This window comes from Cervus elaphus, chromosome 15, assembly GCF_910594005.1.
Source record: "Cervus elaphus chromosome 15, mCerEla1.1, whole genome shotgun sequence".
Classification (NCBI taxonomy): Eukaryota; Metazoa; Chordata; class Mammalia; order Artiodactyla; family Cervidae; genus Cervus; species Cervus elaphus.
In genome coordinates, this window is record NC_057829.1 from 42,004,027 (window position 1) to 42,070,952 (window position 66,926).

The 66,926-nt window shown below is 40.4% G+C and overlaps 1 protein-coding gene across 1 annotated transcript; it reads right to left on the bottom strand.

Annotated features, from left to right (window-relative positions):
• Window positions 1-30,125: 30,125 nt before the first annotated feature.
• On the bottom strand, window positions 30,126-60,630 carry PTPN20 (protein tyrosine phosphatase non-receptor type 20). The gene is made up of 9 exons (XM_043924756.1): window positions 60,625-60,630; window positions 60,407-60,507; window positions 57,043-57,155; window positions 53,087-53,235; window positions 50,355-50,445; window positions 44,972-45,306; window positions 40,389-40,604; window positions 32,261-32,323; window positions 30,126-31,381 (listed from the first exon to the last, which is right to left on the bottom strand). Exons 1-9 carry the CDS (start codon window positions 60,628-60,630, stop codon window positions 31,316-31,318), a joined length of 1,140 nt encoding a protein of 379 aa, XP_043780691.1. The 3' UTR covers window positions 30,126-31,315.
• Between the last annotated feature and the right edge of the window lie 6,296 nt (window positions 60,631-66,926).

Here is a 66,926-nt window from a genome sequence, read left to right on the forward strand (position 1 = left end):
TGAGCAAATCACTGCTCAAGTGACTGGGCACAATCTCTAGCCCCCCATGCCCACCCTCCAGGGTTCAGAACTGGTAGGACTGAAAGCTCTCAACCTCTAATCTCTTGCTTGGTCTTTCTGATGGCCATTCCATCCCCACCCCCATCCTGAAACTCTTCTGAGGGCCCACCAGGGTACCCATGTGTCTCTGAGAAATAATGTCAGGTACAGTCAAGGTGCTCTTTACGAATAACTAGAGACATTCCTATGCTGAGGAAATTCCAAAGATTTTAGAGCTGTGTGCCAGGAACTGGGGGCAAAATCCAAATGTATGTCCAAATTTATTTTACCTCAAGGCCCCAAAGACAAATGTAGGGGGGTTCCTTCCCTTGCAGGGAGACCTCCCAGGTCCTACCCACAGCCTGCACATTCCCACTCCTTGACCCCCTGGCAAGGCCCATCCAAAGCAGAGGCAGGAACCCTACTGTGGCTCACAGCAGCTGGGATGCTGGGGTGGGGCGCAGGCTGCAGAGGCAGGCAGGGGCCAAAGAGCCTGGGCCTTCGGGGCCTGGAGAGGTGTGCTAAGGCGCACCCACTTTAGATTCTAAGTGACAAGGAGCCCTGGGAGCAGAGGTGGTGCAAGTGGAGAAAGGCCTCTTTTCTGTGTGTGGAAACCATTCCTTGTGGGAACACAGAGCGTGGCTTCAGGGCAGGTTCTCACTAAAGCGTTCTTGAGTGGAACTGGGCAGCTGAAGCCTGAGACAGGTGATCCTGGAGGTGGGAGACTGACTAGGAAAACGTCCCCCCTGTTCAGGCAGAGCGGTGGGGAACAGAGGGAAGTGATCGCAGTGTTTCAGTCAGAAAGCCAAGCATAGCTGGACAAACACTGTCAGGGGTGGGCAGGCAGAGGGCACTCCAGGTATCCAGTCTGGGGCTCTGTGACAGGCCCTGGGGACACAGAAGTGTGAAAGGAAGGGTGGCAGTGGCAGCTTCCTTGCAGACAGGCTGAGGATGAGCAAAAGGGATACTGAGCTTGGGTGCAGAGGGCCAGGGGAATAGAGACCCTCACACGGAGACCCGAACCAGGCTCTCACCCTCCTCCAGGGCAGTACGTGATCTTCTGTTGGCCGAGTGAGCCTGGGTGGCACCCTCCCCACCTTTCTTATGCTGTCCCTTCTTGGGGTAAGGTGGCTCCATCATCAGGTTTCTCATAGGAGTTAGCCAGGCAACCTGCCCTGCACACTTGGCTCAGAGGTGGGTGCAGATCAGGAGTTCCCTCCCCTTCCTCCAGCAGTGCTTACTCAGGCTGCGACTGGGTCCTGGTCACCACCCCATCCAGCCACCTTTGCTCATCTCAGGCAACTCAGGGGAAACCTGGATTCCCTGACTGAGGGACTGCAGAGTCTTCAGAAACGCAGAGGGATCAGCCTGACTCTCCCCCTTCTCCAGCCCCCACCCTCAAACTCCCCAAGAGTTTCCTTCCCAGCTCCATTGCCTCTGAGCCCAATCTGCCCATATGTGTCCCACTGGAAAGGCTCCTGCCTTGCTAGATTCAGGACTTCAGAACTGTGTGTCAGGTGCTCGAAGGGCAGCCTATATGGCAGGAACTGGGCACTCTGGAAACAAGCTGGGCAACCCTAGGGCATGCCCATGGCTTCTTCCCCTTAAAGAAAGAGGCCATTAATGTCCACTCACACTGCTCTGGGCTCATAAGCCCTAGTCACTCCCATCCCAGCAGACAGAGGAAGAGCAAAGCCCTGATTACAGAAGCCCCTCCCCCTCTGGCCTCAGTCTTTTCTTGGTCCACGACTCTTGATGCACCCACAAGTTCCCTGCCCTGCGCCCAGCACAGCCCCCTCCACTGAGCCTGGGGCAGGACCAAGGTGGGGCCATAGGAAGAGACTGAAGGCAGTCCAGGTTTCCTTCGCCTCCAGGCTGTGTGACCCTGGGCAGTTGCTGAACTTCTAAACCTCAGTTTCCTCACTGGACAGGTTATTTGTGAAGATCCAAATCAGTATTGCATGCGAAGTGCTTTCATGGTGCAAATGAAGGCTTCCTTCCTCCCTGAAATTAATAAGTGCAGCACTGGGGAGTGGAATATTAAGCCCATCCTCAAATAGAATTCAGGTGGGTCTGATGGCAGCAATTTCCAGAGGAGGCTCATTTGTTGGCCACAGACGTCTGACACAGCTGGGAGCACAGATCTGATAAGCATCAGTCAGGACTCAGCAGGCTCTGGCCCTGACCTGCGGCTGCACAGGCAAGCAGCACCACCTAGTGGATATAGTTGACACCATGAATCAGTACGCAGTTTTATGGGGTGGGTGTCCTATCGCACCCTCCTATCCCACCTCTCTCACACGTGACAGGCACACATACACCATCGCGAACACTTACCACAGCCCTTTCCCACACCTGCACCCACACACAGATGTTTCCCAGCCTCCCCCCTGCTGGGTCTCGCCTTGGGGCTGGCCATCAGCAGCTGTAAAACAATGCTTCCTTTTTCTATCCAAAAACTGATTCTGGGACTTGTGAGGACAGCCAAACTGTCTGAAAAGGAAATGGGGTGAGGTCACATTTGCTAAGGGCCTAGTACTGCCAGGCTTCAAGCCGTGACGTAGGTGTCACCATCACACAAAAAGGACGACTTATCCAAGCCCACCCAGCCAGGGAGGGACTCCAAACACCAAGCTCTGTAGCTGATGCCTCCGCTCCTCTGAGCTCCACAAATTATTGCATTTTCTAAAATGTTGCTGTGGATCCTGTAACTTTCTTCTTGAATTAATATTTTTATTAGTACTTAGCCCAGCATTCTATTTTTGGTCCCAAGATGATTTTCTAAGTTACAACAGAACCCCAATTCTCAATGCTCATGGCTATACCTACCTTGTCCTCAGCCTCCTCCTGACAATGGGGTGTGAGTGTGAATATGTACATGTGCATGTATGTGGTTTGGTAAGTGTGTGTATGTGCATGTGTGTGGTTTGTGTGAGTATCTCTGATTGTCTGCATGTATGTGTACATGCAGTATTGTGATAAGTGTGTGGTATGAGTGTGTGGTGGGTGGGGTGGGGTTTGTGGCACAAAGGCTGCAGTCAGAGACAGGTGGGGTCAAACACAGTTCTGGCTCTGGGTATCCCATCTCCTTTGTGTAATTCCTCTCCTTGAACAGAGGGTGCCCCTAGTGACTTGCTTCTAATGAAGGGAATATGGGAAACTGATGTGATGTCACTTCCAAAACTGTTACAAAAAAGACTCTGGGATCCATCCTGAGTGCCACTCTTGCTTTCTTGCTTACTTGTTCTGAAGGAAGCCAGCTGCCAGGCCCTGAGCTACCCTATGGAGAGGCCCATGTGACAAGGAACCTCACAAGAGGGGCTTCGATCAACAAACAGCACGTAAATGAATGATGCCGGCATCACTGGGCAAGCTTGGAGGCAGGCCTGCCCCAGTCGAGCCTTGAGATGATACCACAGCCCCGAGCAACACCTGAATGAAGCCTGTGAGAGACCTCAGCCAGGGGCTAGCCAAGCCACACCTGGATCCCTGCCCCACACAACTGTGAGGTGATAAATGTTGTTTAAGTCGCCAAATTTGGAGTAATTTGCTGTGCAGCCATAGATAACTAACACCTGGACCTTTCCTTTGCCTTTCTGAGTCCCAGTTTCCCTGCTATAAAATAGGCATTGGATCAGAGGACGTGTTTAGCACAGTGCCTGGCACAGAACAGAGACTCAACAAATTTGCTTTTTCCTTTCCACACCGAAGCCTGGCTTGGTGTATCGCTCTCCCAAACAGCTTGAAGTGACGGAAAACCCTAAGTCAGACCCTGTTTGGAGGCTGGAGGCTGACGGAGAACCCACCCCTTCCCAGCTGGTGAGCGGAGTGCAGATTGCTGTCTCTGGAGAATCCGGACCTGGCAGCCCAGCCATCTGGAGAGCAGGTCTGATGGTGTCAGCATGGGCCTCCCTCTGCTGAGTGGGGGCTGTGGTATCACCTCCAGCCACAGACGTCCTTGACCTCTGCCCTTACTGGAGGGAGGAGGACCCTCTCCAGGATGAGGACAGGGCCAGGGCTCCAGCCCTCTGATGGCCTGCTGGGAGTCCTCTGGACCAGGTGCTAACAGCCCCAATAGCAGGTTGACTGCCTTTCTCCCAGGAAGCCCAGGGATGCACTCGGTCACCACCCACAGGTTTGGGAGGTGCACCTGTCCCACTTCTGCTGCCCCAGCTGCACTCAGGCACCTTAAGTCCCTCTGTCGGTCCTCCTGGCTAAAGAGTGGGAGAGTGGGAGGAAGCCTCCCAGCTTCCTCTGCTGCTTCTTTCTGCTGCTGCTCTAAAGCAGCCCACTGGCATGCTGACCTGCTGCTTCTCTGCGGGCATCCCAGGACCTGGCTCTCCGAAATAGGCCCTGGGAGCCATGTTCAAGGTGAGCTATTGGGTCTCCCCTTGTGTGAGCCTAGCCAAGCCTCTTTTCTCCTATGGCCCCTTGGGTCAGGTGCCCTAGCACCACAACTCTGCAAAGGGCAGAGATCTCACCTCTGACTCCCAGGCTCCCAGACTGGGCTTGTACCTGCTACATCCTTCCTCCTAACAAGAGGAGAAAATGTTTGTCCTACTTTCTAGATGAGGTTCAGAGTCTTTGGCAAGGTCACACAGCATGGGTGGCCCTTCGTAAACACTCTTTGTTCCCCCAATTCTATGACATTCCTGGCACCGAGAGGCTGGGAATCTGCCCTCTCCTTGAATCTGGTCCTGGAATGGCTCGACCAGGAGAACAGGGCAGGAACAATCCTGTGCCAGTTCTTCAGGTGGGCTGCAAGGAGCTGGTAGCCTCCCCTCCTTGGAATGTCGCTCTTGGAACTCAGTCACCATGCTGTGAGGAAGCCTGAGTGGAAGGGCTGCACAAGAAGGAACCAAGACCCCGGCCCTCAGCTGCAGCCCAGCCCCTGCCGCCAGCCAGCGCCTGCTCATCCGCCACCAAGTGGGACCCTTAGTCCCGAGCCAAGCTGCCCCTGCTGACACCTCCATGCGGAGTCCTGTTCCAGCCTGCCTTGCAGTGTCCGAGCTAAATAAACATTGGTCTTCAAGCCAGTAGGTTCAGGGTGACAGATACAGCAAGAAGTGGTGAGCACATCTCAGCTGACAGCAAGGTCCAGGCTTCCGTAGATTCCCAGCGTGACAGGAATATCCCCAAAGTCAAACTCGCCAGCTTACCAGGGGCCAGGAAACTCCTTCCTGGCCCAACCTGACTGCATTTCACCTCCAAGCCCTGTGGGAAGGGTAGTAGGCCAAGGTGAGCCTGAAGCCCTTTGCCCTGTACTGCCGGGAGCTGGCACACGAGATCCCACCCATGACAAGGTCATGAGGGAGAAAACCTGACGGGCAAGGCGGATCAGGTTTTCAGGGATTCTGAAAAGCTGCCCCTGGCGCTCACCTTAAAGATGATATCTGTCTTTCTGATGCTTGCTTCAATAGACTACTCCCTAATTTCTGTGACACAGGCAGAAGGCCTTCCCCTATCTCTTTCCAAATAAGAATCAATTTAGAACTTTAATCAATAAGTTTCCCAGGTGGTGGTATTTTATGAGATTATCCAGGGTGAAAGGAGTGTTTTAATTTAAACTCCTTTGCTGGTATTTTAGTTTGTTTGGCAAATGTATTTATGCCCTTGGTACTAATATGCATGACTGCTTATAATACCCTAATCATAAAACAGCATAAAGAACCTGATCATATAAAGGCCCTAATAGACATAGAGCCTTTTTGAGGGGTGAAGGAGTCCTATTAGAAAACATAAGAAAAATTATTCTAAAGGTGGTTATTGGGTTGATGTTTGCTTGCTGTGTTTTGCTTGCTGTGTTTTTGCTCTGAATGTGCTAACGTTGTGTTATGGAAACCATTGTTAATATAGTTAAAGATCTAGAGAAATAAGAGCTTAGCCTTAGTGTGGTAACAATGGGATGGTTGTTAATTGTCAGCCAGGAGTGGTAGGCAGAGGCTGCCTCACCAAAGTCGCAGAGTCAGTCTGGGGTAAACTTCTTAGATAAACACAACTGACAACTTCTGCAGAAGGATTAATTTTTGTGTTAACAAGGTTATATTTCTACTCTGTACTGTTGCCCTATGAGACTGCTACCTTTCAGTTAAGGTCACCATAGAAACAGAAAATAGGTTTACATTCACCTGACTTGCATAAAATGTTAATAGGCCCCAAGGCCAGAAGATAATGTACAAGACCCTCATAAACAAAGAAGTATGCAGAAAACACCCTGGTTTTGTGAAGGACAAGCTGACGTAATGTTAAACTATCTTCCCCTTAGAAATGTACTAACTTAGGGTATAAAAGCTGTGGTAAAAAATAAAGGATTGCCAGACTCTGCCAGACTGCTGCACGCCCCCTTCTGGTCTCCCTCGCTCTCTTTCTCTCTCTCTCTCTCTCTTTCTCTTTCTCTCTCTCTCCCTCTCCCTCGCAGACTTGGCCCCATCAAAGCTGGTCTCACGTGTCTTCTCTCACCGACGCCATTCATCCTGGGGGTAACCCCTGGATCCTGCCGAGGCTGGACCCCGGCACTGTACAACCTCCATCCCTTGAGTGTGGGTAAGACTTGTGACTCTGATGAAATATCCCTCTCTCGATGAAGTTACTTATATGGCAGAGGGACTTTACAGATGGCATTGAGGTTGCTAATCGGGTGACCTTAAGACAAGGAGACTTGGAGGGATCTCGTCAAACCTAGTATAATCCCCTGGGATCTCTAAGTGCGGTTTTCTCTGTTTGGTGGGAGACAAGGCATTCGGATAGGTCTGACATGTAAGGAGGCTTAGGCTTGAAGTAGGGGCTCCCTTGCTGAGAGGGAGGAGCAGGGGGCCAGGACCTGAGGATGGTTACTGGGAGCTTAAAGCAGAACCCAGATCACGGCCAGCAAGAACATAAGGACCTCAGATCAAAATTCACAAAGACCTAAATCCTGACAGCAACCTGAGGGAACTAGGAAGCAGAGTCCACCAAGAGCCTCCAGATAAGATCCTGGCCTGGTGATTTCAGTCTCTTGGGACCCTAGGCAGGTGACCCAGCAGAGCCCATCTACACTTCTGACCTACAAGAACTAAGATATGATAACTGGGTGTTAAGTTGCTAAATTTGTAGCTTGTTACACAGCATAGATAATTAATATGACCCCATTCCTTTAGCTTCCAGACTCTTCCTTCCCTGGAAGTATCCTTTCTTTCTTCATTGAAAACGGAGTGTCATGTAGGCCTTCAAGCACTGGCTGGGGTGGGGATCTACAGCCTGAACCAGGGCCCCTGAACCAGCTCTCAGGAGTAAGTGGTTCCATGCATCGGTGGGTTCAAGTGTGGGCTCAGGATGGAACCCCTTAGTGTCCCAGGGCCAAGCCTCTGTGGCCTGGCAGAACCCCAGGGGATGGTAGCATCAAGTCCACTGGCCTCCAGCTATCAGGCTCCCAGACTTCCTGTTAGGGTGACTAAGCCCAGCCTTAATTAGCTGGGCTCTGATGAACTGGACACTCCCAATTCCCTCATTTCCAGGATAATAATAGCTCCCTGTCCAAACCAGACTTTCCTCCCAAAGGACCAATTTCAAACTCTTCATATGGCTGATTTATTCTGCTCCCTGTCTAACTAATCCAGCCATGATTTGTCTCTTACCTTCTGTGAACCCAGTAGCATTCTGGTCTGAATCCACAAGAACATCTCACAGCATAAGGACGCTGGCATGTGGATGGAACTTAATGGGTTCAAAGCCTGTTCCTTTCCTCCCCTCCCCTCGCCACTCTGTCCTCCCAGTTAGCAGACCACACCACGGTTCCCATGCCCATTTTCCAGACTGGAATCCTGAGGCTCAGAGCACTAACGCAGAACATGGCAGGGGTTTCTAGTTTCTTCATGTCATTGCCATTACTTCTTAGGTTTGGAAGGACAGTGATTTTTGTCTTCTATTACCAAGAGAGCCATCTCCATCAGAAAGAAGTGCCAGCCTGGATGTCCACCAGATTTTTAAGAGAATGGCCCCAACAATGATTCCAAGGTGGTATATTTATTTATCAGATTATACAGGGGGATAGTGTTTGGATTCTCCATCTACTAACTAATTTTCTTATCTATTTATATAGAAGTGAATTAAAATCTTCCATTATGGTTATAGCTTTGCAATTTTTTATCATTCTGTTGAGTTTTGCCTTATGCATATTGATACAATATTGGTTTTGATACTCCAGGGCTAAGTTATTCAAAAACATACAGCTCATAATTGCATATCATTCTTTTAAGGATAGTGAATTCCCATTACCCCCAAATGCCATTTGCCTTAAATTCTATTGTATCTGTGATTAATATTGCTTCACCATCATTATTTAGGTTTGCACATGCCTGGTGTATGTATTTTTTCTATCCCTTAATTTTCTGCATAATTTTATTTTAGTTCTGTCACTTGTAACAGCATATGGATGGATTTAAAAATTTTTTTAACCTGATGGTATCTATCTTTTAATAAGTAAGTTAATCTGTTTGCTTTTTTCTGATTACTGATATAACTTGGACTTACTTCAGCTATCTTATTTTATAGCTTCTTTTTTCCATACCTTTCCATTGCTTCTCTTTTTATTTGTATTTTTCCTGCACAGGCAATTTTTGCTTTCTTTATGGTTTTGAAATGATTACATTTTTCTGTTCTTGCAGTTGTTACCCTGATCTTTCCAATTTATATCCCTAACTTACCTTCTCCTTTGAGCTGAGAATAATCTGCATTATTATTCATCATCTCTATCCTTCCTCTCAAGTATGATAAGGATCTTGCCAGGCACAACCACCCAGCCATGGGAGGCCTTGTCCTCAATTTGTTATTTTTGTCTGAAGTCAGTTTTACCTCCTATCCTGAGATATAAAATATGACTTTTAATTTTTATAATCAAAAGTGCATTATAGATTCTGACATGCATTATAGATTTGATGCTGTATGAGTGATGTGTTGTTTAAATTATTACCAGTTTCCTGGCCCAAGAGATATTCTTTGTACTAACTACATGTTCACATTTTCCTAACCATTAACTCTTGAGCCTTTTGAGATTCAGGGGAGGCCTGAAGCAAAGGCTTTTACTTCAAGAGAGGGGGGACGTGGTTGGAGGGAAGTGTTCTTATACCCAAGAGTGTCACAAAGTGTCCTGTTCAATTTCAATGCTAACACATCTGAAAACTAAAAAAAGGAAAATCTTGAAAGCAGGGTAACAGACATTCACGCATATTAGACCAATGCAAAATGAGGGCTACATGCACTTTCATAGAGCAAAATTGGCCTGAAAGGGACCCTTGGGGTAGAGGAAACTAAGGTGAGCATAGAATCTTAAATATTAAGAACCACTCCATTGCTAGTCCCTCTGATGTAACCCTCATTGGCCACAATCTGCCCGCACTTCCATCTCTCCCCAGTCCTCGTTCATCTGCTCTTTATCTCCCGTTTCGTCCATTTTCTCATCCTGCAAGTTCCTTTCGAAATCATTTTCAACTCTCAGCTCACATATGGTTCAAAATCCCTGGGTCTCCTGGCATTTTGCCATTCCCACCTTGCCAGGCTCCAATGCCAGAGGAGCCAACACCTGGCTTCCCCTCTGCCCCTTGGTCCATGCAGCTCAGAGAGGGAGGCTGTGGAACTGTACGCCTCAGCTCCTCAACAAGCCAGTCCTTGCAAACCTCCCCTGGCCCCTTGAGGCTGCTGCATAACCCAGTTTTCCATCCCTTGCTGGCCTCCAGCAGGTTCCTCCAGCAGCTGTTCCCAATCTTTCTCCTCTCTCCAAGCCCACACACCCACCCCCACTTCCTGATGAATGAGCTTCATAATTTATTGAAATTTCATCTGATAATGACATTCTTACTTTCTCTCCCCTTTGCCTCAGAATGTCTCTATCTTCCCCCAGTGGGTCTTTATTGAGAAATAGTCTTCCTCTTTTCAAGACAAACTTTTCCTCCTGGACTCTGGATCCCTCACCTTCCTGATTCCTTCTTGACCTCTTTCCACGTGTCTGTCTTATAACTTCTTTTTTTTTTTTAGCTTTACTGAGATATAATTCATATACAAAAGCATGCATATATTTAATTTATACATCTTGATGAATTTGGACATATGCATACTCCTATGATACCATCCCACAACCACAGCACCAAGGCACTAAAAATATACATCACTTTCAAGAAAATTTCCTTGTGTTCTTTTTTTTTCAGTAAGAATATAGCATGAGATCAATCTTCTTTACATATTTTAAAGAGTACAATACTATGGGGCTTCCCTGCTGGCTTAGTGGCAAAGAACTTGCCTGCAGTGCAGGAGATGCGGAAGACCCAAGTTAGATCCCTGGGCGGGAAGACCCCTTGGAGGAGAACATGGCAGTCCACTCCAGTATTCTTGCCCGGAGAATCCCATGGACAGAGGAGCCTGGCAGGCTACATTCCATACGGTTGCAAAGACTCAAACACGACTGAATCAACTTAGCACACATGCACACACACACACAATACTATATTGTTAACTAACAGGTAAGATGTTGTATAACAAAATCTCTAGAACTTATTCATCTTGTATAATAAATTCTATACCCGTTGAAAACAACTCCTCATCCCCTCCTACACCCCAGCCTCTGACAACAACCATTTTATTCTCTGCTTCTCTGAGGCTGGCTATTTTAGATGGCTCATATAAGTGGGATCATGTGGTCTGTGTCCTGTGACTGGCTTACTTTACTTGGCATAATGTTCTCTAGGTTCATCCATGCAGTCACAAATGGCAGAATTTCCTTTTTTAGAGATTAAATATACACATGTGTATATATATATATATACATATATATATGATACATATAATTTCTTTGTCCATTCATCTGTTGATAAACATTTGATTTGTTTCCATATCATGACTATTATATATAATGCTGTAGTGGACATGGGGATACAGATATCTTTTAGATTTTGTGATTTCAACTTTTTTGGATATACACCCAGAAGTGAAATTGCCAGAACATATAGTAGTTCTGTTTTTAATTTTTGGGGGGAACCTCTGTACTGTTTTCCATAGCGGCTGTACCATTCTACGTTCCCACCAACATTGTATAAGCATTCCGATTTCTCCACATTCTTGCCAACATCTATCTTTTGCTTTTGCCAATTATCATCCTAACAGACATGAGGTCTGTTATCCCACTATGGTTTTGATCTTCATTTCCTTGATGATTAAGGATGTTGAACACCTTTCCATACACCTGGTGGCCATCTGTATGCCTTCTTTGGAGAAATGTATACACAAGCCCTTTGACAATTTCCTAATTGGACTATTTGGGGGGAGGGGTTGCTATTGAGTGGAAGGAGATATTTATGTTTGGGATAGTATCCCCTTATTAGATGGATGGTTTGCATATATTTTCTCTCATTCCATAGGATGCCTTTTCACTGTTGTTTGCTATTTCCTTTCCATTTTAGTTTGATATAGTCCCACTTGTCTATTTTTGGTTTTATTTCCTGTACTTTTGGTATCAAATCCAAGAAGTCATTGCCAAGACCAATGTCAAGAAGTTTCCCCCCACCAATGGTTTCTTTGAGGAACTTTATAGTTTCAGGTCTTACGTATTTAATCCATTTTTCTTTGGTTTTTATTTATGATGTCAAATAGAAGCTTAATTTCATTCTTTTGCATGTGGATATGGAGTTTTCCCAGAACCATTTTTTTTAAAGAGACGATCCTTTCTCACTGTGTTTTCTGTCTTGTGACTTCTCTTCCTCTACAAAACTCAGGAAAACTGAGTTTATCCCCTTAAAATAAACTATGTCCTTAGGCTTGTTGCCTTTCTGATTCCTGCCCATCTGCATCCCAACTTCTCGTCGCGACAGTAAAGCCAAGTAGTGAGCTAGGCAGTCATCACTTCTCACGTTGCCGTCCACCCACCCTTGGGCCACAGGCGTTGTGCCCCGCCCCCACACACACCCGTGGAAGAGCGGGTGCAAAGGCTCCTTCGTGGTTCTCACTTCCTTTGGCTTCTTCACGAATTGTTACTCCTGTGACTTCCAAGTCTCAGTTTCTCTGATGTGACAAGTTCTCCCGCTTCACATCAACCCTCAATTTCCTTCCCACAAATCTCTAGGACTCTGCCCTTGACCCTCCTCTTTTGCTGTGTATCACCTATGATTCTCAATGGGGAGACATGGCCCTTTAAAAACTTATCATCCAAACTGGGACACTTTGGAGGGTTAAAGAAATTATGTAGAGCAATAGGTGTCAGGCAGGACTGTCCTGGTCAGACTACCCATAGGGCTGTTGTAAAGGTACTGGGATTTGTTTTAATCAAGTGTGATAAGACATGCAGACTTGGAAATTATTGTCTTGACTTTGTTACATCCACAGATCCCTAGAAACAGGAGACACATCCTGCCATGCAGGGCCACCAGTGTCAATCAAGAGGCAGAGGAAGGGGGAAATTGTGGGCAAATGCCTTTGTTGTGGTTTTCGTGGGAATGATTAGACAGGTCAGAATGAGGTTGCTTAGGATTGGCTAGTTTGAACGATTTTAGTAGTTCTGGGGCACGTTTCAGGTATGTGGCCCTGGGTGATTAGGGCAGATGGATACTGGCCCAAAGTGTGAGAACCACTAAAGGAGGTAGTTGCGGTATGGGCCCTGAACTGGTTGGTCTGCAGTTGAAAAGCATACTCTCAGGTGGGTTGTTTACAATCTTTAGGAACTGGCAGCAAGGTCCCAAGGTGTCCAAGCCTCAGGATACTGAAAATAAAAGGCAGGATCAATAGCTTGACTCTGGATTAAACAGTTACAGTTCTGCTGAACTACGGCACTTCTTACAGCTTTAGATACCAAGGAGACTTTAATAAAGACAGTCCTCCCAAGGATAGAAAAAGGGAGTTTGGAGGCTGTTTTTGGTTTTTGTTTGTGTGTAATTTACTTGGCCTTTTTTCTCAGACTCATGGGATTGATGACTCTGAAAAGCACTCTAGTCTGAGAGCAATGCTCTCAGGAGTCTGTGGGGCCATGCAAAAGCAGATGAGTCCTCCTGCATCCTGCAAGTCACATCAGCTGGACCAGTACCTATTTCACTGGCATGCAGTCGTCCCCAGCCTCCAATTAAGGTGACCTTTATCCTGAGAAGTTAATATGACCCATCTGTTCCTTCTCTTTTAGTTACCCTCAGGGACATAAACTAAGCCAGCCCTTCCCCCTCGTCCTTGGCTCCAGTCAAGCTGATCAGCTTGCAGTTTCCAGAATGCAACACATTTCTCTCTTCTGCACCTTTTCTCATACTACTTGCTTCAACTAAAAAAATTATACATATATATGAAGAGCATAATCCTAATATATATAAAATCTAATATATAATCATATATGTTCATCTGTATAAAGAACCATATATGTGAAGTTTGAGGTGCACATATATATGGAGATGTCCACCCTCGCTTGACTAGCTGCACTGGTCTCTCAATTCCCTGAACACAGCCTGCTCCCCCTGCATAGGCCCACTGCAGGCAGCTCTGTCTCTGCCATTTGGTACGTCTGATGGGCCCTCAGCAAACTAACTCTTATTTGCTCTGCAGATCTCAGCTCAGACATCACTGCCCCCTTGTCACTAGCCCTGAACCCTAAGAGCAGATCCCCTTCCTCTGTCATATGTTCTCCAGGCACCTGCTTCCTTTCATACCTTCCATCTCCTCAAATAATCATCATAAGATGATGTTTAAATTATAGGCATTGTAATCTTCCTGAAGTGTTTGAAAGCACCATGGGAACAGGCACCTATCTGCTTCTGCTGCTTAGGTTGCCCCTGACACTTAAGAAATACTCAGTAATATTTACAACATGAAAGAAAAGGAAAAGAGAGTAAGTCAATGAATTAATGAATGAAAGTAGTCTTTAACGCCCATGTTGGAGAATCTTGATCTGATAGGAAATAGAAGCTGTGGCTTGGCAGAGACTCCCTCCTTAACCAGACTGTAGCCAGGTACCTCCGAGCTCTCCTCTGGACTAGGCCTTGTCTTTGGCTGGCAGAACCCAGGGTCAAGTGCCGACAGAGTCTGAATGGGATGAGGAGACTTGGGACCAAACTTTGGTCCAAATTTATACTCACTTACAGTAAACCCACCTGTCACGAACCCAAGATGGCCCTGGGGAGAGAGCCCTGGCCTCTTTCTGGCCTAGGTCTGGCTGGCCCTGGCCAAGCTGCCAGCCTGCCAGTTCAGAAGGTGCCCAGGGACCCGTGGAAATGACCGTTCTCATGCTCTCTGGTAAAGTTGCCTGGGAGTGGAGATGTATCAGACTCCAAACCTCACCTTTCAAGCTTCCCTAGAACAGAGCCTCTGAGGCAAAAACACCTCCTGGTTGTTCTCATTCCCTAAACGGCTGTGTTTTATGAAGTGTTAAGTTTGGGGGGAAAAACGAAAATTCCTCCAGCTGTGCAGTTATCCCAGCTGAAGGCCTTGCAGGACGGTGATTTATGATCTGCTGAGTGCCAGCAGCGTGCTCGGCTCCACGAGAGGGCCCGAGAGGGGAGGCCGGGCCAGGGCACCGCGCCGCACCCCACACAGCAGACACGACCTCCATGGAGACCCTTCAGGTTGAGAGGCCGCTGTGGGCTCAGGGCTCTGCGCACACTGGGACTGTCTCCAAGCCTTGGAAACGATTGGCCTGCTATTCCAGCCACCCTGAGAGTCCAAGCCTGGCCTTGGTTCATGGCGCTTCTTTGGCCTGAGCGACGCCTCCTGAGCTGAAGGCCCCGTGGGCAGCTGTTCCTGGCCTGGGGCCCTTGCAGCTTTGCCCCCATCTCAGTGCCTGGGTCCAGGGTAAGCAGGGTCTGTTTGTCCTGGAGGCTGACCTGGTGACCTCAGAGCAGACTTGGTTGGCCAGCACCCCACTTCCAGACCTAGATGTGAGGGCTGCTGTCCACGTTTCCTTCTCCAGGAAGCAGAAGGCTGTGCCAGTGGAGAAGACTTCACAGTTGGCCTGCCCAGCAGGTTTGGAGCTTTCTGGTTACATGGAGGGGAACCAGGCCAGGCTTTGGGCAGAGTAATCTCATTAGAGGTAACAGGCTCTCCTAGAGGGGCACACACGCTGACTGCTGGCATGTGGTGGGGGGCTGACAAAGTTGGGACCACCTTAGTGGCAGGAAACCATTTCGAGATGGTTATAAAGGATCCAGGCAAACACTGATCCAACGACCTCCTACCTTCCTTTTTTGATAGAGCACATCCCACCCTCTCGAACCTAACTGTAGAAACTGCCTGTCATTCCAGGTCAGTCTTTACCAGGGAGCGGGCTGAGCAGCCTGGAGGGGTGAGAACTTGGGGCTTCCGGTCACACAGAAGCCACCTGAGTTCAAACAACAGGTGCCCTGGACTCTGTGGGCCCTGGGGGCCAGTGCTGCTGGCAAGTGGAAAGTCAGCCCACACAGGAAGTGTCAGGGTGGCTGTGTTTCTGTCCACAAAGAGGCTCGTTGTCAGCTCCAAATCCAAGCAGAAAAGCAGGGAGACCCTGAGCCCCACTGAAGAGCTGAGGCAGAGCAGAGGGATGGAGAACGGGGGCAGCCGGCTCTGGGTACAATAACATGTGACTTAGAGTCCGCCTCTCCAACAAGGACCAATTGACCTCTCTTTCGGGGGTTCCTGTGAGCTCCAGATGGGGTAACAGGCCCAAGCATCCACTGTGCTGTGACCTTGCTCGGCGAGGAGGCACTGCTCTCACACCCCAGGGTGGCTGGTGCTGCTCTTCCCAACAGGTCACGCAAAGAACAGGCGTTCAGCTACATTTAAAGCTAGAATAAACTCACCTTGCTGCCTCTTCTTCTGTCATTTATGTAACCACTCATTTAATTAATGCTTCGGGGCACAGAAAATACTTTAAGCGTTAACAATACAGAGTGAATACGATGAAGTTGGAAATGTGTTAGACCAAGGTTAATCCAGAGGTGAGCAGTAAAATTATCACTGCAACAATAAACTTTTAATATTGTGGTCTGTTTTTTTTTTTTTTTCCCCCTTTCCTCAGGTGGGATGGATTGTTTTGTAAGAGAAAAACCACATGGAAAACTAGAGCATAATAATTCTGAGAGGAGCTGTGCCTGTTCTAAGCCTGGCCCAGTGCTGACCTACCCTGTCTGAAGGGACCCTGAGTTAGAAAGAAGTTGGGATACAACCAAGAAAGAGACAAATGACAGCTGATCCCAGCAACTAGGGCCTGCCGATTCTGGTACCCACCCTTCCTTTTCAGCAGCCTGGAATATAATGACGGCTTGTTCTCAGTGTGGATCTCTCTTGCCAGGAAAAGTCATTACAAGGAACTGGCCTCAGGGTCTCACTACTGTCTGTGGAAAGATGAACAACCACTTCTACTTAAAAGATGGCTGTGATCCTACTCTCATAGCAGGAGGAACTCACATATAGACCACACCCACTCGAGAGGACGCCACGTACTGGGCCCGTGCAAGGCCAGATACACTCAAGCCGGGCCAATGTGGACAGTGTGCTACAGCCGGCAGCAGGATTCTGAAGGGGCCTGGTGAGCCCCTATTTTGCTTCAAGGACTGTCACTTTCTCTCCTTGTTTTCCTTCTGATCATTCTCTGTGAGTGAGTCACGTCTTCTCAGTTTCCAGGGTGAACAGGGCTTGGAATCAGAAAGAAGCTCACCTTCTTACCACTGTCTCTGGGACACACAGGGTTAGGCATTTTCAACATATCCAAGCACTATGCATGTGGGGAGAAGAATCTGGGGTTGACAAACACTCTGACTTATTTTTAGCCAACAACCTTTGGTTTACCTGTTATCTACAGAAAAAGCTAAGCAAAAGGGAATCCCCAAGTCCAGAAGGATTCACTTACCAGTGAGTCCCAAAATGCCTTATACAAACAGCACCAGCAATCAAGATGGTGATTGTATATTCATTGTTACCAGACTGCCTCTCTTGAGAGATGGTCTGGGAGAGAATGTCAAGTGCTGTCTACTTAACAACTCTAGTCTTCAGCACTGTAGCATGAGAATGCAAAGTCTCTTTTCACTTCATGAAAAGGGAGAACTCCTGAGGGCCCTCTGTGACAACACTAAGCTGCCTATTCATTTAGTTTCTCTAATAGTAAACAAGCGTTGGTGGCGACCAGCTTCACCAAAACACTGGGAAAATGCACCCTGAAAATAAGGTATGGACATTCATTCACTCATTCAAATATATGAACTACTTGAAATTGAGGAGCAGGGACATACGCAGAAGTCAGCACTGATAAGGACAAGTTCAGAGGCAGTAGAGAGAAGTCCAAGCTTCCAGCCCTGACAATACCAACACCATCCTTGAGTGTTCACTGTAGACAGAAGGGTTTCCTGTCAGAGTGGAAAGGAGCAACCATGGGAACTATTCAAACACCAGAGGAGAGGAAACAGACAACCAGCAGCTGAAGAATACTCAATAGATGAGAATTATGGTTCCACAAAACAAGAACTAAAGGAGAGAGAAGCCCTCAAAAAGAAGGAGGAGGAGAAGAAAAAGGTCATGGGAAGACAAAAGAAGTTTAAACATGAGTAGATGGTGCTTGGGGAAAATTTTCTTATTTCTTAAACCCAGCCAGCCTTTTTGTCTTCCTGCTGGTCTGGCCATTAATAAGTTAAATGGAACAATGAAATATGTTACCTGTCTGTTTGCATGAGAATTATGTTTTCAACACAACAGCTTCCTCCATAACAACATTCAATGCTATGAGGTTAAGTGAATGTCTACAAAATGTCTACAAATATCTACAAAACCCTCAAAATGAGAAAAGAAAGACATGTGAATTTTATGCAGAGCCTAACAAACAGAATACTACATGAGAAAGACATTTTCAAATATTCCAGACATGGAATATAGAACTCATGAGCTCTTCTTGGAAAAGCTATTGGAGGATAAATGCTAATAAATGCAATAGAATTCCTATATAACCACTAAAGAGACAAAAGTAAGTTTTCTATTACAATCCAATATTTAATTCATTCATCCTTCTTCCTGTAATCATAATTTCATACCAAAGATCAAGAGAGATGGCATTTTCTGTGTGCAAGTCCTTCTCCTGGTCCATCTGATGATAGTATACTAGTCTGTACTATGGAACTCCCACAGAATGAAGTTCATCACTCAGTCATGTTTGACTCTTTGTGACCGCATGGACTGTAGCCCCCCAGACTTCTCTGCCCATGGAATTCTCCAGGCAAGAATACTGGTGTGGGTAGCCATTCCCTTCTCCAGGGGATCTTGCCAACCCAGGAATCAAATCCAGGTCTCCTGCACTGCACACATATTCTTTACCATCTGAGCCACCAGGAAGCCTATGGAATGCAGGATGTCCCAAGAACTCTTCTCTTATTAACTCTCATGGGACTGGTTTCTGCGGAATACGCCTAAGCATTTCTGGATAGTATGCTCATGTCATAAACCAATGCCTATGATAGGAACATTACTCCAAAATATTGACATTACCTGATAGGTATGCAATGACAATTTTTCTGTTCATCCATTCTCCATTCGTCTAACTTTTACTGAGAACTTACTCTATTTAGGCATCGCACTTGGTAATAATGACTCAAAGCAGAGGGAAGCACAGCTGAGCCTATGACAGCTCCTAAGAAAGTCACCCATTAATAATTACGATGTTGTGTTTGCTGTAGTTGTGATATAAACAATCGCTCTAACAGTCTAGAGGTGAGAGTGAAGAAAGTGTATAATGCTTCATAAGTCTGCACCTATTTCAAGGAGAGGGATTTAAGTGGAATGTGACCCTGTCCCTTCCTTCTCTGCTCAGAAGAAAGGTGGGTGGTGGGGAAAGCAGAGAAGTACCAGGAGATCACACCTGCATGACTACCCATGTATCTGGGTGTGGACGACTAGGGAACTTGTGAATGACAGTAGACAGAGAGGGCACTAGTAGTGTACATTTGTGATTCTCCAGCAAACCAGCCTACTCAGCCCAGGGTGCCCCCTGCCCACAGATCTATGGAGGCTTTCTCGCAGTCCCCCAGCTTTACCTCTCGGCTTCCTGCACTTCTCCAGCATCCCTTCCAGGTAGGACACTGTCCTGGCCACAGACACAGATCTAGTCCTGGCCTCGTTATTACAACGATGAGCAGAGGCCTCTTTTCTTCTCACTTAATGAATCCCAACAAAAGTGTATTCTCAGATTATTCGTTATTATTGCACTGCTTTCTATGACTTGCTTTTATAGCTTATCTTTCCATCAACATACCTTCCCTGAAGGTCAAGAGTCAGAGGAGATGTGAGTGACCCTGCTGAACCCCGGCCTCCCTTACAAACACCTTACTCATGCTCTTCGGCTCCAGCAGGAGCCTGGCAGTCTCTCTACCCCCTGGATGACTCTCCCCCACAGAACTTGACCAGAGGAGCTAGGGGGTGGCCATTGAGGCCAAATGCCATCACTCAGCTCTGAGGGTAGCAGTTAGTGCCAGCGGGCAGAGACATTGTCACCCCTTAGAAGTCTTTAGAACACTCGTAAAAACAAGCTGCTCATGTAAGTATGCCAGCTCAGGCACCCTGGGCAGGCCACAACAGACCCCAATGCTCAATGGCAAGCTAGCTTGGACAGTCGCTAAGGGACACACACACCATTTTGTTTTGTAGGGCCGGAACTGCCCAGACTCTGGAATGCTGTGTCTCTTTGATTTGGCCCTTTGTTGAAAATAGCTTTAATGTTCTGCTTTGTTTTCTGCTTTGTACAGGCAGAATTCCCTGTAAACAAGCACTTTAACACCAGAGTACTGAGCTCTTCAGATGTATTTTTTGAGAGAATAAAAATACAAACAGGTATTTCTGGGAAGTAAGTTTTCTACGCTGGGTTTGTGAGAGGATTGGTTCTGGATTGCTGACATCCCAAGTGGCTGACACTGAGCAGAAAGGATACTGTTTGAGAATGTTGAAGGTGTTCTACGGTATATACTTAACCAAAGCCTTCTATATCTAGAAAGAACTTAAGAATCATCAGCAGTAAGGAAGGCATGATCTTTTACATAAAGGGACACTTAGTCATTTCCTTGGAGCTACTATCCAAGCTTGACTGTGTAGTGGACTACTTCCCCAGTTCCACAGCTACCCAATATTTCAGAAGACAAGTCCGAAACAGCACTTGATTTGTCAGAAGGCTGCAATGTCTTACTATTAAATGAACATTTCCTGTAAGTATGCTGCATCTACTTGCTAGCAGATTAAAGCAATTCTCTTCAGTTCCTAGCTTGCTAAGAACTTTCTTTTTAAAAATAAAAAAATGGATATAAAATTTCATCAAAATTTTTTTCCGCATTTATTGAGCCGTGTGTAGGATTTTCTCTTTTAATCCATTAATGTGATGAATCACATTCACTGATTTTACATTGTCAAACCAACTTGGCATTTCTAGAATAAGCCAAATTTGATCATGACAGCTTATTCTTTATATTGTCAGGAAAATTTGTGAAAGACTTTGAAGTGGACCAAACGTGGATTACTTGGTGTTCTCAATGGAGGTTATAATCCATTTATATTAATAGTTATTGTAAAATATTGGCTATATTCCCTGTACTATATTCTTGTAGCTTATATTATACCTAATTATGAATGCTTTTTTAAAATTTTTCCTGAGAATGAGGTTGGGGTTCCCTCATTAACTGATAAGTTAAACACAAATTTTGACTTGTGTATATTTTGTGTTATTAAAATAATAATTATGCTGTCTTTAAAAATTGTCTTCTAACAGTTTTCTCCTAGGTTCAGTTTGCTACCACTTTGTTCGGATAAATGCATACATGTTCCTGAATCAAATTGACCTCGTATGTTCTCATAATTCCTTTCTGGGTTTTGCTATCAATGTTATGCTAATCTTTTTTTCTATCAAAGAACTGGATAAGATTGGAGAAATTTCTAATTATTTTTTTAGAACTTGCCAGTGAAGCTACCTACTTGAAGTTTTTATTGAGGAATGGTTCTAATTGGGAATCAGTTTCTTTGACATTTTAAACCTACTTATTATGAATTTCTATTTTGATTATTAGTTTTAGTATTTTTCTAGGAATCTGTCCATTTCAAGTGTATTGGCACACACTTATTGATATGCTCTCATTTTCTTTTTTCAACATTTTTTATTGAGGGATAATTGACATATAACATTATATAAGTTTCAGGTATACAACATAAGGGTTCTATATTTGTATACACTGCAAAATGATCACCAGAATAAGTCTAGTTAACATCCTATACCATACAAATTTAATTTTTTTTTTCTTGTGATGAGCACTTTTAAAATCTACTTTAGCAGTTTTCAGATATTATATTGGTGACTACATTATTATCAATGGTCACCAAGCTGTATATTATATCCGCATGACTTATTTTATACCTGGAAATTTGTACCTTTGACTCCCTTCACTCATTTCGTCCACCCTCCAGCTATGGCTTCTAATAGACACCAATCTGTTTTCTATATCCATGAGCTTAGTTTTTGTTTTGTTTCATTTTTTAGATTTCACATACAAGTGAGGTCATGTAATATTTGTCTTTCTCTAATTTATTTCACTTAGCATAATGCCCTCAAGGTCCACTCATGTTGTTGCAAATAGCAAGATTTTCTTCTTTTCTGTTGCTGAATAGTGTTCATTGTGTGTCTGTGTATCTATGAGTGTGCGTGTGTGTGTATCTCACATCTATATCCATTCATCCATCTATGGATGGACACTTTGGTGGTTTCCATATCTTGGCTATAGTAAATAATGCTGCTGAGAACACGAGGGTACATATATTTTTTCAAATTAGTGTTTTAATTTTCTTTGGTTGAATACCCAGAAGTGGAACTGCTGGATCATAGAGTAGTTCTATTTTTAACTCCTTAAGGGCTTCCCTTGTGGTAGAGCTGGTAAAGAATCCACCTGTAATGCAGGAGATCTGGGTTCAATCCCTGGGTTGGGAAGATCCCCAGAGAAGGGAAAGGCTACCCACTCCAGTATTCTGGCCTGGAGAATTCTATGGACTGTACAGTCCGGGCAGCGGCAAGGCGGCTGGAGCTGAGGCTGCATGGTGCTTGAGCGGCGGCTGTGCGGTGCTGGAGTGACTTGAAGGAGACACCCCATGTCCAAGGGCAAAGGAGAAGCCCCAGCAAGATGGTAGGAGGGGCAAGATTGCATTTAGAATCAAACCCCATACCAGCCAGAGACGCTCAGAGGGCTCAAACAAACCTTGTGCAAACCAAGACCAAAGATCCCACAGAGACTGAGACAGAACTGTGTTTGGGTGTCTCCTGAGGAGGTTTGGGTCAGCAGTGGACTGCTGCAGGGGCAGGGGCTTGGGTGCAGGAGACCTGCATATGGGTATGGCATAAGCCCTCTTGGAGGAAGTCAGCATTAACCCCACAAGAGAGCCCCCAGAGCTTACACAGGACTTGGGGAAACAGATTCTGGGAGGACACAAACAGAACCTTGTGTGCACCAGGACCCAGGAGAAAGGAGCAGTGACCCCACAAGAGACTGACCCAGACTTGCCTGTGAGTGTCCAGGAGTCTCTGGCAGAGGTGTGGGTCAGCGGTGGCCTGCTGCAGGGTCGGGGCGCTGAGTGCAGCAGTGCCTGCAAGGGCCCCTTTGAAGGAGGTCACCATTACCTTCATTACCTCCACCATAGTTTGGCCTCAGGTCAAATAACAGGGAGGGAACACAGCCCTGCCCTTCAACAGAAAATTGGATTAAAGATTTACTGAACATGGCCCCGCCCATCGAACAAGACCCAGTTTCCCCCTCAGTCAGTCTCTCCCATCAGGAAGCTTCCATAAGCCTCTTATCCTTCTCCTTCAGAAGGCAGACAGACTGAAAACCACAGTCACAGAAAACTAACCAATCTGATCACATGGACCACAGCCTTGTCTAACTCAATGAAACTATGAGCCATGCCATGCAGGGCCACCCAAAACGGACGGGTCATGGTGGAGAGTTCTGACAAAACATGGTTCTCTGGCGAAGGGAATAGCAAACCACTTCAGTATTCTTGCCTTGAGAACCCCAAGAACAGTATGAAAAGACAAAAATATAGGACACTGAAAGATGAACTCCCCAGGTCAGTAGGTGCCCAATATGCTACTGGAGATCAGTGGAGAAATAACTCCAGAAAGAATGAAGAGATGGAGCCAAAGAAAAAACAACACCCAGTTGTGGATGTAACTGGTGATGGAAGTAAAGTCTGATGCTGTAAAGAGCAATATTGCATAGGAACCAGGAATGTGAGGTCCATGAATCAAGGCAAATTGGAAGTGGTCAAACAGGAGATGGCAAGGGTGAACATTGACATTTTAGGAATCAGTGAACTAAAATGGACTGGAATGGGTGAATTTAAATCAGATGGCCATTATATTCACTACTGTGGGCAAGAATCCCTTAGAAGAAATGGAGTAGCCATCATAGTCAACAAAAGAGTCTGAAGTGCAGTACTTGGATACAATGTCTAAAACAACAGAATGATCTCTTCATTTCCAAAGCAAACCATTCAATATCACAGTAATCCAAGTCAATGCCCCAACCAGTAACGCTGAAGTTGTATGGTTCTATGAAGACATACAAGATATTCTAGAACTAACACCCCCAAAGATGTCCTCTTCACTATAGGGGACTGGAATGCAAAAGTAGGAAGTCAAGAGTTACCTGGAGTAACAGGAAAATTTGGCCTTGGAATACAGAACGAAGCAGGGCAAAGGCTAATAGAGTTTTGCCAAGAGAACGCACTGGTCATAGCAAACACCCTCTTCCAACAACACAAGAGAAGACTCTACACATGGACATCACCAGATTGTCAACACTGAAATCAGATTGATTATATTCTTTGCAGCCAAAAATGGAGAAGCTCTATACAGTCAGCAAAAATAAGACCAGGAGCTGACTGTGGCTCAGATCATGAACTCCTTATTGCTAAATTCAGACTTAAATTGAAGAAAGTAGGGAAAACCATTAGGCCATTCATGTATGACCTAAATAAAATCCCTTATGACTATACAGTGGAAGTGAGAAATAGATTTAAGGGACTAGATCTGATAGACAGAGTTTCTGAAGAACTATGGACAGAGGTTCATGACATTGTATAGGAGGCAGTGATCAAGACCATCCCCAAGAAAAAGAAATACAAAAAGGCAAAATGGTTGTCTGAGGAGGGCTTACAAACTGTTGAGAAAAGAAGAGAAGTGAAAAGCAAAGGAGAAAAGGAAAGATATATCTATTTGAATGCAGAGTTCCAAAGAATAGCAAGGAGAGATAAGAAAGCCTTCTTCAGTGATCAGTGCAAAGAAATAGAGGAAGACAATGGAATGGGAAAGACTAAAGATCTCTTCAAGGGAATTAGAGATACCAATGGAATATTTCATGCAAAGATGGGCACAATAAAGGACAGAAATGGTATGGACCTAACAGAAGCAGAAGATATTAAGAAGAGGTGGCAAGAATACACAGAAAACTATATAAAAAAGATCTTCATGGCCCAGATAATCACAATGGTGTGATCACTCACCTAGAGCCAGGTATCCTGGAAGGTGAAGTCAAGTGGGCCTTAGGAAGCATCATACAAACAAAGCTAGTGGAGGTGATGGAATTCCAGTTAAGCTATTTCAAATCCTAAAAGAGGATGCTGTGAAAATGCTGCACTCAATATGCCAGCAAATTTGGAAAACTCAGCGGTGGCCACAGGACTGGAAAATGTCAGTTTTCATTCCAATCCCAAAGAAAGGTAATGCCAAAGAATGCTCAAACTACCACACAATTGCACTCATCTCACATGCTAGCAGAGTAATGCTCGAAATTCTCCAAGCCAGGCTTCAACAATACGTGAACTGTGAACTTCCAGATGCTCAAGCTGGATTTAGAAAAGGCAGAGGAACCAGAGATCAAATTGCCAATATCTGTTGGATCATAGAAAAAGCAATAGAGTTCCAGAAAACCATCTACTTCTGCTTTATTGACTATGCCAAAGCCTTTGACTGTGTGCATCACAACAAACTGTGGAAAATTCTTCAAGAGATGGAATTACCCAACCACCTGACCGGCCTCCTGAGAAATCTGTACGCAGGTCAACAAGCAACAGTTAGAACTGGACATGGAACAACAAACTGGTTCCAAATAGGAAAAGGAGTATGTCAAGGCTGTATATTGTCACCCTGCTTATTTAACTTATATGCAGAGTACATCATGAGAAACACTGGGCTGGAAGAAGCACAAGCTGGAATCAAGACTGCTGGGAGAAATATCAATAACCTCAGATATGCAGATTACACCACCCTTAAGCAGAAAATGAAGAAGTAAAGAGCCTCTTGATGAAAGTGAAAGAGAAGAATGAAAAAGTTGGCTTAAAGCTCAACATTCAGAAAACTAAGATCATGGCACCAGGTCTCATCACTTCATGGCAAATAGATGGGGAAACAGTGGAATCAGTGAGAGACTTTATTTTCTTGGGCTCCAAAATCACTGAAGATGGTAACTGCAGCCATGAAATTAAAAGACACTTGATCCTTGGAAGAAAAGTTATAACCAACCTAGACAGCTTATAAAAAGCAGAGACATTATTTTGCCAACAAAGGTCCATCTAGTCAGGGCTATGGTTTTTCCAGTAGTCATGTATGGATGTAAGAATTGGACTATAAAGAAAGACAAGCACCAAAGAATTGATGCTTTTGAACTGTGGTGCTGGAGAAGACTCTTGAGAATCCCTTACACAGCAAGGAGATCCAACCAGTTCATCCTGAAGGAAATCAGTCCTGAATATTCATTGGAAGGACTCATGCTGAAGCTGAAACTCCAATACATTGGCCACTTGATGCAAAGAAGTGACTCATTTGAAAAGATCTGACACTGGGAAAGATTGAGGGCAGGAGGAGAAAGGGACGACAGAGGATGAGATGGTTGGATGGCATCACCGACTCAATGGACATGAGTTTGAGTAAACTCCTGGAGTTGGTGATGGACAGGGAGGCCTCGCCTGCTGCAGTCCACAGGGTTGCAAAGAGTCAGACATGACTGAGGGACTGAACTGAACTGAATAGTCCATGGGCTTGCAAAGAGTCAGACATGACTGAGCGACTTTCACTTTCACTTTCACTTTCAGGAGCCTCCATGATGTTTTCTGTGATGGCTGCACCAATTTACATCCTCATCAATGTTGTATGCAGTTCCCACTTTGTCCACATGCCAGTACTTACCTTTTTCATAATAGCATTCTATCAGGTGTGAGGTGTTACTTCATTGTGGTTTTGATATGCGCTTCCCTGATGATTAGTGATGCTGAGCATCTTTTCTGTACCAGTAGGACATCTTCTTTGGAAAAAATGTCTATTCAGATCATCTGCTCATTTTTTAAAAATCAGTTTCCTTTTGCGTTTGTTGTTACTGTTGTAGTTTGCTATTGAGTTGTAAGAGCTCTTTATAAATTTTGTACACTGACTCATTTCCAAGTATGAGTTGGGATGTGTTCTCATCCTATAAGTTGCTTTTTTCATTTCGTTGAGTTTTCTTTGCTGTGCAGTAGCTTTCCAGTTTGACACATTCTCACTTTTATTTCTTCTTTTGTTGCCTTTGCTTTTGGAGCCTGCATTTTCTTTTTATAAAGTCTCCAGATTCTATAATAATTTTTTTTTCTATTCATGCTCTTCATTATTTGTGCCTTCTCTCAGCTTTCTAGATGTCTTACTATTAATAGAATCAATGTTGATCAAGCTATATTGACTCCCCTTATTATATATTTGCTATGTCATTTGTTTCTAGTCTTAACTTCCCCCAACTTTACTTTGGCTAATTTTGCTGTCCTTTAACTTCTTGAGATTAATGCTTGTTTATCTTACTAATTTTGCCCTTTCTTTCCTAACATATGTATTTAAGGCTACAAATTCCCCTCTAAATATTGGTATAGCTCTCTCAAAAAAGTTTTCAAGTTTCCCCCTAAATTTTGTCACTGCATCTTACAAGCTGATATTGTTTTGTTTTCATTCATTTCAAAATATTTTCTAATTTCTCTTTTTTGTTTGACTCATAAGTTATTTAGAAGTACCTTGTTAAATTTCCAAATACCTTGGAATTTTCAAAATACTTTTATAGCATTGATCTCCATTTAATTCCATAAACATGTAGTTCCTTTCCTTTTAATTATATTGAGACTATTTTGAACCCCAAATATAATCTGTTTGTGAATATTCCACATGCACTTTAAAAAGTGTATATTCTGACATAGTTTGGTGCAGTTCTCTACAAATGTCAACTAGGTCAAGCAGGTTGATATTGTTCTACAACTCTTTTACATCCTTACTGATTTTCCATCTATTTATTCTACCAACTATTAAGAGGCAAAACCTTTAACTATAGTTGAAGATTTTTCTATCTTTCCAGTTTTGTCAGTTCTATCAGTTTCATATATTTTGAAGCTCTGGATTTGAAATGCCATTTTTCACATACAATATGTATTAAATTAAATGGGTTTCTCAGGCAGTGCTAGTGGTAAAGAACCCGCTTACCAATGCAGGAGACTTAAGAGATGGACCTGGGTCAGGAAGATCCTCTGGAGAAGGACATAGCAACCCACTCCAGTATTCTTGCCAGAAGAATCCCATGGACAGAGGAGCCTGGCAGGGACTACAGTCAATAGGGTTGCAAAGAGTCAGACATGACTGAAGCAACTTAGCATGCACACACATGTATTAAATATTCACAAATATATATGAGTCTATGGAGTCTATTTTTTGACTATTTTGTTCCACCGAACAATTTATGTATCCCTATACCAGTATCACATTGTTTTAATTACTGTGACTTTGGACAATACTTTGATTATTGCTAAGGCAAACCCTCTCCCTTCCTCACAATTAATTTTTCATTACAAAATATCATGGCTCGTGCATTTACTATTCATTCAGAACATCAGCATCGGTTGGTCAAGTTCCCAGTAAGTTTAACCTTCAGTATTTTATACATTTTATAAAATACATATGTTACATATCCCTATTGCTCAGAGATGCTTTTCCCATTAGAGATATATATCAGAGGTTGGCCAGCTTCTTCTTTAAAAGGTCATGATGATAAATATTTCAGACTTTATGGGCCCTATGATCTCTACCACCTTGCCACTGCCACTGCAGCACAAAAGCAGCTAAGGACAATATACAAAGAAACGGTCCTAGAACTCTATTTACAAAAATAGGCAATAGGTCAGATTTGGCCTGCAGGCTAGTTTGCTGACCCTTGATATAAAGAAAGATTAATTTTTGGTGCATAGATATCTTTTTATCCATACTTCATAATGAGTTTTCTAATACTATACTTGAGTTCACTATTTCTAGGTGGGCAAAATATCGAAACAAAAGATTATATGTTCCAATTTTCTAACACTTATGCCAATTATACCATTTTGTAATCTTATTGCATTGGCTAGATAACTCTAGAGCTGCTGCAGCTGCTAAGTTGCTTCAGTCGTGTCCGACTCTGTGCAATCCCAGAGACGGCAACCCATCAGGCTCCCCCATCTGGGATTCTCCAGGCAAGAATACTGGACTGGCTCGCCATTTCCTTCTCCAATGAATGAAAGTGAGAAGTGAAAGTGAAGTCGCTCAGTCGTGTCCGACTCTTCGCGACCCCATGGACTGCAGCCTACCAGGCTCCTCCGTCCATGGGATTTTCCAGGCAAGAGCACTGGAGTGGGGTGCCATCACCTTCTCCGAACTCTAGAGCAGTACTCACCTATAGTGCTAACAGGAGGTACTGTTTTGTTAATCAGAAGACTATTTTTTCATCTCCAAATGTGATGATGCTTGCTAGTAGTGTTTAAAAAATGTTGAAGTTTCAGATATGATGGTTGCCTCAGATATCTTTTCAGATTCCTTCTAATTCAAATCGTTTCATTATGAGGTCATTAGTTATTAGTTTTTGATTGTGACAGTGGACACAATGGAGTTCCCCACTGAACGATTCATCATCCCATTGCTGACTTATTTAATGAATACTTTCCAATCTTCTGGTTTAGTTACCTGAACTTCAAGACAACATTGAAGAAAATTAATTTTTCCTGGAGATTGAGAAAAAATAAGTGGAAAATGAAACTTATTTGTTTTAAAGTTATGTAAGGTGTTTTCCTTGAAATTTTTCAGTATAAATAAATCACTGAAATGACCTTTGAGTAACAATTGTAAACTTAATTGAAAATTCAATAGTCCTTTAGATAAATTGGAGGTGAAAGGTCCAAAAGAAAAATAAATTGGTAAGACTTACATGAGCATAAAATCTACATTTATTTCTGAAAAGTCTGCATCCAATATATAAATTCACCAAGAACATATGATTTAAACTATGTACTTAAAGTTGAAAGCTAACATGTACATATGTGCTTATATTTAAATGTTCTAAAAGTTCCTCTAAATAAGCATTTATAAACTCATATAGGTGTTAGTGGGAGTTTCATATTCATATCCTAGGCAAAAATTGATTTATTATTCGTATAAAATTTAGTATTTCAATTAGTCAAAAATTTTCAATTCAGGATTCACTTCCCCGAAATGAAATAAAAACAAATGCAATTAGCATTTTCATATTTACTTATTTCTCTGAAAAACTAAAAATTAGTCCAGCTATAAAAATATGAGGCACACATTAAAGAAGAAACATGTTTACCATCAAGAATTGTGGAAATTTTCTTTATATGAACATTTCAAGGTCCAAATAATAAAAATACTTCAGGCAATACATAGTAAATCTTTTAATTTAAATAATAGCATAGAATCCTTTTCAGAAATATTATTGTACATTATATTTATTATTTTACTATGAGAGAAAATTAGTAATATAAATATTAAAAGCCAATCATCAAAATTAATGTTTAGCACAGATTATTATTTACAAAAACAATGTAAATAGGTAAAATGATCAATTCATTTAATATAAATTACATTTCCAGCATTTAATTATTTTTAAAATGAGAAGCATCAATTTTAATTCAATCTCTTCAAGTGTTCATTCAGCTAAGGGAACAAAATAAGCTCTTAAAAATTCAAGACTTACGGATTAATATTAGAAACTTTCTCAGTACAACGCAAAGACTACTCTGATTTCAACTGAATTACATCATACAAAGACATGTATCACCTGCTTTATAGTTTATAATCAAGTATAACTGGTCACTAAAATTCCTTGACAAAAATATCACTGTAATTGTATGAGGCAAAGTCCTATAATAAAATGAATTTAATAATGGCCACATCTTTTAAAAAACAGAATATGGAAGTTTTCATTTTCACAACTATGAATTTGGTTCTCCAAAATCTGGTTCCCAAAGCCAACTTCTAAATGTTATGGCAGAGGTGGGGCAGTAATGGAAATAAATGATTTAATGGAATGCTGAAGAATAAAATAATAATCATAGATTTTAGTTTGAAAAATATATCTGGCGTAACAGATACCTAGAAGTATGTAATAAAGCTTATATCAAGTTTATTGCCCTCTAAAGCTAAAGGGCAGAGATCAAGAGGCAAGTAAAATGTAATGTTTGCTTTTAACAAAGCAGACTAATATGTTAAGTGTTAGGGTGGGATAGGAAAGAACTCAAGAACGGGCAAAAATTTCCTCTTGGACTTTCTACATAAACATCTATTTTAGTTTTGGACTGTTTGCCAGTGTGCTCAAGTGATGGAGAGGAGGAACTCTGCCCACCCATGAAAATGCTTCCCAGACCTTGTCCAGCTGCTCTAGAAAGGCAGCTTGTCCTTTGAGGTCTCCGGGGCTCCACAGGAGTAGAGAACTAAAGGGAAAGGGAATCCAATTTGCATAGAAAGTTGACCCTTTCTAACTGCGTTCTTCAGTGACCTAAGCTATTCAAATACCACCTAAAAGTACAGACTCTAGCTAAAAAACACGGATACGTTATCTGTCTTGAAAATGCTTATAAGAGATCATGATATAATCTTGCGATCTTGTGATTCTGAAAATTCTCTGCTCCCTCCAGCTGTCTTTCCAAATAAAATCTTAAATAATACAGTTTAAATCCTTTACTGGGTTCTGTAATCTCTTCAACCAAATAGACGGAAGTTGTTTTATATAACTTTCATTTCATGGGAAAATATGGGAAGGTATTTGATATTACCTAAGTAAGATCAGTGGGTAAATGCCATTTACCCCAAATCAAATGGTACTGTCTTCAGGGAATTGTCAGAAAGTCAAATGATATACCAAGAAAGCACATTTGTAGAAGCAAAGCCCTTCAAGCACAGCTCGAACATGTTCTTTAAGAGGAGGCTCCAAGTCACTTGCTAATAGTTTCAAGTGTGAGGCAATAGAAGTCTGTCTTACTTTACAGTCCAAAGCTTCTGAAGAACTTCAAGCACAATTTCATAACAAAACATATACTGCTCCTAAACACACACATATATGAAAAACAATGGAATGTTAATTGAATACCAATATCCACTTTCAGAAAAGACATTTGTTATTTTTAACCACAAAGCACCTAAAAAGAGTGCCTTAACCTAAAAAGAAGTGCATTAAAAAGGTTAACATTTAACCAAGAACTTCTTTATATAAATACATTTTTTAAAGCATCAGGAAGATAAACAGTAATAATACAGTCTTTGGTCTAGAATTAGCTAACTGAAGAGGGGGGAATCTGACTCAGTATCAGTCTCTTTATATCTCCATTGGATGAATCAAATTTAAACTTTTTAAAGATGTAGCCTCAGATCTCTTAGGCAACCCTAGTTCAAAGGAAATACTTCATATCACTGAACATTGCCTTAAAAAACCATAAAAAAGATTTAGGGGTACCTGTTTGTTTTCATTATCGATATTCTCTTGACCCTTCAATGATTAGCATAACTAATATCTGTTATATTTATGCTATCTCTTTTATAACATGCCAATGACTGATACTTTAGTTGCAAATAAATGTCCTAAAATTGCCATTCATAAATTTATGGAAAATAACTTTAGATATATTACTTAAATAACATGGCATTATGGACTAAGCATGTGTTTGGGCATTATGAGACTTCAGTTTCAGATTTGGTTCCTACACTTGCTCTCTGACAAAACAAACTTCATTGCTCTGGACTTGAGGTACTTCATCAATAATGTCAGAGCATAACTTATGTTTACCTCAGACAGTGAGAATTCAATGAAATTGTGTAGGTAAAAGAGCTTTACAAATTGTAATGTGCTATACAATGTATGTTACAATGTAATATTCATCCTTATATCATTATTGCTCTTGTGAAAGTTTATGTGGTGTGACTTACCTTTGTTTGGATCATTCCACAACGTTGTTCTCTCATTTGGCCCACTATATTCATGATGTTGAACTGTAACAGGATGACAGTAATTTTGTATTATCCGGAGGGGGAAAACACAAAACCCACAGATGCCTAAGTTGTACGCCACACTTCCTTCCAGTAAAAGATATCTCAAGATTTAACTAGCAAGCTCTCATTTTCAGTCATAGGAACATGTACTATGTTTAACCTAGTCTAGTGGATAAGGAAGACTTGTTCAAATGGGTTTCCAGGAAAAAGCAGGAAGCAATCATTTATAATAAGAAACGTTCTCCAAAAGAAATAACAACAAATTTGCCCCTGTGTATACTTTCTGTTCTCCAAAGGGAGAACTTAAAGCAGCATTGTGATTCTGCAAGAGTCTGAAGCATAGAAAACCTTTCCTGGCCACAACAGTAACACAGCTGTTTCTCATATAAAGAGCCCTCTCAACTCAAATGGAGACCCTGAGCAACAGTTGGCCCAACACCAGATTCTGCACCTGTGCTCAGAGAACAGCACTACCCAGTGTGGTCGCTAAGCTGGTGCAGGTCTGCAAAAGGCTGTTGCTAGACCAAAATGAGATAACTCCAGAAACTGGTAACAAGCGTTTAGAAAATCTTAATGGCAATCTGACAGTGGTGTAGCACCAAGCAGCCTCATCAGTGGAAAAGGATATAGACCAGATCAGGTGTTGTTCAACTTGCTTGAAAAGTCACATGTGGTGCAAGCTGAGGACCAGTCATGTGCAGTAAGACCACGTGAAATTTAAGGTTTGTCAACTGTCAACTATCATCCAAAAGTACATAAAAATCAGAGAAAATTTAAGTATTCCTTTATTTTTATAACTTTTCATTACTATAACTTAAAATTTTAATTAATCCTTTAAATATTTTTATATTGAAATAACTATAGATACATAGTAAGTTGCAAAAAATGTACAGGGATAGTTTGTATCTTTTCATCTAGTATTATACCACCTTATACAACTAGAGTATAATATCAAAACAAGGAAATTGACACTGGTATAATTTACAGCCTTTTCAGATTTTGCCAGTTTTACATGCAATCATTTGTCAGCATAGGCATACATGTATTATTGTATACAAAGTTATCACATGTGAAGATTCATGTAACTGCAACCACAACCAAGATGCATAACTATACCACCTTCCTCCTGTTATCTATTAGAACTACCCACCCACTCCAATCCTCAACCCTTGGCGACCAGTAATCTGTTCTGAATCTCTACAGTTTTGTTGTTTCAAGTGGATTACATAATGAAATCATGTAATATCCAACTTTTTGAGACTTTTTGTCATTGCTAATTGTTTGAGATTCATGCAAATTGAGTATATCAATAGTTCATTCCTTTTTATTACTAAATAGTATTCCACAGTATGGATGTGTTGGAGGACATTTAGGTTTTTTTTCCAGTTTGGGGCAATGATAAATAGATCTGCTATGAACACATACATACAGGTTTTTATGTGAACAGAAGCTTTCATTTCCATGGAATAAACACCCAAGAGTGTTATTGCTAGGATTATATGGTAAGTTTAGTTTAGTTCTGCTTTTGTTTTTTTTTTTTTTTTAAAGAAATTTGAAAACTATTTTCCAGACTGGATATTCCATTTTACATTCATCCCTATAAGCAATGTATGCTGCTGCGGCTCACTTGCGTCTGACTCTTTGAGACCCTGTGGACTATAGCCCACCAGGGTCCTCTCTCCGTGGGATTCTCCAGGCAGGAATACTGGAGTGGGTTGCCATTGCTCCTCCAGGGGATCTTCCTGCCCCAAGGATCAAACCCATGTCTCCTGCATTAGTAGGCAGATTCTTTACCACTGAGCCACCTGGGAAGCATAAGCAATGTGTAACTAATCCAGTTTTTTTTCAAATCTTCATCAGCATTTGGTATTGTCATTTTTTATATTAGCCTTTCTAATCAATATCTAGTGATATTTCATCATGGTTTTAACTTCATTTTGTTGTTGTTGTTCAGTCGCCAAGTTGTGTCCGACTATTCTCAACCCCAAGGACTGCAGTATGCCAGGCTTCCCTGTCCCTCAGCATTTCCTGGAGTTTGTTCAAACTCATGTCCCTTGAGTCAGTGATGCCATCCAACCATCTCATCCTCTGTCGCCCTTTTCTCTTTCTGCCTACAATCTTTCCCAGCAACAGGGTCTTTTCTAATCAATCAGCTGTTTGCATCAGGTGGCCAAAGCACTGAGCTTCAACATCAGTCCTTCCAAAGAGTATTAGGGGTTGATTTCCTTTAAGGAATTGACTGGTTTGAAATCTCTTTGATTTCATTTACCTAAAGACTAATGAAGTTGAGCCTCTTATCATGTGATTGTCATTGATACATCCTTATCATTGAAATTTCATGTCTTTTACCTATTTTCTAACTGAATTGCTTGCTTACTTATAATTTTAAAGTCTTTACAAATTCTAGGTGTGAGACCTTTGTTGGAAATGTGGTTGCAAACAGTTTCTCCAAGTCTGTAGCTTGTCTTTTCATCTACTTCATAGGGTCTTTCACAGAACAAATGATCTGAATTTGCCTTCTCCCTAATATTAGTGATGGCAAGAATGTCTGCTCTGACTACCTGTTTTCAATACAACACTTGAAGTTCCAGGTAGTGCAATAAGACCAGATAAAGAAATAAGAAACAAATGCATTGGGAAGGAAGAGATGTGTGTCTCTACTTACAGCTGGAATGATCATCTATGTAGAAAATCTCAAGGAATCTAAAAACAGAACAAAACAGGGCAAAAAAACCTCTTAGAACCAACAAGTGAGTTCAACAAGATCACAGGATACAAGATCAACATGAAGAAATCAACTGCATTTGTACATACATGTACATACAATGAACATGATAGTAAAAACACAATACCATTTACAGCTTGAAAGAAAATGAATTAAGATACATCTAACAAAACACGTACAGAAGCTGTATGATGAAAATAGCAAAATGCTGATGAAAGAAATCAAAGAAGACCTAAATAAGTTGACATACCACATTCATATTGGAAGATCCAACATAGTAAAATTCGTCTTATCAAAATTCTTCAAGTTTTTTTTTATAAACATAGAAAAGCTAATTTGAAAATGTATATTGAAAGGCACAGACTTATAATAGCTAAAACAATTTTGAAAGAGAAAGAATCACTCTCCCTGTGTTAAGATTTTCTAAATAGCTACAGGAATCCAAAGTGTGGTAATGGCAAAAGGATAGATATATAGATCAGTGAAACAGAATACGGAACTAGAAATAGGCCCCAAACAAATATTCAAAATCATTTCTGACAAACGTGTAAAAGCAATTCAGTGGAGGAAGAATAGCCTTTTCAAAAAAGGAAACTTAATAGCTGGACATCTTTAGGCAAAAAAAAAAAAGTTAACCTTGACTTAAACCTCGCCCCTTATAAAAAACAATTAACTCAAAATGGACTACAGACTTAAATATAAAACATAAAACTACAGAACTTTAAGAAATTACATAGCAAAAATTCTTTAGGACCTAGGCAAGGTGAAGAGTTCTTAAACTTGACACCAAAAGAACGATCCTTAAAAGGAAATATGATAAAAATTCAACTTCATTGAATTTAGAAGCCATTGTTTCTTGGAAGTCTGTTTTATAATTTATAATTTAAGATTAGGCAAATTATGGAAATAAATTTGTATTATTCATTTTTAACCTGAATTTACTGATAGCAAAAGAAGTGTCACTGGATTGTCTTCTCAAGAAAAGCACAGCTTTTCTGAAGATAGCTTTAGTGGTTAACCAAATAATAATAATGGAAGTAATTTCAAAGAAATGAAGACCAAAAGAGTTCATTTTAATTTTACCTAGAATTATGATTCATCATATATTGAGTTTAGAGCATTATTGATTGTGAATTGCTAAAACCACACTTGTATTAATTGCAAAGATGTACTGGCTAACATAGCAAAGAAACCATTAAAATTTACTTGTCACTTACAGAACAAAAGAAATAGGCTTCAAGACAAAAGAATTATTTTAAAGAATACTAAATTTAAAATCTCATGTTCAATATTTCACATGAAACATAAATACTTTGCAGACTTACAAAATAGTGCTTTGAACTGCTAAGATTAAAAACACCTACACAACAACCAGACAATGGTGATAGAAGTCATACTGAAAGTGTTTTATTGAAAATTTGGAGTGAAGGTGTGGCAGAAAAAGATAAAGTCCCATTTTCTAATGAAATCACAGGGTGACAAAGGGACTGGCTAGTGATGCAGAGTGGTACCAACTCACAAAACAAAAGTAGCAAAGTATTTACCATCGCAACTTATTGAATAAGAGCTACTGCTAATATAATGACTCAGTATATGTGTGATTTGAACATGAAGTGATAAGAAGGAAGAATTTTTCCTTTTCTGTTTTATTACTGGCAATCACAACTAACTAATTTTAAACAGCACAAAGTTGCTCACAAATACGGTGTTTCCGGTAGTCATGTATGGATGTGAAAGTTGGACCATAAAGAAAGCCGAGCATCGGAGAACTGATGCTTTTGAACTGTCGTGTTGAAGAAGACTCTTGAGAGTCCCTTGGACTACAAGAAGATCAAACCAGTCAATCCTAAAGAAAATCAGTCCTGAATGTTCATTGGAAGGACTGATGCTGAAGCTGAAATTCCAATACTTTGGCTACCTGATGCAAAGAACTGACTCCTTGGGAAAGACCTTGATTCTGGGAAAGATTGAAGGCAGGAGAAGGGGACAGAGAATGAGATGCTTGAATGGCATCACTGATTCAATGGGCGTGAGTTTGAGCAAGCTCAGGGAGTTGGTGATGGACAGGGAGGCCTGGCGTGCTGCAGTCCACGGGGTTGTAAGGAGTCGGACATGACTGAGCGACTGAACTGAACTGAACTGAATGAACTAATTTTAAACGTCATGAAATTGCAAAGTACTACATTGTCATCAAATGTAATTTGGAGCTTAAGTTTTGCGTAGGATTATATTCTGATAGTAGAACCACAATGATAAGAAAACAGTCTGAGAGAGTCACACAGGTTAAAGAATTTACCCCGAATCTGAGTCAGTTCTAGTAAGGTGGATGAACCTAGAGACTGTTACACAGAGTGAAATAAGTCAGAAAGAGGAAAACAAATATCGTATGTTAACGCATATAAGTGGAATCTAGAAAAATGGTACTGATGAACCTATTTGCAAAGCAGGAATAGAGACACAGATATATAGAACAGACTTGTAGACACAGTGAAGGAAGGAGAGGTTGGGACAAACTGAGTCAGTAGCACTGAAACATATATATTACCATATGTACACCAGATAGCTAAATGGGAAGTTGCTATATAACACAGGGAGCTCAACTTGGTACTCTGTGACAACCTAGAGTGGTAGGATGGGGCGGTGGGTGGGAGAGAGGTTCAAGAAGGAGGGTACATATATATACTTAAGACTGATTCATGTTGTTGTATGTCAGAAACCAATACAACATTGTAAAGCAATTATCCTCCACTTAAAAACAAATTTTTAAAAATAGTCTTGCCACCAAAAAAAAGCAAAACAAAAACCAAAGAACCCCTTCTGAATGAACAAGACAGTGTGTTTAGTGATATGGTAAGTATTTTTTATTTTGTGAAGGTTAATGTGTTAAATTTTGGACTATTCACTTCATTACATGATAATATGGTAACTGATATTTAACAACTGTTACTGTATGCTGAAGATGGTTAGAGGGGAAAGTTCTACTGAGAATGTTTCAACTACAGAACAATCTCAGTTTTTCGTCAAGAGAAGAGCCAGCTTATTCTCAGTGTTTTAAGGATATTTAAGCAAGCTTACTTAAAAATAAAACTGACTATAAAATAACAGTAAAAAGAAATAAATCATTACATTTTCTCAGACCTTCATATGCTTTAGAGTTATAATTGATAAACTAATCTTAAAATGTCAGTCACACATGGCTGATAAGCAGCTTGTAGCATGTAAGACTCCCTGTGTGAGTTACACAACACACAAACTGGTCTGCATCCTGTTTACCAAGACCAACCCACTGTCATGCTCTTGGATGTCTCTGAAATACATCAAACTGCTTTGAAAAGTTTCTAAATGCTTACTCTAAATTTCAGAAAACTTATCTTTCTGCAAATAACAAACATTCACAGATTGGTGCTGGTCCAAGACCATACTTTGAGTACCTCTGGTGGACAAAACTTCTGAAAAGAGTGGAGATGGGCATCAGTAAGGATACCGGACATCTCAAGCCTCTAATGGAAAGCCAATAAGCCAACAATGGATGCATTTCCTATTTCTGAACCACTTTCCGTCAAATCTAAGCATCCTTAATGGTAAAATACATCACTATTTCACATACTGCTAAGAAAAACACTGTCATTTAAGCTGACAGATGACTTATTATAAAGCACATTTTGAGTTTAAAAAAGGTATAACGACAGGGGGAAAAAGTGCTCCTTAGAAGCATAAAATACAATATTTATAGTTTTTACAATTTCTATAAGGTATATAAAATAAGAAAAAATATAAACAAATTAATTATGGTGAAGAATGTATAAAATAAAAATTATGCTAATGTATTTTCTGTTAAAAGGATAAAACAACATTAATTACAGGAACAGGTAACATCAGATTCATAGTACTGAAATTTTCAGCATTTTTTAGTTTTTTTTGTCTTTTTTTTTTGACCACCCAGTTTATATTCATTGTAATAAAACTCTCAGTTTGCTTTAGGAAACCGTTACTTTTTTATTCTCAACCTCATAGCTTAGAGTAGTCCTGACTGACCTTAATGGACCAGCATCTCCCACAGTCGTTAGTTTAGGGAAAGGGCTATAACTGAATCAGGAACAGGGAAATGCTAGGAGATATTGGCTCAAGCTTCTGAGAAGAAGAGACTTCCTCTGTCTCTATCCTTTAAAGAGTCCCTGGTAGAGGCCATTTTTCTATCCCTGACATAATGAGATCTTAGGATGGAAACATGTAGAACTTACGCAACCAATTTGTTGTCATAGGGGAGACCTGGTCACTGTTGGAGTATAACTATATATAGCCTGATAGAGCAGTGATTTAACATTTATGCTGATAATAAGATAACCGCAGAATTTGCCTATCAGGACAAATGCCTCCCAGCCCTTGTTGCCTTATGACTGAGCTGTGGACTTTTCTATTCCTTGGAGACATGGTGAGAGGCACCACCCTCCCCAACCCAAGTGCCTGCTAAGTAAACAAATGTCTTCCCCTCCTCACTTCTGCAGCACAGGGGAAAGCAGTTCAGTAAAAGCAGGCCTTCTGGGGCACAAATCTAAAGTCATGTCCCCAATTAATCAATCATAAAGGTAACAGTAAAGTCACTACATGTCTAATTCCTGTGTCTGTCTCTTAGCTGGTTCCAAATTTAGGAAGAAAGTAAAGAATTGTTAATGGTTGACTCAAACCCAGCAATATTATTATCCTTATTTTATGTATAAGAAAACTAGATTTCAGAGAAAATGAGCAATTTGTACAAAGTCACCAAAATCTAAAGTGTGTGGCAAACTAGCAGTCAGACCCAGGGACCTCTCATTAACTCTGAGGTCTACTTTTTCCCCCAATGTGCTCACATGCATGTATTTCTATTCATTAAAACCAGACACACTTTGGCCCATCCCCAGTGACCCACTGGTTAAGAATCCATGTTTTCACTGCAAAGAGCATAGGTTTGACCCCTGGTCAGGGACACCACATGTTGTGCAGTGCAACCAAAAAATAACTAAATAGGCACACATCATTGACAGTCTTTAACAAGACTCTAAAAACTGTTTATGTGGGTGGAAGGAAGAAAAGAAAAATGAATTCATATTTACTGTGCACTTATTGCACTCCAGATATTGTCTGAAGCCATTCATTTGCATTATGTATTTAGTTTAATCCTCAGAACCACCTCCAAGAACCTGCAGCAGTTAAGTGAGAAGCAGGTATCCAAAGCTGACATGCTTTCTATTGACTCAGTTGCTCTGGAAGGCCAAATATTAGTCTCCAGCTATGAGAAGGCTGTTAAAAGCACAGTGTTTACTAACAGCATCCGTGTATCTGCTGAATTCATACACTTACTGAAAAGTTCTTTTCAATGGCACAGAATACAACATCCACACACAGGAACACCCCTGTCCGGCCCACGCCTGCACTGCAGTGAACAACGATGGGTCCTGTGAGGTGGCTCTTCCTCACGTAACGAACATACTTTATAAAACCTTCTGCTGAAGTAGGAGTGCCATGGTCTGGCCAGTTGGTGAACTGCAAGTGTTTTACAAAGTGACTAGCTCCAGTCTGTGTGGGCGGGGGTGGGGAGGGAGAGAGACAGGGAAGGGGAGACAGAGAAGAGAGATTTATCAATTTCTCATATTAGAGATCTTCTTTTAATTTATAATATGCCATAAATAGTAATAATAATGGCTATGTGGTAATACAATAATAAAAATAAGACTACTAACAGGTAACATGAATTTAGGACTTACTCTGTAGGAACGGTACTAAAGACTTCACACGCATTATTCTCATTTAATCCTCACATCAGCCCTGGGGTGGCAGACACTGTGTTATCCTCATTTTACAGAAGAAAAACTAAGAATGTGAGTGATTGATAGATGTATGCTAGGTCAGGCTCATATGTTTAGAGCTGGGACAATAGTGTAGTCTTTCCAAATCTAATGCTACCAATTTTCTTCTGCACCATGAGAATGCAGAAGAAACCAAACAAACCAGGAATCCAAAACAGTGAAAAATGAGCTAACATGTTAGGAATAATATAGAAAAGCCAAGATATATCTTGGCTTAAATATTATGATGTGCTGTGCTTAGTCGCTCAGTCGTGTCCAACTCTTTGCGACTCCATGGACTGTAGCCCGCCAAGTTCCTTGGTTCATGGGGATTCTCCAGACAGGAATACTAGAGTGGACTGCCATGCCATCGTCCAGGGGATCTTCCCAATCCAGGGATATAACCGAGGTCTCCCACATTACAGGTGGATTCTTAATAGTCTGAGCCACCAGAGAAGCCCAAATATGATACTAAATTTAATTAAAACAGGTAGGTGCTATCAAGTTGCTTAATCGGGGTTTGATGGGAGGCAGTCTCCACTGGCAACCAGGACAGGGTGGTTAATGACCATGTGAGTAGACTTTGGTCCTTATTCTTTCGCTGAGCCCCCTGAAAGTGGAGTTATGGAACTCTCCCTGGGGTTGACAGATAAAATGCTTTGAGTTTACCCATCATTATTCCAGAGGGTTCACCCCTTCCCCAATGTGGAACCCTTGTTTTACTTCACTGGGCACTCTTGTGAAAAAATTCAGGAAGGATTTCTCACTCCTCTACTTCTCCTTAATGCACCACTTATTTTCCTAAGTTCCAAATAAAAATACCATTTTCTATGACGTTAGAAAATAGAAAGACTCAAGTTTGAATCATTGGTACGTGAAATTGGATGCGGCAAATGATGCTTAAAAATCGTGTGAAGGAACCAAATTGAGGATAGATCTCACTCCATCACATATTTCAGGAATTACATCTTTCCTACACTGTTGACCACTGAGAATCTGCACAAAGGTGGGCATCACTGCTTTCCTGACCCAGTACCATGAGGCAGATTCTTCAAACATCAGCCCCATGGTTTTGAGGTCTGGGAACATCAGCCCAAAGGCCACCATCCTAGATCCTTTTGCCAACTCCACAGGTGGACCTGAACATTTGAAACTTTTCAGACAAGATCATTCCTCTGGGCCTTCCACCTGACCTGTATTCTCCAAGCATGCTGTCCTTCTCCTGCCATAGCACGTTATTACATGTCATTTAGAACTGGTGTCTTCGTTCCCCACTAGACTGTGAGTACTCTAAGAGTTGAGACTGTGTCTGTTTTCTATCTCCAGCATCTGACACAGTACTTGGTTCATATCAGGGAATCAAGTGTTAGGAGAGTGAGGCATCAGACAAATCCTTGGGTGTACAGAGCAAACACAGGGCCTAGCACACAGCTAGCAAGCCAGACATCAATGTCCAACATTATTATTCTTGGCCTCCCTGGTCACACCACTGTGTACCTTGATCCTCATGCTCCTCAATTCTATCTTTCTGTCTCTCTCCCGACTTTATCTCTTCAACATTTCCCTTCTTACTCAGACCCCCAGTTCAGTTCAGTTGCTCAGTCGTGTCCGACTCTTTGCCATCCCATGGACTGCAGCACACCAGGCTTCCCTGCCCATCACCAACTCTGTGAGCTTGCTCAAACTCATGTCCATCGAGTCAGTGATTCCATCCAACCATCTCATCCTCTGTCATCCCCTTCTCCTCCTGCCTTCAGTCTTCCCCAGCATCAGAGTCTTTTGCAATGAGTCAGTTCTTTGCATCAGGTGGCCAAAGTATTGGAGTTTCAGCTTCAGCATCAGTCGGTCCAATGAATATTCAAGACTGATTTCCTTTAGGATGGACTGGTTTGATCTCCTCAGGCCCCCATGCTACAGTAAACTCTTGGAAGGCATCATCACTTCCCTAAATGCTTCTTCTACTTCCTTGCCTAGCCTCCATGGGTACTACACTCTGCGGTTCTCTCTAATCCAGGCCACCTATTCTCCTGTGTTCCAGGTACTACAGAGTCTAGAGATTAGTTGCATACTCCTTGCTGCCCAACACAATTTCCAATTCATTATTTCTTCTCCTTGTACAAAAACCCCACTTCTTTTTAAGTTTCATACCTCTTAACTTCGTCTTCTCATCACTATCACCTTACCACAGATTCTGACAGGGCAAATTTGGGATCTCAACAGCCAAACAGACACTCTAGCCTCACATTTTTATTTCTCTCTTACAGAGGAGACCATTCATGTTTTCTAGTCCTCACAATGTGTTTACTCCTTGGACTCACCATCACCTATAATGGCCAGTATAAAAAATCTTCCAGTTCTTAGATTCCACCATCATTTTCTGAGCAGAAACTCTTATGCTATCACTTTATCTGTCCTTCACCTCCAACAATGTGACTAGATGGAATTCTTCTGCCATTGATGTCCTCTATTTCCTCCTAGCTGCTGATTCCATTCATCTCCCTAAGTTTAGACTTATGACTGATTATCTAAATCATTCTCTTACCAAACTGTCATCTCCATTCATCCTTTGAATCTTGCCACATATCCTGAGCAACATCCCTCCCTGAATCAGTTCCATAATCTCTGCTCAGGAATCCCATGGTTAGGAAAAAAAAAAATCACATAGTTGCATATTTTTTTTTCTCTTTTTTTTTTATTCTTCTTTTTTTTCTTGCTCCCCCCCCCCCATAGTTGCATATTTTATTGTTATTGCAAATTATGGGTTCCAACCTCAGCACCTTCAGCAACCTTTTCCTGATCATTGCCTGTGCTCCAATCAACTTCTTTGGTGATGATTCCAAATCTCATCACTCTTCAAGTTTCCAATTTAACTCCCACCACCTTCATTCTTATAGAACACATGTATCACCTACTTGCTAGTCAAATCCACTTAGAGCAATGTAACATCACTTTCTCCTATAAATCATTCCTTTGCTATTTTCCGAGTCTGTTAGAGCAAGAAATGAATTGTTCTATGGATTATTCTAGACCAATACTTCCCAATATTACTTTCTTCAAGGATGGGCTGCCCATATGGTAGTCACTAGTAATATGTGATTAAACACTAGAAGTGTGGCTATTGCAAGTGAGGAACTAAATTTGGTATTTTATGTAAGTTTAAATGATTTAAATCTAAAACAGTCAAATGTGGCTATCACATTGGACAGCATAATTTTTGAACACTCCTTATCAGTCACAAGTCCTAAGTCATATAAAGTCTGCCAATTTTATCGGAAAAGCATCAAAGTCCTTGCTTTCTATCTAGTTGCTAGTTGCCCTAAGTTGATCACATACCCTTCTTACTAAAATTCTTCAATGTCTCCTAATTATCTTCATAATAAAGTTTGTGCTCCTTAGCTGAAATCCAAAACATTTCATGTTCTGGCTTTCTCTACTTACTTTCTATAGCCTCATCTCATCTCTCATTCCTCCCTGGTATTTGAATTTTTACATTCCAGAAACTCTTAACTACTTACATCTCTCTGTACATATGTCCCATGCTATTTTATACCTTCATCATCTACTTACTGTTTTCATTTTTCTCACTTGGGTAAATTCTCAATACAGATGTCACCTCCTCTAGCAAATCATCTGCCCAAACCCAAAGAGAACCTCCTTTCTGCACCCCATACAGATCTCAATATTACCATCCATTGAGCACAGTAACTGCAAGTACCAGTGAGTGCACCGAACAATTTGCTACTCAGTAAGGAGCACCATGCCTAGCCCAGTGATTATCAGCATATGTTAAGGACTTCATCGTATCTGTCCCTCTCAGCAGAGGTAGCCAAAGTACACCCCAGGATTAGGCAACGTCCAATACTCTTTCTCAACCACCCCAACTCCACTTTTCAATTATTTCATCTCTCCAGTCAGAGTTTGGTTAGGCAGAAGAAGAAATGGTGTTGTCTTAGTTTCTGGTACCAGGGAGAAGTAAAAAAAAAATTACTTTAAACAAGTGTCCCCAGCTATGGCCCACCTGACTTCTAACTTCCTATCCTGACGTGTGCATATATAAGGAAATATATATCTAATGCTGATTTTATTTTTTTAACTTACAGACTTCTTGACAACTTGAAACAATCGAATGATGAAATACTGAAGTATTTGGTAGTTCTCCAGGAAGATATGACAGCTTTTCAATTTCAAAGGTTTCTTCACAGAAATAGGCCAGTAATGGTGGCATTTGGTAACTCCACGTTCTTTCTCTTTGGTTATCATGGCAATAACATTAGAGTTATTTTCCAAAATCATTTGCCAAAAGTCATTCGTGGTAGTTGGCAGTGGTCCTTGGGTAGCAATATAGTAATACTCTTCTCCAGAATTGACTATTTTAATATAACTGGCATTGATGTAATCCTTGTTTTCTCCAAGAGGAACACGTGTTGAATCATCTATTACAAAAACAGAAACATGTAGCAGATAAAGGAAAAGCAGGATATGCAATACATGCAGATTTCATGAAATCATTTCACTCTTTGACCAATAGAAAAGATAGCATAGGAGTTTCTAGAAATATACAATTAGGGTAAGGTTTTTTAAAAAAAATCTGTTTCTACTAAAAAGAGAAGAATGCCATCAGTATCCAGACACCTTGAGAGATTTCTGTTACATATGTCACGAGTAGGAATAGGCCAAGAGAGGTATCTCCTAGCATATAACTAAACACACCAAAGGAGGAGCCCTCTGACGGAGCAAGTGGATGAATGGCATTCTCCTACAAATCCAGAGAACCTCAAAGCTCAGAGCAGCAGCAGCCAGAAAGGAACTAATGTTTTTGAAAAAAAAAAGATTGGGATAGTTGAGTAGATACAAATTCTATGATTATTAGAATTCTATCAACTCCCTGCACACAAAGTAGCCTATCTTTTATGTCCATTCTCAGATTTCACCTGGTGAAGTAGCATGCTCATCAAAGCAAAAGTATTGTGGCAAAAGGATGCTACAAAGGGGATTTGCTCAAAATATGGATTATTATTAACAAATATGAGAGGGGAAAAGCCAATAACATGGCTCACTAATAAACCCCACTGGCCCAGGAACCCTCTCTTCACTTTACGTAGACACCTGGAGCTCTGGTTCCACCACTGCTCCCACAGAGAGAATAAAAAGAGGGTCTTTCCCTGCCATGCCGTGGTCTCACCAGCAGCTCCTCCCTAGTACTCAAGTCAGGAGGCCCACTCATCTACCAAAAACACTATGACCAAGATCTCTCAACAGGGCTTACACCAGTTCTGACAGAACCTTTCTCAAATTAAAAAATAGCAAACATAAATCTCTCCTTGTAAATATGAATAGACAAAACAATCACTAGATATATAAAGATACCTAGTACTCCACAAAAGGATACCATTCTGAGAAATCACAGCAAATGTCTTCCTTTCTATAAGATAAGAATACTTTAAGAATTCTTATTTGTATTTTAAATGAAATCTGAGCAAACATTATTTTATTATTTAAAAGGATGATATACATATATATGCATGTTTATTGACATAAATTTGTTACATTTTTAAATTACAAAGGAGGTAAAAGGGCATTAAACTGAGATCTTTCATCATATATATGTATATATACATATATGTCATATATAAGAGCTTCTCTGGTAGCTCGGAAGTAAAGAATCTGCCTGCCAATGCAGGAGATGTGGGCTCGATTCCTGGGTGGGGAAGATTCCCTGCAGAAGGAAATGACAACCCACTCCAGTATTCTTGCCTGAAAAATCCCATGGACACAGAAGACTGGCAGGCTACTGGCAGTTCATGGGGTCACAGAGTCTGACACGACTGAGCACAACACAGCACAGCGTTTATCAAAATGCTAGTAGGGACTGTTTTATTATCTAAATTTTTACAGTAAATATGTACCACTTTATAGTAGAAAGTAACTTTTTATTTTCAAAGGGGGAATTTAATAAGTAAAAATTAAACAATCTAAAGCAATAAAAGCTTGCTTTCAAATAAAAACCACAATTTATCAATTAAAAATCCCTAAAGTGAGAAGCAAACAGAAAAACAAATTAGTAATTTAGAATACAGCTTAAGGAATTTTCCCAGAATCAAAAAAAATAGATGAAAAAAAGGACAATAATTATTAAAATACTGAAGGATGCAGAACACACAAAGGGAATACATAAAAGGAAAGGATTTCAGAAACAAACTATACAACACAGGCATACCTCGGAGACCACACAGGTTTGGTTCCGGACCACCACAATAAAGGGACTATCGCAATAAACAAGCCACATCAATTTTTTTGTTCCCCAGAGCATATAAAAGTTATGTTTACACTATACTGTAGTCTGGTAAATGTGCAATAATATAATGTTTATATAAAACGAAGTACTTAATTATGAAATACCCTACTGCTAAAAAAATGCTAACCATCATCTGAGGCTGCAGCAAGTTGTAATCTTTTTGCAATAGTAACGTTACAGATCACTGACAGTAGATCACTGTAACAGATACAATAATAATGAAAAAGTTTGACATATTGCAGAAATTTCCAAAACATGACACAGAGACAGGAAGTAAGGAAATGCTGTTGGAAAAATGGTGTTCAACACAGAGTTGTCACAAACTTTCAATTTATAAAAAAACATAGTATCTGCAAAGCACAATAAAGTGTAGCACTATAAAACCAGGTATGCTTGTATTTAGCAGGAAAGAAATAGCTCTGGTGGCCATAGGAGAAATGTGGTGGTGGTGGTTTAGTCTCAGTTCCCCTCAAAAAGAGAATTCAGTGCAAACACGCAAGCCATGCATCACCTCATCTGAACTTCAAAACAGTCCTTTGAAGAGTCATATTATTATTCATGCCTTTCAGATAAGGAATCTTTATTCAAAGTACCTAAGTCATTTGTTCCATATTATGCAGCAATTCTTCTAGACTCCATAATCTACAAATAATTCCATGATTTGCTGCCCTTCGAGGAAGACTCAAGTTTTCAGGTGGAAAGTCCTTACCAAATACCAGATGCCATTAATGAAGAGAGCCACCAGAAGTGAGACCAGCAGAGCATAAGGTTACAGTGACAGGAAGCAAAAATTGTGTTAGTAGATCACTAGCAGTAACAGTGAGGCTTCCCTGGTGGCTCAGACGGTAAAGAATCTGCCTGCAATGCAGGAGACGGGGTTTCGATCCTTGAGGTGAGAAGATGCCCTGGAGAAGGGAATGGCTACCCACGCTACAGTCCATGGAATCACAGAGAGTCAGACACAACTAAGCGACTTTCAGCTTTCACTTCAAAGGTGACAGTGCCTGGGGCCACTGTCATTTCCATCCCTTGACTCCTGATTCCTGGCTGTGGCAGAAATAGCATCATGTATTGGGCCCTAATTTGGAGCAAATATAACCTCTTGGCGAACACTGCTCCAACACTGTGAGGTACTGCCACCTAGCTGGCACCGTTACTGTGTCTACAAAAGGTCATTCCGCTGCTCTATCAAGCCAGCTGCCGCAGAATGATGAGGAGTGTGTCAAGACCAGTGAATTACATAATCATGGGCCCACTGCCACAAATAATTTGCCTCTAAGTGAGTTCCTTGATCAGAAGCAAGGCTGTGTGGACTACCATGATGGTGGTAAGGCATTCTTCAGGTCCATTTGGTAGATTAGGTAGAAGTTTGGATACAGGAAAGGCAAATCCATATCGTGTCTGTTTTAGTAAGCAAAAAAGCATTGTTCCTTCCATGACAGAAGCAATTCAATGTAATCAACCTGTCATCAGGTAGCTAGGGGGCTGATCACACTTGGAAACGGTGTCATATTAGGGCCTCAGTGTCGGTCTCTGCTACTGGCAGATTGGGCACTCAGAAATGGCCATAGCAAGGTCAGCCTGGTGAGGAGAAGTCCATGTTGATGACTCCATGTATAGCCTCTATTCCTGCCAGCAAGTCTACTTTATTCATTAATCCATTGGATAAGAACAGGAGTATTTGAGAAAGAGGCTGACTAGTATCCACAGAATAGGTCATCCTATTCACTTGATTGTTAAAACCTCTTCTTAAATCACCCTTCAATGAACATTCACAAAAGACACAAATATATTCATGGTTTTGCCCTTTCAGAGAGATCTACACACACTTATCTCTCCCAGATTTCCTTGTGATCAACTTCCCAGTTATGTTTCTTCTAAGTCTCTGACCATCCAGCCAAACAGCTGACCACAGCCCATGAATTAATAAAGATTTGTACCTCTGGCCATTTCTGCTTCCAAGCAAAATGAACAACCAAGTACACTGCTGAAAGTTCTACCAACTGAGAGGATTTCCCTTCACCACTGTCTTTCAGGCATGTCCCAAAAAAGGCACTGTAGTGCAGCTGCTATCTACTTTTAGGAGGTGCCTGCATATCATGCAGAACCATCTGTTACCTGGGCCCAGTCTTCCTGTCCTTGGTCAAATGATCATAGGGAACTTGTCATGAAGCCACAGGTGCAGGCTGGGAAAGAGAAGGTAATACAGCAGAAGAGGGGGATTATGGCCACTTCATGGAACTTGTTAGTACCTTCAGAGTTTTTAGGGAAATTATTTCAGTAGCTACTATGAGTAGATGGGAGCAGAGGCAGTGAAGAAGACAGAAACTAGCTGAGAGAGAAAGCAGACTCAATCTAAGTTAGCAGCAGTGGGAATCAAGAGATGCGGGAGGACTCTTGAGGTATTAAGAAGGTAGAATTGAAAGGACTTTGTGACCACTTTGGATACTGCAGGTGACTCGGGTTCTCTGGCTTGAACAAATGAGTGGTTAAACTAAATAAGGTACAGAATAAAGAAGGTCGTTTTGTAGGAAGAAAAATGGTAATTTAATTTGGAAAATTTTTTTGACTTTGAAAGGAATGTGAGGCATAAAAATGAGATTTCCATCCTAAGAGTAAAATTGTGTTGCTTTGTTTCTGCTCTTTGGAAGGTCTGAGACAGATGAATCTGTAACTGGGTGGGGAAGAAACTAGCCCTAGAAAGCAATGAGTATGTCTTTGGCAACAATCAAAGGGAAGCCTCCTGTTGGAGGGTAGATTGGCAGCTTTATTGTTCAGGACAAAGGATATAAATAGTACCATTGTATTTGTGTGTCTAAACAAAATGATCAGGGAAGGTGGTAAGGGCTTAGGGTAGCAAAAGTGAAAGATGTCTCAGAGTATTAAACTTTCTATTTTAGATGCAACAATGCATAAGATGTTTCAGAAGTAGTAATGCATAAGAACAGGGTTGAAGGACTTGTGAAAAGAATCCTGTGACAGTGAGTAGATTTACCTGCGATAGAAGACCTGACCTTCTTCATGATCTAGGATAACCAAGAAAATGCCCAGGTCACCCAGTGCTAGCTTCCAGAGTTCTTCATCATGGTCACAGGTCAAAATGGCTAATACTGAAAGCCATACAACCCACTTCTTACCTTTTATCAAGTGTAAATAGGAAAATAATTAAAACCATTGTTAGCTTACATGGAAGAATATCTTGATATCTATTTTTGTCTCTGTTGTGTAGTTCATTCCCAGAGTGGAAAACAGCAGGCAGCTTCTTAACTTCCAAAGCCTTTAAAAGGTAAGAAATATAAGTAATACATTTACTATGACAGAAAAAAAAAGGAAGAAAGAAAAAATATCTGTCTTTGTGTAGTGTTCATGATTCTCAAGTCCCTTTATGACATGTCCTGATATTAAATGTGTTCCATGGTAAGTAAAGAAGTCAGAGCTCCACTGGAAAAGTCCTATATAAAATATCTCAGATTTGAGATGTGAATCAACAAGTTGCTTGATAAGGAGATGCTCAACTCTCTGGAGATACTTTTTCCCTTGAACGCCAAGATTTTTCCTTTTTCATTAAAAAAAACGCCAATACAGAATATTAACTTCTTAGGACCTACCCCTTAATCTATCATTTTATAAATGAAAATAATAAAATAACAGAAACAAAAATATAAACTCTCACAATTTACTCCTTGCCCCATGAAGAAATTATAGTTAGAACACTAAAGAATTCTTCTTTTCAAAAGCTTGATTACCAACTGTGAATTCGACATTAAATGAACATTTAGTATGTACTCATCACTGTTCCACATTCTGCAATACAAAGACGAATCTGAAAATGGCTTTATACTTAAGAAGTTAACAACAGCTAGAGAGGTGGCCATGTGACCAATGTAGAGACACACTAGTATAAATGACAGCACTAGACTGTACTTGAAGGTATGGAAAGGAAAGCTCCTGGAAAGAAAGCAGCACTTGAACTGAGCCTTCCTGAGGCTCAGAAGTTAGTAGCTTGGAAATCTGTGTGTGTGAAAGGAAAGAAGAGGTGAATGGGCGTTACACCAGGTAGGAGAATAGTAATAAAGGCATGGATGTATACAGGTCCTCTTTAGAAAACAATTAACAGTATGGTAACAACAGCACAGAACACATGAACACAGAACACAAAGGAGAACTAAAACTAACTAGGGAGGCCTTGTTTCATACACAAAGGGAGCTGATAGGTACCCAGCCCTACCCTATTTGAACAACTGTAGATAAAGCCTGAGAGTCCATACCTTTTAAAAACTCTTCAGTAACTCTTGGGTAGCCAACTTGGCACTACCGTAAGTGAATGTTGGCCAGTACTGCAATGGAGAAGGAGAATCCAGGTTTTAAGCCGTAAGATAATATCAGGGTCACACATAGATCTTGGTGAAAACCCAAATATTTACCACAAATTCCTGGGTGATTTCATATTCTGATACTTTTTTTGTAAGTATTTTAAAATAATCCCTGATGGTTGATTGCTACTGAGTATTGAATATTAATGGTCGAACCAGAGCTAACAGCTAGCTTCTTTTCAGAAACAATCTCCACATCTATTTTTACATTTTAATCTTTCTGCAAACCAATTCTAAAAGTAGCCTAGAAAAAAGCAACTGTAAAAAGAAGCAGAACAATTCTATAAAAGAAGAGTGATGAGGGAAGACAAGTCTTAATCTATGGTAAAATATAATACAAAGTTATGTTAATTTTAAAAGTTTGGTACATGAATAAACAAATCAATTTTAAAAACCACAAAAATAAAATATACATGGTGCTTCAGTATATGAAAAAGTAGCATTTCACATCACTGAAGTTGGGACAAGAGGATCATTGAACAACTGATTAGCTATAGAGTGTTGGATCCCTACCAAATATCTTATAACAAATTACATGTTGGCTGGATGAAAGATTTATGCATTGAAAAAAATCATAAAATATTAGGAAAAAAAGCAAGAAATAATTGCTATGTTCCTAGAGTGAAAGGAGAATCCCTAAAGGATGCAGAAAACCCTGAAGGCCCCAAAAGAAAGAATGACATATTCAACCATTAAAAATTAGCTATTTCCTCACAGTAAATGTATATGCACACACATGTAACACAAAAAACAAAGTGGAAAATTTTACTATACAAAACACATACAAAAAGGATAATTTCTTCATTATATAAAGAGTTAAAAACTGATAAGAAAAGGAACAAATAGAAAATTAGGCAAACAACTGGAATTAGTTCACCGAAAATAAATATACAAGGCTTAAAAGCATATGGAAAGCTATCTGTTCTCAAATTAAGAAATGCCAATTAGAACATCAACAAGAAATCATCTGTCACTTGAAAGATGAGTAAAGACCCAAAAATCAAACATCCCAAAATACTGGTTGTCTTTCCAGGAATTTGTTCTAAAGACTATGCATAGGAACATGAATGAAGAGGGGCAATGTTTTTCATAATAACAACATCTGTAATAATCTAAATGTTCATCATAGAGGACTATTTAAAGGAAAAAACTCTTCATTCATATAACTACCATGCAATACTTAAAAAGAATGAGATAGGACTATATATGCTCATAATATATTTGGGGATTATTTCTTATTGGAATTCTTTATAAAAGGAAAGAAAGAGCAAAATAATAAAGTACATGCCAACAATTTTTCTGAAAGTTTAATGACAGATTTAATAGTGGTAAAGGGAATCAAGAGAGAAAAAGAGACTTTATCTGTTTTATAACCTTTCATGCTATTTCATTCTTTTATTATGTACACCCATCACTTTAGAAACAAATTTAATATTTAAAAATAAAAACAACATATTCAACCTGAAAAAAAAGAACAGATATTCTCTGATTGAGAAGTAGAAAAACAAATCACATATAGACCTTGGTTAAAACCAAAATATTTACCATAAATTCCTGGGTGATTTCATATTCTGATACTTTTTTTGTAAGTATTTTAAAATAATCCCTGATGGCTGATTGCTCCTGCATATTGAATACTAATGGTCGAACCAGAGCTAACTGAGCTAGCTCCTTTTCAGAAACAATTTCCACACCTAAGAAAGAGAAAAATTCACATCTGTAAGTTACTTGTATATGTGTGAAGGGAGATTTTATTTTTATTGTTTTCTCTTAAATAAAGATCCAGCCATTTAAGAATTAATAGAATTTTATTTTTCCAGAGGTGAAAAGTCTATTATTACTTTTAAAGGAAGGGTCCTTATTTTGGAAAAATCATGACTACACACCTTGATTTTACACAAAATCCACTATTCTTAGAAAAAACCATTGCATTATAAATATAACAGATATGATAGACTGAGAAGTGATCTGTTTTATAATGTGACTGAGTGTATATATTGACAATTATGCCAAGGCAAGCAAGGCAGAGATCAAATTACCAACATCTGTTGGATCATAGAAAAAGCAAGGGAATTCCAGAAAACCATCTATTTCTGTTTCATTGTCTATGCTAAATTCTTTGCGTGGATCACAACAAACTGTGGAAGATTCTTAAAGAGATGGGAATATCAGGCCATCTTACCTGCCTCCTGAGAAACCTGTAAGCAAATCAAGAAGCAACAATTAGAGCCAGACATGGAACAACGGACTGGCTGCAAATTGGAAAAGGAGTAGGCCAAGGCTGTATATTGTCACCTTGCTTATGTAACTTATATGCAGAGTACATTAGGCGAAATGCTGGGCTGGATGAAGCACAAGTTGGAATCAAGATTGCTGGGAGAAATATCAATGACCTCAGATATGCAGATGACACCAACCTAATGGCAGAAAGCAAAGAGGAACTAAAGAACCGCTTGATGAAGGTGAAAGAGGAGAGTGAAAAGCTGGCTTAAAACTCAACATTCAAAAATGAAGATCATGGCATCTGGTTCCATCACTTCACGGCAAATAAATGGGAAACAATGGAAACAGTGACTGACTTTATTTTGGAGGGCTCCAAAAGCACTGCAGACGGTGATGGCAGCCATGAAATTAAAAGATGCTTGCTCCTTGAAAGAAAAGCTATGACAAACCTAGACAGCACATTATAAAGTAGAGACATTACTTTGCTGACAAAGAGACATTATTTTTGCTGATATGGTCAAAGTTATGGTTTTTCCAGTAAGTCATGTGTAGATGTGAGAGGTGGACCATAAAGAAGGCTGAGTGCCAAAGAATTGATGCTTTTGAACTGTGGTGTTGGAGAAGACTTGAGAGTCTCTTGGACAACAAGGAGATCAAATCAGTCAATCCTAAAGGAAATCAGTCCTGAATATTCATTGGAAGGACTTATGCTGAAGCTGAAACTCCAATACTTTGGCCACCTGATGCGAAGAGCCGACTTATTGGAAAAGATGCTGATGCTGGGAAAGACTGAGGGCAGGAGGTAAAGCAGGCAACAGAGGATGAGATGGTTGGATGGCATCCCTGACTCGATGGACGTGAGTTTTAGCAAACTCTGGGAGATACAGAAGGACAGGGACGCCTGGCATGCTGCAGTCTATGGGCTCACAAAGCATCAGACACAACTGAGGGACTGGACAAAAACAAAACACATACAAGACATGGATGGGAAATAGAAAGAACTTTTGTCCTCCCTGGGACCAAGTGTTAGAAGTCCCTGGACCCTGGAATCTGAGATGAGAATATATGCAGAGTCTAATACACCTCTAACTCTAATTCTAAAACAGATCAAGCATGCACATGTGCATACACACATACACATCACAAGGATTAAGAGGATCTATATGATATAATTGACAGCACTAAAATAAATGTATAACATATATCTCTATATGTTATATACAATTGTAAGTAATTTGACGGTATCACTGACTCAATGGACATGAGTTTGAGCAAGCTCAGGGAGATGATGGGGGACAGGGAAGTCTGGCACGCTGCAGTCTACGGGGTTGCAAAAAGTTGGACATGACTGAACGACTGAACAACAACAAAAACAATGATGATATATTATACTACAGATATGGATCTATATTATATAGCTATATACTTGTAACCAATCACAACAAAAGAATACATTCTATTTAATAGTACATATGGAAATTTTCTGAAAAACTAATGGTCTTTTAGGTCAGGTCAATAATCTAGATTCTAAATATCTAAAATTTTAAAGATCATGTACACTGGTCAAAATGCCATAAATCTAGAAACTCAATATTAAAATAATTTTTTTAAAATATGAATTTTGAGGGATTTTCCTAGTGGTCTGATGGTTGAGAATCTTCTTTCCAACACAGTGGGTTCAACCTCTGGTTGGGGAACCTGGTTCCCACATGCCTCAAAGTAACTAAACCCACACACCTCAATTACTGAGCCCACGTGCCTCAACTAGAGAGACTGCATGTCACAAACTACAAAGTCCATGCCCTCTGGAGCCCAAGCATACAACTAGAGAGAAGTCTGGTACCACAACAAAGATCCCACATGCTGCAACTAAGACCCAACACAGCCAGAAAAACAGAAATCCTGATACATAAAAGGACTCTCATTTTTTAAAAACAGAAGAATTCTGAGGTAAAATGCATAAGTGAAATCTCTTTCCAAAGCCAAATCATATAACAAAAATCAAGTAAATACCAGCAAAAATACACAAGAAGCAATTAAACAAAAGAATGGGCATAAAAAGAGGTATAAGTTTCTAAGAATCTGCACTGCCCTGAGAAACTCATCTTGTCTTGGAACCCTATTATATCCAAAACTCTTTCTAGAGGCAAAAATGAGGAACTGTTGGTGGGGAGAGGCAGTCACAGAAATCCTAAAATTTCCCACAAGTATCTCTATGAAGCCCAGAAGTGAACTGAAGTCACTCAGTTGTGTCCGACTCTTTGTGACCCCGTGGACTGTGGCCCACCAGGCTCCTCTGTCCATGGGATTCTCCAGACAAGAATACTGGAGTGGGTTGCCATTTCCTTCTCCAGGGGATCTTCCCGACCAAGGGATCGAATCCAGGTCTCCTGCACTGCAGGCAGACGCTTTACCATCTGAACCACCAGGGAGTAGCCACTAGGAAGCCAAGTTAAAGTTAAAGTTAAGTCGCTCAGTCGTGTCTGACTCTTTGCGACCCCGTGGACTGTAGCCCACCAGGCTCCTCCGTCCATGGGATTCTCCAGGCAAGAATACTAGAGTGGATTGCCATTTCCTTCTCCAGGGGATCTTCCCGACCCAGGTATGGAACCCAGGTCTCCTGCACTGCAGGCAGACGCTTTAACCTCTGAGCCACCAGGGAAGCCCTTCCCTGGTAGCTCAGCTGGTAAAGAATCCGCCTACAGTGCAGGAAGCCAAAGGAGCAGACAAAATTCCCATTTGAATCCATTTTGATCATCTTCCATCCCAAACAGAAACACCCATTTGGCTTCTCACTGTGTTCTAGCCTTGCTGGGGAAAAAAAATGCTGAGAGAAGGAAGAGACAGTATTATGGTTTACTTTATTATTCATACCTATATTTTCTTTTTTCACACATACGATAATGTATAATCCAAAAAAAAAGTTATTATTTTACTTACAAAGTAACTACTGTGCAACAAAGTCAAATTAAGAAAATGAAGAGGCAGGTCATATTTAATCCATAAAAGTTGTTAAGAAATACACAGCTCATTTTATTAAATTGACATGTTTGCTATACTAAAATACTTAAAGAAAGAACAGAAATGTACCTTTTATTAATGTGAGGTATGGAACAGTTTCTTCATTTTTAAAGGAAAATCCTAGAAAATCATCTTTTCCCCTTTTGAAAAAGTTTTTCCTAGCTCTTTTCCTGCATCTCTATTAGAAATTTCTCTGAGCATACCTCTGAAATATAGCCTCATCAAGAATCCGCTAATAAAATGGGATGAGGTCATACCCTGAAGTGTAGGAATCTCAGGATGGGAAGGCCCTGCAAGCTCTTCATCCTCACTGCTCAACTTCTGCTTTAGAAAGTAGCTACTGGTTTTCCGCAAGGTGCCGTCATTCTCACTAGAAAAGAAATTTATATTTGCCCATGGCTTAGAGAATGTATGTGTGTTTAAGAGAGAATCTCTGATAATCTATATTAACTATTCAATTGACATTCACCTCCATTTCAGTTCAACCACCCACTTCTGTTGTCAACCCCAGGAACTGGCCCACTTTCAAAGAGATAATTCCAAAGTCCCAATGTCTGATCACAAACTCCAACTTTAGCTTTCATTTCGCTTGCAAACCAGCTGCCTTAGATCAATCCCCCTATTTATCTTCTTTCATCCTTTATCCAGGCTATGGTAGAAAAAAAGTACTGGGGTCACTGGGCTTTCTAGTATCAGCAAAGAACCATTTGGAAAACACTGGTACGTTTCTATTCCGTTTCCTCTACCATTCCTAATTTCTGAGCTACCATTCTCATGTACTACCTTTCTCAATCCTCTGCTTTAGTAACAATGCAGCCACTACTATGAAATGTAAGCCAGAAAGTAAACTTTTTCAACTTACTCTCTTTAAAAATGTACACTTAAGTGCATCAGCATTCTTCATTATTCCTTGTTTTCTCCATGTTCAGAATTAATCCTTTCAGGTTTTCAACTCTATGCTGTCTCCTCTGAGACATTTTTCTAAAATTATTTTCTTAAGTTCAGTTCACCTTAATTCAGTGGCTCAGTCATGTCCGACTCTTTGCGACCACATGGACTGCGGCACGCCAGGATTCCCTGTCCATCAACAACTCCCCGAGCTTGCTCCAACTCATGTCCATCGAGTTGGTGATGCTATCCAAACATCTCATCCTCTGTCGTCCCCTTCTCCTCCTCCCTTCAATCTTCCCCAGCATCAGGGTCTTTTCAAATGAGTCAGTTCTTTGCATCAGACGGCCAAAGTATTGGAGGTTCAGCTTCAGCATAAATCCTTCCAATGAATATCAGGAATCATTTCCTTTAGGATTGACTGGTTGGATCTCCTTGCAGTCCAAGGGACTCTCAAGAGTCTTCTCCAACACCACAGTTCAAAAGCATCAATTCTTCCACACTCAGCTTTCTTTATAGTCCAACTCTCACATCCATACATGACTACTGGAAAAACCATAGTTTTGACAAGATGGACCTTTGTTGGCAAAGTAATGTCTCTGCTTTTTAAAATGCTGTCTAGGTTGGTCATAGCTTTTCTTCCAAGGGGCAAGCATCTTTTAATTTCATGGCTGCAGTCATCATCTGCAGTGCTTTTGGAGCCCTCCAAAATAAAGTCTGTCACTGTTTTCATTGTTTCCCCATCTATTTCCCATGAAGTGATGGGACCAGATGCCATGGTCTTAGTTTCTCGAATGTTGCATATTTTCTTATATATAACTAATTTCTCCCTACCTACAAATTCTTCCATATCATAAGAATAGATATGAATCAACTGATTCTTTCTTACCTTAAAAATAGGAAACCCTTTAATCTATCTCCATCAAAATACTGTTCTATATACTCTAACAGGTTCTCAAATACCAGCCCACATTTCCTTTCTGTTTCTTTTCCAACTTCTCCCTACTCAATTTACTCACTTATGCTATCAGTTTGGCTCTTTTTGCTCTTTCATTTGCAACCCCATTTAGCAAAAGTCTCCTAATTTGATTTCTTGGTCTGCTCTCCAATTCCTGAGAAAATTCTCCCTTAAAAGAAAATTTAAGTGTTATACTTGCCCACCAACTTCAGGATAAACTCAGGCTCCTCACTGAACTCATAAATTCAGGAGGCTAATAGTCTCACCCTTGCCTACTTTTCTGTCCTAATCTCTATTAATTTCCTTTATGTACTTTATGCCTCAGCCTTAACAAAGTAAATGTCTTCCTTTTGTTTCTGAGGGTAACAACAGGTTTCTAACTCTTTGTTCCTCCCCCTTTTCTTGAGTTACTGTAAACATCTACTTGTTCTCCATTTCCTACCAGTTATCTCACCATCAAGCCTCCTTCTTGATAGATGACAGATAGATAGATGACTGACAGACAGATAGGAAGATGCAAAAAGACTCCATCTGTGCTTCGTTTTCATTCTAACAGACTGAATAAATGTGTACTCCTTGGTTTTACATATATTCAGTTCATTCAAACTATGGCCCACATTATATTTTCTATTCTGCCTCTCATCTTCCCAAGCTTCCTGGCATTCCAATTAACGTATACCCTATAACTCTTGACACATAACATTTCTCACCAATAGTAAGATATTTTCACGGCTCCTTATTTTTGCTCAGACTTCTTCCCACAGCTTGAAATTTTCTTCCCTTGCTTTTCACCTGCTGAATATCTGTTTATTTAAGATCCCAAATCCAACCAAAATATCTTTTCCTCAAAGCAGCTGGTAGAGAACTCTCCCCCTTGCAAAGTTTTCTGTTTTCTGTACCCACAATCCTTGGACTCTGATTCTATAACAATATTTACTACTGTATTTAACTTTGTCTTTTATGTGTCTGGGCTCCAACTATAAACTACAGAACAAGAACTATTAATATTTTGTATTTGTATACAGTGCTTAGTATGTAATTAGTATCTAATAATTAGTATATATTAGTAACATATAATATTATCTCAAAACACTTTCAAATTAATGTTATTTATTATTCATTTAATGCACTTCTGAAAGTTGTTTATACAACTGTATACTGTACACATTATTATGCAGTGCTCTTCCAGTGACTGTAGCTAATATTACTTACAAACCTCCAAGAAAATATAACTCGATAAAATATTTTCTTATTTAATGTCTTTGTACATAACACCTAAATTTGAATATTTTATAGGCATTAAAGTTGCTGTTTCTTTCATTTCTAATAGAAATTTACTTTTTCTTCAAGTTTTTTAATTTTTTTCATATATAGTATTCACCATTCTAATAGTTCCATTTCTAGTATACATTATTTTCTTTCTGGAAACATGTAATGTCTTATAAAACTTAGTTGTGTACTAAGCTTTACCTTACTTCAAGTACACTGCCCCATCCAAGAACTCCAAACACACTTACAAAGGTTTCGGAACTGGGTAATTGTTGAGATGATAGAGAAACTGAATTCTTTAGGAATACCTTTTTCTTGTGTTAATAGCATATTTATGAGGTCATAAATACAACCTATTTCTAGATAAGTCAGATTGTACTTACTACAAAGTACTATATTTTTAAAATTAATCAAACATTTTAGGGCCATTATTCAGCCTCCACTGAAAGATCTAGCTATGAATATGAATAAGCAGAAAACTTACTAAATAATCATATGAATTATACCTTTCAGCCTCATCTTTAAACTGATCTTCAGAATCATCACTATGTTGGAAATCTTGAAGAAAGACTTTTAGCTTCCTTGAGTTAACTTCATTTTGAAAAACCTATAGGCGTATGAAAAAAATTACAGCTATATTTTAGGAATCAACAGTTTAAGAGAAAATGATTTTTATAGCTTCTCAAGAAGAGCAATAAGGTCTTCAATAATAGAATTAAATCACAATCATGGTGTGATTTCTACTCTTAGAAAATCACTTGAAATGTATATCTCCCTTTAAATATTTTCCAATCCATCAAAACAGCATGTAGAGTACCATGCACATATAAATTATTTCTATTGAATCACCCAAGTTTTAATCTTCCAAGTTATTTTCCAGAAGTTCATAAAAAGAAAGCTTATTTTTCTTTAAAAAAAAAAAAAAAAGATTATTATTGCAGCCCAGAGGAGATTCTTATAATGAGTGCTTATCTCATTTAGCTTATTGTTAATATAAGGTTACTAACACTATTTATCTTTATTTCAGTGCTTATGTAATTTAATCCAGTAACTCTAGGTATATCTCTGCCATGAAATTTTGTACTACTAAATGGACTTTAGTTCACATTGTTGACTTTGCCCTGTCCTGTACAGTACCCAGACCACTGGTAAATAAATTGAATATAATTAAAGGAAAAAATAACCTTAAAATAAAGATTCAGTAATCAATATTTTTGCCCTCAATTCTGCTTCAATTAACCCACTCATCTGACAGTTCTTTTCTGGGGTCCAAATACATGCAGATACTGTTCTAAGTGCTACAGATAAAACACTGAATAAGAGGCATGATGTATTCTGTCCTTGTGAAATGTATGCATTCTCATGGGGAAAGAGAAAATACACAAGCAAACATATAAAAGCCACACCTGTGATAAACAATAATGCAGTAACAAACTATGGTGATACTTAATCACCATGTACCTAAAAGATAGAAGGAAAGTTAGACAAAGAGACAGGAAAGCATCCTGAGCAAAAGGAACAGCAGGTCCAAAGTCCAGAAGGCCTGCCATGGTCTGGACTCTGCCTAATTTTCCACCCTCAGCTCCCACCTATTTCTTATGCAGCATCTCCAGCCATATACTGTGTTATGTCTTGCCATCTTTTTTGAAGTGTCTTTTGATGATTCTTATTTTGTGAAACATTAATCCTTTCCCCTCTTCTTAGTCCATATTCATGTGTATGTGTTTTGCCTAATTCCATGAAACTTCCTAGACTTGAAATACTTCCTGTGGGTATATATATGCTTGTGGACATATGTGCAGCTGACATTCTAGAACATGGACCCAAGCACAATCAATTTTAAATGCAAGATGTTAATGGAATAACTACCTAGAACTCTTATCAAGCACATTCGTTTTGCAGAATAAGTCAAAACATATAACTGATTAAGTTTTAACTTCACATAAATAACCACTAGTGGAGGTGATGGAATCCCCGCTGAGCTATTTTAAATCTTAAAAGAGGATGCTGTTAAAGTGCTGCACTCAATATGTCAGCAAATTTGCAAAACTCAGCACTGGTCACAGGACTGGAAAAGGTCAGAAGGGCAAGGTCAAAGAATATTCAAACTACCCTAAATTGTATTCGCTTCACATACTAGTAAGGTTATGCTCAAAACCCTTCAAGCTAGGCTTCAGCAGTTCATGAACTGAGAACTTCCAGAAGTACAAGCCGGATTTAGAAAAGGCAGAGGAACCAGAGATCAAATTGGCAACATTTGTTGGATCATGGAGAAAATAAGGGAATTCCAGAAAAATACCTACTTCTGCTTCATTGACTACAGAAAGCCTTTCACTGTGAGGATCACAACAAACTGTGGAAAAATCTTAGAGGTGGGAATACCATATCACCTTACCTGTCTCCTAAGAAACCTGTATGCAAATCTAGAGGCAACAATAAGAACTGGAATGGAAAAACAGACTAGTTCAAAATTGGGAAAGGAATACAAGTCTGTTTATCATCACCCTGCTTATTTAACTTATATGCAGAGTACATCATGGGAAAATGCCAGACTGGATAAATCACAAGCTGGTCTGGTTGGAGATGGACAGGGAAGTCTGGCGTTCTGCAGTCCACGGGGTCACAGAGAATCGGACATGACTGACTGAACTGAACTGAACTGAACTGCATCACTGGCCAGTCCCTGAATTCGTCACGCTGTGATTTCACTAGTAAATGGGATTTTATCTTTTTCTGCCACACCTTCACCCCAAATTTTCAAAAAAAAACCCTTTCAGTACAACCTATCACCACTGTCTGGTGTGAGTCTTTAGTCTTAGCAGTTCAAAGCACTATTTTTCCTCTGGGAATAACCAATTGTACCCGCACCATAAATTGCACAGACCATTCTATCCACAATACCACCTGTCATAGAAAAAGTTCCCATATATGCATAGGTCATCTTCTGTAATCTCTAAGCACTTTCATCTGTCTTATTTGCCACTTCCTAAATTACTACCACATTTCCTCAACTCTTAAGGTTTATAATGAGTCTTGAAATAATCTGCAGTTATCTCAGCTCTCATTCTACCACATATACACTTTGCCTTCCTTTCCTAATACTGCATATTTTTGGCCTTCTGTTTCCCCAAGTAAGTTTGATTCAGCTGATTAAATCTCTCTCTCCCTCAGCTACAAACACACAAAATTTGAAATCTGTATTAAAACTAGGTTAAATTAACTTTGTAATTTAAATTAAGAAAAACTGTTATCTTCATTATATTAAGTCTTATTATCCATTAATATGATATCAGTTCAGTTCAGTTCAGTTCAGTTACTCAGTCATGTCTGACTCTTTGCGACCCCATGAACTGCAGCACGCCAGGATTCCCTGTCCATCAACAACTCCCAGAGTTTTCTCAAACTCATGTCCATCAAGTCGCTGATGCCATCCAACCATCTCATCCTCTGTCATCCCCTTCTCCTCCCGCCTTCAATATTTCTCAGCATCAGGGTCTTTTCAAATGAGTCAGCTCTTCGCATCAGGTGGGCAAAGTATTGGAGTTTCAGCTTCAACGTCAGTCCTTCCAATGAACATTCAGGACTGATTTCCTTCAGGATGGACTGGTTGGATCTCCCTGAGTCTTCTCCAACATCACAGTTCAAAAGCATCAATTCTCCGGCACTCAGCCTTCTTTATAGTCCAACTCTCACATCCATACATGACTACTGGAAAAACCATAACTTTGACTAGATGGATTTTTGTTGGCAAAGTAATGTCTCTGCTTTTTAATATGCTGTCTACGTTGGTCATAACTTTTCTGCCAAGGAGCAAGCGTCTTTTTATTTCATGGCCGCAGTCACCATCTGCAGTGATTTTGGAGCCCAGAAAAATAAAGTCTGTCACTGTTTCCACTGTTTCCCCATCTATTTGCTATGAAGTGATGGGACCGGATTCCATGATCTTAGTTTCCTGAATGTTGAGCTTTAAGCCAACTTTTTCACTCTCCTCTTTCACTTTCATCAAGAGGCTCTTTAGTTCTTCACTTTCTCGCATAAGGGTGGTGTCATCTGCATATCTGAGGTTATTGATATTTCTCCCGGCAATCTTGATTCCAGCTTGTGCTTCTTCCAGCCCAGCATTTCTCATGATGTACTCTGCATATAAATTAAATAAGCAGGGTGACAATATACAGCTTTGACGTACTCCTTATCCCATTAGGAACCAGTCTGCAGTTCCACATCCAGTTCTAACTGTTGCTTCCTGACCTGCATACAGATTTCTCAGGAAGCAGGTCAGGTGGTCTGGTATTTCCATCTCTTGAAGAATTTTTCACAGTTTATTGTGATCCAGTCAAAGGCTTTGGAATAGTCAATAATGCAAAAGTAGATGATCTTCTGAAATTCTCTTGTTTTTATGATGATCCAATGGATGTTGGCAATTTGATCTCTGGTTTCTCTGCCTTTTCTAAAACCAGCTTGAACATCTGGAAGTTCACAGTTCACCTATTGTTGAAGCATGGCTTGGAGAATTTTGAGCATTACTCTGCTAGCATGTGAGATGAGTGCAATTGTGTGGTAGTTTGAGCATTCTTTGGCACTGCCTTTCTTAGGGATTGGAATGAAAACTGACCTTTTCCAGTCCCGTGGCCACTGCTGAGTTCTCCAAATTTGCTGGCATATTGAGTTCAGCACTTTCACAGCATCATCTTTTAGGATTTGAAATAGCTCAACTGGAATTCCATTACCTCCATTAGCTTTGTTCATAGTGAAGCTTCCTAAGGCCCACTTGACTTCACATTCCAGGATGTCTGGCTCTAGGTGAGTGATCACACAATCGTGATTATCTGGGCTGTGAAGATCTTTTTTGTATAGTTCTTCTGTGTATTCTTACTACATCTTCTTAATATCTTCTGTTAGATCCACACTGCTTCTGTTAGGTTCATACCATTTCTGTCTTTGTTGAGCCCATCTTTGCATGAAATGTTCCCTTGGTATCTCTAAATTTTTTTAAGAGACCTCTAGTCTTTCCCATTCCATTGTTTTCCTCTATTTCTTTGCAATGATCACTGAGAATGGCTTTCTTATCTCTCCTTGCTATTCTTTATGCTAAGCATTTTGCAGAGAGAACTCACTGGTCATAGCAAACACCCTCTTCCAACAACACAAGAGAAGACCCTACACATGGACATCACCAGATGGTCAACACTGAAATCAGATTGATTATATTCTTTGCAGCCAAAGATGGAGAAGCTCTATACAGTCAGCAAAAACAAGACTGGGAGCTGACTGTGGCTCAGATCATGAACTCCTTATTGCCAAATTCAGACTTAAATTGAAGAAAGTAGGGAAAACCACTAGACCATTCATGTATGACCTAAACCAAATCCCTAACGATTATATAGCAGAAGTGAGAAATAGATTTAAGGGACTAGATCTGATAGACAGAGTACCTGATGAATTATGAACAAAGGTTTGTGACACTGTACACAAGACAGGGATCAAAACCAATTCCAAGAAAAAAAAATGCAAAAAAGAAATGGGGCCATGCTTACACATTGACAAGATCCCTCCCATCTCCAACAAGACATGCTAAAAAACCATTTGTATTAAACTCATTTGCTAAGAAAAAGTGACATAACCTGAGTGAGAAGTCCCAGCATAATTTAAACCTGAGATATACTTCAAGCCATGCTTCAAAATAAACTAGATTATATTTATCAAAGAAGCAAACTGTTCTAGATAGCTGTAAGTCAAAAAAGGCTCACTCAGGACTCTAACATGTCTTTGATGGAATGAAATGTGATTTGGTTAACAATGCCAAGAAGGCACAAAGAGAAATACTTTAAATTATCAAGATGCCAGGTCTTTTTGGAGAGTGCTCTTTTTGTCAAATTAATATCAAAGAAAAGATTGAATACATTTTTCCAAGGAGCCTAAGTTAACTGTTGTGCACTACATATGCCAAAGATTTATGAGTGAAACTTGAAAATAGTCATGCTAAGAGATTGAAGCCTGGTTTCTAGTCTTTTTTCTGTGACTTGAAGAGCTGTATGATCACAGACAAATCATTTCAGCTTCCTGGGACTTAGTTTTTCACCTTTAAAATCGGTGTTGGAATAAAAATTTATTTATCTATCTACTAAATCTAATCATCAACACACAAGTCTATGAAGTCTAAACTATTCCTAGGAACAGCATCATAACTGAAAGGTTATCAAGTCACTATAACACCAAATTAATTCATGAAGTGTAAGCAAGGCAAATTCTAATAAAACTAGCTGATTTTCACAACATATTCTAAAAACACCCAGAAGTATTCTAAGATATTCTTTTCTAAAAGGAAACTTTAAAGAGTATCATAACTCATCCTAGAAAAGTCAAGTCATAAAATACAGAGCAAAAATCCAAACCATAAAATATACTCAGTTCCTCAAAAAAATCATAAACATTTTCCTTAAATAGATAATTTTTTAAAAATTTGAAAAATAAGATATATTCAGTTCTAGAAGACAGTCAAGTATAATTATGTAAAGGATCTACTCAAGACATTCTATGAAGTTTCTCACTTCCAAATATTTCTCCAAGTAGAAAATCATTCAGATCAGAGAAGAGTGTCAACAGCGGAACTGAGAACCCTGGATTACACTAAGAAAGACTGCCAGCCACAAATGTGATGGTTGCTTTGATGTGGCCATCTTACATGTCACAGAGGAATGGATAGACTTCTACATAAGAGAACAATCAAACTACATGATTTTTTTCAAAGCAGGAGCACAACTGCCAGCCCTGAGTGGCAGTGGCAATCAGATTGGGAAAGTAGGGGAGACAATTCCTGCTCTTGGTACTGATTTTTATCTCTATTAATTCTGGAACCTACTGGAAGTGAATATTAGGACAGTAACATGATGGAAGTCCCAAAGCTCCAATAGATTAGATAAGAAAAAAATGCAAGGCACCCACAAGATGAAAATGTATTTCCCTTTTCATAAAGGACAGAAACGGTATGGACCTAACAGAAGCAAAGATATTAAGAAAAGGTGGCAA

Excerpts from the sequence above, each read along its gene's own strand:
- PTPN20 (XM_043924756.1), bottom strand. Across the intron at positions 50,446-53,086 it reads AAATCACCCAGGAATTTATG|GCTTTGGAAGTTAAGAAGCT; the intron begins GTAAATATTTTG and ends TACCTTTTAAAG. Across the intron at positions 45,307-50,354 it reads ATATCAAGATATTCTTCCAT|ATGATTCAACACGTGTTCCT; the intron begins GTAAGCTAACAA and ends TTTTTGTAATAG.